At 36.6% G+C, this 69,030-nt stretch overlaps 1 protein-coding gene across 1 annotated transcript; it reads left to right on the top strand.

The window, feature by feature from the left end:
* Positions 1-11,620: 11,620 nt before the first annotated feature.
* Positions 11,621-63,309, top strand: JAK2 (Janus kinase 2). The gene is made up of 24 exons (XM_010292583.1): positions 11,621-11,693; positions 15,757-16,007; positions 25,372-25,495; positions 26,277-26,394; positions 26,825-26,970; positions 28,282-28,603; positions 30,938-31,057; positions 34,452-34,609; positions 36,081-36,192; positions 38,216-38,402; positions 39,864-39,991; positions 40,494-40,628; positions 42,249-42,336; positions 44,409-44,536; positions 45,349-45,487; positions 46,795-46,946; positions 48,015-48,165; positions 48,841-48,977; positions 50,162-50,351; positions 51,171-51,295; positions 57,306-57,478; positions 58,707-58,824; positions 60,636-60,749; positions 63,084-63,309. The coding sequence occupies exons 2-24, from the start codon at positions 15,788-15,790 to the stop codon at positions 63,189-63,191; spliced, it is 3,393 nt and encodes a 1,130-aa protein (XP_010290885.1). The 5' UTR covers positions 11,621-11,693; positions 15,757-15,787; the 3' UTR covers positions 63,192-63,309.
* Positions 63,310-69,030: the final 5,721 nt, after the last annotated feature.

The raw sequence follows: 69,030 nt of genomic DNA, 5'->3' as shown, positions 1-69,030 counted from the left end.
GGTTTGTTTTTTCTTACACATGCCCTTTGTATTGAACTCTGTGTGTTCAGGAGAATTTCTTTTTCTTTCCCCTGCCTGAGGTTCCCTCTATATACTAAAAGTGAAAAATGAAACTGAGACACTGTGTATGGGGAGAGTTGTGGTAAGGGTTGAATTTTAAAATGGATTTCCTTTGCAGTGTTTAAGCAGTTTGGAGATTTAAACAGCACTTCCTTTATGGTGTTACCTAGTTTTTCAACTATTTGCCTTCTTTGAAGGGAATTATGAGGTAGTTCTTTCTTTACAGTAAAATTTGTTCTATTAATTATTTTGTGAAACAAAGAATTGTGTTTCTATCTGATTTACCAGGGGCTCACAATGTGAACTTAGGCAAATAGTTTAGACCCTTGTACTTGTATTAATTCTGGAACATAAGAAAGGTGCCAACATTTTATGCAAAGCACCCTAGCACTGAAGTGCCATGCAAACTGAAAATATGAAGATTACTATGCATAGTTACAGAGTTGTACAAATAGGTAAAGATTGTCTAGAATAGCTGTAGTAATCTGATGGCGCTGAGGCTGAGTTCGTCACTGACAGAAGCATGCTTGGTCTTCTACAGCAAAGCTGCATTGTGGGGTTTTGTTTTTAAATAAATTTGATACCAAAGAATCCTATCAGTGATGTAAAAAATTACAGCCATGGTCTGGGTTCTCCTGTGATTTGGGTGGGGTTTTTTTACATTTTCTTTTTGTCTGAGTGCCAGACAGATGTAATTGCACTGTGACCTTATTTGCTTTAACAAAATGAAACTCAATTCAGTTATTTGATGAATTGGCAGACAAATATTGTGATGTTTAGTTTGGATCTACATGTGAGTGGACTGTTTCTTGCATGTACTAGCGGTCAAAGTCCTTACTATGTACCAATAATAAAAAAAAAAATCTATTTAAAATATTGTTTATTGGTAGGTGAGCAGATGTGGCAAATGCTTAAGAGCAGGAGGGGGGATATCCATTTATAGATAACTGGAATGCCTGATCAGAAGTGGTCATTTCAGACATTTTTAATTCCTGCTTAGGATTTTAAATTTGGTTTAGTTTTCTAATTGGAATATAAATTTAACAAATCCGACAACTCATAGTATTTATAGTAATTTGTAGTTTGTTAGGGTATATCTTCAGGAGCTCAAAGCATGCATAAAGAGAGGAGAGACCATGGGCAGTTTTAAAAGTCTCGTTGATTTCAATGGATCTTAGCAATTTGTCTTATACCTGCAAATGTATGCACAAAATTAGAGTGACTAGTTCAGCTGGAGACATGTCTGTCTTGGTGTAGTTCACAAGTTACAAAAAAACTTGGCTGTAATACACTGTAATAATCTGTGATTCTGTGATTCTGTATTTTACTTGTATTCTAAAGGTCCGTCTTACCTGATTAAAAGTAAGTGTATTCAATGAACTAGAAAGTGTCAAAGAATCTTTAACAGGCCTTTTTGTGGGGCTAGCTGGGTTTTTCATTGCTTCACAGTCATAGCTTGTTTTTGTCATCTCTTCATTAGCCACATGTGAAATAATGTGGAATACTTATTCTTTTTCTGTTTTGCTTTGGGCAGCAGTTCTTGAGGTCCGTGGAATTCTACTCCTTTGCAGCAGCTTGTTCCAAACCCTGGGAGAGAGATCTGAAATTCTTAATTTTGTCAGAGCTGAAGTAAAGCTGCAAATAAGTTTGTATAATATGCAGAAGAGTCCTGTAGAAAATGGAAGTGTTTTGTGAGTTTGAGATTGAGCTAGGAAAAAGCCCATCTTGTTCTGTTATTTACAGAATAGAGTAGCCTAAACTTTGAACAGATCACCTTAGGTAGAATTGAATTTTCCATCTGAAAGTGGGTGGGAAAATACTACCTTTAGGCACGACTGAAACAGTATGATTGTTGACTTGGAGTGGGGTCTAGCAGGAAGAGCTGATGTGCCTTGGTTCGCCTTACTGGGTGGGTACATCTGCAGAACTTCCTTTAGAGTAGTGGGAGCATATCCAAGATTGACATGCAGATGAAAGCCCTAGACTTAAGGGCTCAGAGGCAAAGCTTGTGTTGGAATTTGACTTGTGTACTGAGAGACTTGAGCATCTTAAGTTTTTTCTAGTTTTCTGTCATCAGACTTTTAAGAATAGTTGAATAATTGTTTTGTAGGGATTTTGTAATGTAACTTTTTTATAAACAACTTAGCAGTTTAAAAATACTGACATGCTATAAATGTTTCATCTTTGTTTTGTAATGCCTTCTCATAAAGGAACTGATAATAGCACAATCTCTAGTAGCACATTTTGAAATCCAGAAAAGAACACAGTATCTTTTTATCTGATCTTCTATATTTCATAGACCAGTTACATTTTGGCTTTCCTCCTCTTCCAAGTTCAGTAACATGGGTTTATCTAAAGCCTATTTTGCAACTGTGCATCTACTCTTGATGTTTTCAAATCAAGAAATACAGAATCTATTGCTTTCTTGACTGTTTGTTCCAGTTTGATATTCTTGGTTCTGAGAGAGAAAAAATGTTGTATTTCAAATAGGAATTTATTCTATAGCTGTTGTATCACCTATATAAATTGCTATTTGCTTTTCCATTATGTATTTTTCTTTGAATCCATGTCAGGTAGTCTGCTGCTGGAGCTTTTTGATCTATTGGGGCACAATTGTCACACTTCTGCTTTCTGCAGTTTCCTTGCACTTTTTCAGAATATAATATCAAGAATAACGAAAAAAACTTTGTGTCATTCTTTTTTTAGAACTTGGGGAAATATGCAGTGTGAACATGTAAGCTCTTTGTAAGTATATCTTAAGTGGGAATATTTTCTTTCTCTTCAAAACATACAATTGAATTGCATAATCATATTCAAAACAGAGTTCAGTAAGTACAGGATGCATATGATGATAATTTGACTCTCCTTCAGTGAGGGAAGCACCAGTCTTTTTTTAGTGTACAAGAGAACACAGAATATTTGAAATGTTACATTGTTAAGATATGGTTGTCTTAACTAAACTTTTTTCCTGTCACTTTCATTAGTTTTGCAGAATCTCTGTTAATGGTACATTTTATGATGAACCTTTGTTTACTTTCAGAGCCCTGGGGTTTTTGGCTTCCATTTCTTTCTGACAATCTGTGTTTATAGAGATAACGTGATCTTGGCAAAGCATGTAGTGCTGTATCTTTGCAAAAGCTGGCTGGTGTTTCAGATAGGGAGCAAGTGGAGAGCTTTCAAGCCATTGATGATTAAGGAAGCATTAAGTAAACTATCAAGCAAGTACATTTTCCTGAATTATAAAGATAAAATGTCAACATTGCTATCGTAAATTATTCAACAATATGAAATATTAAAATAGGGTTTTAAAAAAGTAACCCTTTTAAAAAAGTACCTCAACCCTTCTATCACAGAATAACAGAAACTGCAATATTTGTATACATGGTAATTTAACTCTAAATCATTATTTGGTAGGCTTGTGAATGCATTTATATAGTTTTGAGTTTTAGAGTATTAATATTTAATTAAACTTTCATTTACAGAAAGCACTTTATTTCAAATACTTCTGTGGCACTGCTTCACAAGATTGTTGCTTGGATGTCTCTGTTTTTTTTTTGCATTTTGTTGTATTGCATTATGTGACCAGGCTCTGATTCTGTAAGGATTTATAAATGTGATTTAGTTCTTTCACAATGCCTTGTTGAATCTGTATAGGATCTAAGTTGGGGGGCAAGGAGGGAGGTGGTGTCATTTTTGGTTTTGTTCTGTTTTTAAGGCAGGTTTTTTATTAGCTGGTTTAGAGCTTCAGGCTCTAATCTTGCCTAGGTTTTTAACTGCTCCAGCAATGAATAAAAAAAGCTTAAATAAAAATGCAAGGTATCTTACATAGATTGGATTGTATGGAATTACATTTTCTACGAAGGTCATTCAAAGTTAAGCACTTCTAAATAATACTAGTGTACCATGTTTCTGTAACTGATGTTTCATTGTAAACTTTTAAAGAAAGTACTTTTCCAGAGGTGTGTGGGGGAGAAACACCACCAAAATCCCCTAGAAGCCCCCACACCTCGAGGAGGGAATCAGTACATTAAATTTGCATCAGGTTTGGCCTGTTGATACACAATTACTAAACTGAAGCTGAAAAAGCAGGGGAGGCTGAAGATGAGAATCTTTCTGGAGAGCCCAAAGGAGACACTGGCATCTATTGCTCTTGGCTGTTTGCTAGAGATTGCTGATTCACTCTGACTTAAATGTTGCCCTGTTTACATGCTGACGGTTATTTCTGCAAAGGGCTAATTTGTTGTAGCACATGTATTCAGATTCTATCCTAGCTTTTACACTATCAGAAGAGAAGTAAGGGGAAAACATCATTCATCTAGATGTTTTCACATTTTTGATAACTGTCTCAGGTTTACTAGTCTTTACCTCACCAACATTTTTCACTGAAAAATGTTACAGGAAGCAAGGTCATGTATGTTTTATCATGTAGTATATTATGCAGTGTTTTTGTCCAAGACCACTTTGCTTTTGTCAGGTGGTGAAAACTGGGAGAAACCAAAGAACCCACAAAAGTAGGAGCAGCAGGGGGGCACATCTTACTTGTAATATTGGGAAGAATGTAGTAGATCTCTTGTTTTCTCTTTTTGTAGGCAGAAAAGGGGGCTGGGGTTGTGCTTATATTCTCCATGGTACTTTACCCCATATGGTAAAGTGTACTTTTAATCTCTAAAGGTAGAGATTTAGAAGTTTGACAGAGAAAAGTAGTCTGCTGTGATATTCTGGTTGTTGTAACTGGAGATGCCTTTTCATCTAGAACAATATAGCAAAGAGGCACAGTGATACTGTTCTGTGCAGTTATTTCTCACTAGATGTACGATGTCTGCAAATTTCCTCAATCTGCCTTTGAGGTCTGAGTAACAGTTTTTTCGTATATTGTTCTGGTACTTGGCCAGTAATCAGGATCTTTCTATACCTGATTCATTTTTTCCCCCCCATCTTTTTGATGCTACTAAATTCAAGCTGTGTTGGAAGAGAAGCCACAAAATGAGAGTAAGTGGCTTAACCCGTGGAGGGGAAAGACGGTTTTTAAATGTTGTTTTGACACTTTTTGTCTTTACTTTGGCTCTTCCTCCTGTGTACCTCCTGCTTGCCTTACAGGAGGCTAGCGGTCTCACTGCCCTCCCCCTCCCGCCCCATAATCTTTTGCTCCTGGTTCACAGGAAGAAAATTCTAGCTCTTCAGCCCTTGCGAGTTTCTGTGCACAGCGTAAACACATATGACAGTTACTGCAGAGGCAGTAGTTTTACTAACCTCTGAGGAGGGAAGTTGCCAGACTGGGGAAGTGAGATAAGAGGGCAAGAAAAGGGAGATGACAGAATTCAGAAGGAAAGTCCAAAAGGGTTTAACTTTTAAAAATCCAGGTCTTGGGAAAAGCTTCCTGAACAACCACAAGCTGGGCAATTTATCCTGATAGCCAATGGCAACTGGAAAGAGTTCTGACTGGTTTTCTTCACAGAAATGTTTTCTGTGAAGAAACCCTTTATCTTCTGTGAAGGAAAAGAACCTTGTATTTTCTACGAGGACGTAACACTGTTTGATTAAACTGTTGCATTGTTACTTGCCTAGAAGATACCTTTTTTAATAGACTTGGAGCTCCAGAGCACTCCTGTAGTTGGAGACGATAAAGAACTTTGTCGAAGGTCTGATGCCCTTCAGAAGTACCAAACTACGGCAAGTGGTGGGTCTTGGCTGTTCTTTCTTCCATAGTTAAGCTGTTGAGAGCAGTTTACCTGAGAAATCCCTGCCTGCCACAGGAAAAAGGACAGGTCTTTGGACGCTGAGAGAAGAGTAACAGTTTTAACCCTTTTCCATTGCGATATGGCCGTGCCGCTGGTTCAGCACTCTGACTGCAACATGAAATGTGCATGAGTTCTGATAGCTTAGTGTAGCCTGCTTCGTTCTTGACAGCATCTGCTAAACTGCCATCTGTTTTGTAACTGTCGATGCTATTCTTTGGCAATGTAGTACTGTAGCAAGAACTGTTGGTTTGTGTTTTGACAAATCCCTCTTCAATTATGACGCTAGGAATTGCATTTGGAAAAGGATAGCTTGCTTTCTTCAAAAGTGTCTTCTGGCATCACCTCTCCACTATCTCAGTCTTGAGTGTTTAAGAAAGCCAAGCAATTTGACAGACTACTTTGCTGTTGTACTTTTTGCTTTTGTTTGCACTTTCAATATTTATTTTAACCTGTGAGTGTAGCTATAACTGTCATATGTATTCTCTGGAGGTCATGGAAGGGTTTTTCTGCTAGACAGTGTTTTCAACAAAAATGCCTTTTTAATAAAAAAAATACTTTTTTCTGCTTCAGTGGTAAATAGGAATAGTTTTTTCCACTTTGAAATGTGATTTTTTTTTTAAGCTTTTTTAATTGTCTCCGACTTTCTTGGTAATTCACTGGTACTTGTTTTTACATAGAAGCCAGTGCTTTGGTTGTTCAATGTAGGACAGTGGTTCTCCATTCTTTGTAACCAGGAAATACCAGGCGGAATGAAACTAGTAGTGAGCAATCCTCAGAAACACTTTTTACTTTGAGTTAATTTGCTCTGTGCATGCAGGAACATTGGCAATTCCTTTTTAATATCTTCTTGAGAGAAATCGAAGAATCAATTAAGGATGACCTATGCTCTACTAATTAACCCTCATTTCATGGTCTAAGCTATTAAACAGAATTCAGTTTTCAGTACAGTTCGTTAAACAGTCTAGTATGATGTGACATACTTGTGAAAAGATCACTTAGTCCTAATTTTGCTGTTGTCATCTTCTGATGCATCACTTCAGAAGAATTTGAGATGTGTAAGGGAATCATGGGAAATTGGTGACATTTTTCACATACTTCAGGCAAAATGTCTTTCTGACCTATTGTTGTTACTTTTCCTGTGTCCTCTGTGCATAAAAAGCTGTGCAGATAATGGTGGCTCAGATGCCACTGTCTCAGGAGATAATCTTTGCCAAAACAATTGGGCAACCATTCGAATAGCTTGGAAATTTTCTGATGAAATAGTCTTTTGCTGAAATTTATCAGCATGGTGAAACTGAAATGTTCTACAGATACGGACCGACTTTTGCCAAAGTTCTGATGGAACCTAAGCAGAACTGTTGCTTGTGGGCAGGCCTTTGATTTGATTGCTTTCCTGGTAACTCACCTACTTGGCAGGTTACTGTGATGCTGAGGCTTCTAGGATGTATTATTAATTTTGCTTTTCCATGGCACCCCCAAGTAGCTCTGTTCCTGGGATAAGCTAGAGCAAGGGCTTCATTCTGTTGTGAAGAAATCTTTTTTTAAAATTTCTAATCAGAATGAAAAGATTAAAATCTTCATATTAGTAGCTTCAATCCACTTAGTCCCTGTGTGTCATGCAAGCGTATCAGGCCAGGATCATTACTCTTTCCTTGTGCAAAAGTTCATGGACTCTTGCTGAATTGCTGATACAGGCAGTGGTTTGCCAAGTGAAAACTGTAAACAAATGTTATCTTTGCTTCTCCACTTTTTTAACATATGTTTTGTCATCGATAGGTTAGTCTGTCATTTTCCTTCTGTATTTGCTTGCTACTGTGTGCATTCAAATTTTTATATATTAAGAATCCTTATATAATATTAATGTATAGCTGATAAAACAGGAAAATTCCTTTAGAGTCACTTAACTTTTTGTAGTTGTTTCTTGTATGAGCAGTTGCTTTCCTGTGTCAGCGGCTTTACCTTGCAGCAGGGCAACTTTTAGATCCCCCGATAGGCAGAGCATGTTAGAAAAACAGACGTGAAATCTGAAGACATACTCTTTCTCTATAAAACATCTTTAAATATGTTTTAAGACAATAGTTTATATTTTTGCGAAAGCCATTTTTAAATTCAGAACAGAATTGGGAAAAGACAACAGAATTTTCTTAATGGAGAAGATGATGCATTTAAAGCACAGATTAACTTTATGTGTAAACTGGGCATCTGTTGTCTGAGCAATGGAAAAAGTTTTCAGATTTTCCAGATTGCCTTGTGTTTTTAAAGGTATTATTGAGTACATTGATAAAGTTAGTCAGAAGAATGTTTTCTTGTGAATATGTGGTGGAAATATGTGAATCTGTTGCTGTGAATTTTGTGAAATACCAGCTGATGTAGTTTGTTATGATTGAACAAAGATGTCAGAATCTCTTGTTGGTCTATTAAGGAGCAGTGGCATTTCTGCATGTGCTGATGTTTTAAAAATACAATACATTTTGTATATTTATGTGTTTAAAAAAAAAACCCGACAAAACCACCAAAACAAACATGTATGCACAAAGCAAATCAGACCAGATATGCAAGGAATACTGCATATTGTATGTAGAATATGAATGCTATTCTTATCTTTATAAGATTTTAAGGTTTTCATAGGATAAAAGGCCATGCTGGGTACATGTTATGGGTAAATTTAATTGCGCACCATTTGTCTGTATATTCAAACTGAACTTTGAAGACTAAAATTAAATACTAAATATATGTATTATGTATAAACCAAACAAACTAACCAGAACAATTACAAGTGAGAAACTGACTGACTTTTCTTCTTATTAGAGGTAAAAAAATTTTGTTGATCTTGTAACAAGACACATAATACTTTTCAGAATTTATCGCTGTTCTCTGATTTGCTACTGACTAATGTTAAGACCTGTTAGTGTGTTTGTGAGACTTCTCTAGTCTCTTACCTACAGTCTTAAGCACCTATCTACCATTACTTGGGAAGGCTTTCATGATGTTTACAATGTTCATTCAAATTCCTTGAAAGAAGGGTGTGTGTATAAGCAAATGGAAAGCGTGCACATTTTTGTCATCTTCAGTTTACACAAGATGTCTTAATCTACTGGCAAAAAACATGTTGAGTTGATGGGAGACAGCCTATGTATTCAAGGCCTTACTTGGCGGTAGAAAATGCTGTTTTGATCTTTTTCCTCTCTTGCTTGTAAATTGAGTATTCAAGGTACTCAGTGACACAGGCACAATAAACACTAACTATGGGAGTTCTGAAGGCTTGCTGAGAAGTGAATGTTTCAGGTTGTTGAACCTCCTCTGCATAACAAATTCTGTATTGTGTTCTTTGCAGGTAATGGCAACTTGGAGATGATGGGCTAACTCATTTTGACTGAGTTTCATTAGACTCTAACCTCACTTTGGAACTGGGCTTTTAAATCTTTGCAGCTGCCAGAAATGTAAGCTTGTGTTAACTTGAACAAATCCAGTAACAAGTGTGAGGACAAGAGGAAATGGCATCAAGTTGTGCCTGGGGAGGTTTAGATTGGATGTTATGAAAATTGTCTTCACTGAAAGGGCTGTCAAGCACTGGAACAGGCTGCCCAGGGAAGGGTTGAGTCACTATCCCTGGACATATTTAAGAGATGTGTAGATGTGGTGCTTAGGGACATGATTTAGTGGTGGTCTTGGCAGGGCTAGGTTAGTGGTTGAACTTGATGATCTTAAAGGTCTTTTCCAACCTAAATGATGCTATGATTCTATAAATCAGAGGGAAGGAGGAAACAGGGGAGCTGGGTCTTTGTAAGATGGTGCACTGGTAGATTAGTACAGCCAGGAATGTAGGTAACATTCTTTGCAACTCTGCAGCTAAAAGAACAAGTTGTGTCCAGTGAGACTTACTCAGCCTGAAATTATGTGAACTGAATAGTTTTATAAGGTCTTGATGCAGATCCTATAAATAGGTATGTCTGTAAATGTGTGCAAAAGAAAAAATGATTGACTCTCCCTTCAAAAAAAAAAAAAAGAGAAATATATTACTATAAGCACCGTGACACTGTTCAGCTTGGTGTTTCTAATCTCCACATTTCCTTGCATTTTGTCCAGAGCTATGAGATTCTCTTTCATAAGCAAGCGATTGTTTTTCTGTTTGTCATGTGAAGAAGGATAGACTTGATATTAGGCTGATTTATTCAATTTTTGCACTTGAAATGCAAGCTGCAATGTCACTGAGCTTATTTAAAATGTTGCAACCCTTATTCCACTGGGCTTTGCAAAGCAGAGAGTAGAAGTGGCTTGTGTTCTTAGCTTAACCTGGTTTGTCCCATCAGTTCATCTGCAGCTGTCTCATATAGCTAATGATGTCAGGCAATTCATTTGGAGTTTATGGAAAAACTGCGTATTTAACTACAGTCAGGTAAATCTTCATGCAGTTTTGTTTAAAGTCAAGAGCCTGACTGGAAATGATAAATGCAAGGCAGTTCTGAGCAGGAAATAGTACTTTTCAAATAGAAAATAATTTAGAATACGCAGCAATGCCCCTGGATCTGAAACCTGCATGAGCAGGTGGTGGTTCTTTACTTCGTTTGAGAGCACCGGCTTCAGATCATTCAGTGTGCGGGGAATGTGTGCTCAGTAGGTTAGTGATAGCCTGCTCTGCTGCAAACAACCCCCTCTCTCCCCCTGTGGCACTTTAATACAGGTCTGGAAAAATTGCCTTGGCTGTACTGGACTTTGGATCAGATCTTAATTGGCTGGCTAGACAGCATTTGAAGGAGAATCCCTGGAGGTGCATACAAAATACACAGCTGTCCAAACAAGGCAAAACTGCTTATCTCTAAAGCCAGTATCGCAAGGAGAGAAATGCTAATCGTTGCCATAACAGTCTGACTTCTGCGGGAAGAGAAGCTGAGTTTACTGCTCATTGAGATGGGTTTCTCTTTCTTAGGGTATTGATGATAGACTCAGTAGTCACAGCGTATGATGCTGAGGAAATTGTGTTGATTCCCTTCTCTCCTGGCAGGGAGATTTCTGTCTGAAGAGTCATCAAATATAAGACTTGCAGAGTTCTCCCATTCTGAATTCTGCCCCCTTTTGAACTTCCATTGTATTCCCCCTGCTCTATTAATTTTTAAAATTCATATTTGGTTCTCTATCAGGCCCTTTCCTATGTTGGGAGGGTCACAACAGGGAATTTGTCATTTTTTCACTGCTGCAGGAAGTTGCTGTTGTGCTTAAGTGCTTTCATTGGTGTTTCTTGCAACCACAGAAATGTTGTGCAAAGAAAGCAGGAGTGGGTGTACCCTTGTCCTTCCTGCTACAAGACATTTGATGTTAACTTCCACATGTACTGAAATAGGTCGCTGTTGTCAGTGTTTAAATAGAATTAATTGTTCTGGCTAAAGAGTGTGTTACTACATGAGTAAACATACCATGTCTCTTTTTGTAATTACTTTTCCTTTTTCATTTTTCTTCATGTAATGCCGTCAACAGTTTTCTTAAACTGATGCTGTATTCACAGAAAAGAAAAACATGGTGAGTGCAAAAAAAAAATTGGTAATTATATTTCAAGTCAGATGTCTGTTTCAAATACCAATTTATTGCTAGAACTGAGGAGCAGTCTCAGTACCAAAAATGTGTTTTAAAAAAAAAAATATTTTCAAACTTCGTATTTAAAACCCCTTAATTTAAGAAGCTCTTGGCAAAGACAACAGGAATTTGGACAAATGGGATAGGAGTGGATCACTCAATCTGTACCTAAATACAGATCTGAATTCTTAAATAATGTTGCATTGTGTATTGTTCACAGACATTAATTTTTTTTTTATATTAACTGTGGTTTTATTGCAGATACATTATGTTCCACCACTGCTTTTGTGCCTGCTTTGTCTGACCTCCTGTGGATACCAGCAGCAAGTGGGTGACTTGTGATGTGCTTATTTAAAGGGCTTCATCACTCTCATGTTTCATACAGAGATTTCTCAAGTGATAAAAGGTAATTAACAGGCAGGGATTTATCTGTAGTGAGAGAATGTTCTGATATTTGAACCTGCAAAGTTGTATGTTTGAAGTGGTATGGCTTAAGATCCTAGCCCTGGAGGTTTCCATAGAAACCCACAACTCTCCCTCCCCCCCAAAAAACAAACAAACAAAACAAAAACAAAACCATGAACTGAAGGTGGGGGGAAGAAACTGGTAGAGCCCATAGCTCAAATTGTCTGTAAGAAGAAAAAAATGTTGTTCTGAATGGGGCTGTGAATGCTGCATATTGTCAAATCATGAGGATTTTGTGTATCCTCCACATTTTAATGATATTTCTTCTTAAGTGGTGGTTTTCAATCTCATTAATTAATTTCTTCCTGACTGACTTAAAAAGAACCATATGAATTGCAGTCCACTGTGGTTGGTAAAATTAATACTCGGGTGCATTGGAGGTACAGACAGCAACAGAGAATTGCATGTAAATATGTTGCATTGTAGAAGCTGGTGATTGTGGTTAGAGCAATATGGGGAATGATTAATCTCATCTTTTAGAAGCTCTGACTTCTAAATATTATCCAGATTAGGAACATTAAAATAATCCTTTTAGATCAAGTCTTCTGTTCATCAGTACCAGAATTGGATCTTTTGTAGTTACTAGCTTTGATCTCAAAATTAAGATGTTTATATTCGATCCAAATTTTGTTGCACATTCTTGTTCATGGATAAATGGACAGGCCATTTTTTCATTTTCACTGAGTCTTGATTATGTCAGACATCCACTTCCAGATGTATGTGGACTTGGTACATACCTCCTTTTTGGCAAACAAATACCTCTGTGGTACTTTGAGTAATTTATCTACAAAAGTCCCATTCTCGGTGTATTAAATCCTAGTATACAGCTATGGGAGTTCTTGAACATCTACATTCTTTACACAAACACAGAAATTCTCTTGAATTACAGTATGATGACAAATTTATTCTGTATACCCCAGAAAATGATACCCAAATATGTTCTGCAAACAGGTAATGTCTCCCAGTATATTTAGTCTCAAATTGCTCAACTTTTACAATGGTGAGAACAATAGGTCATATTTTAAATATTCTGGATGAATAGCAATTACAGGTTTTTTTGCCATGTTTAATATTTCTGTTGTGCTGATGCAGTGGTCTCTGGATGGAGCAAAGAAGGGAAAACTAAATGTGTCTAACTGGAGACTTATCTGCTAAAAAATACAGGTGAAAACGATTTTGTTAATGATGAGCTATTTCACACCACCGGTGAGTGGTGACCGCGTGTTTCAATTACTGCATGTGTGAAGCTCTGTCCGTGGAACTGGTTTACTTGGATGTATAGGACAAAGGCCAAGAAAATGTGCTTTATGCTTTTCAGTGAAGAAACTGGTTTTGGGATATTTCTTACTTTCACCTGTCTGTTTCATCAGCACTCCAACATAAGACAAAGTTAAAACTTGAAAATTATTTAAATTGAAGTGGTGACACAATTACACAAATAGTATCCTGGGAGATTTTTCACATTGTCTCATGGAACCTTTGAAATTAGTGCAACAAAAGGAGTGAAGTATTTACTTTGCCTTTTTTACTGCACTTTGTTGATATTTCACATTCTTAGGTATGATTAAGCAAGGTTCTCAGTTTATAGATTTTTTTTTTTTATATATAGAAACGAGGGAATGATGAGGTTTTTTGAAATGGCAAATGTGTTTGTACATACACAAACTCATGAAGGAGAGCTAGGCACAAGCATATCTGTCTAGCTCACTTTTGAAATTTGCCAGGTTTTTGGTTAGTTCTATAAAGAGTATTTCCATTCAGTGTTGGATAGAGATAATACCAAATGACCAGGAGGAAAGGATCTGTCAATTAAGGTGAAGATTTGTATTAAACAGTAATTTTTCTAAAATACTCTAATATTAACTATGGTAATTAAGGAAGGCTTCCTCTGGAGATTAAAGCTGTGAACATTTTGTATAAGCAACTGGTAGAGCACAAACATTATATCTTACATATTGTTGACAAAGGTAGTCATAAATCTTTCAAATATGATGTTTTTAGCGATGTGGTGCTTATTTTCTTCTAAGAAACGTGAATTACTTGATGGGTTAGGAGAAAGGCTTTTTTTTTTTCCCCTTAATTGGATGTTTACTTGTTACCTGTGTGTTGCCTTTGCAGCTGACAGCACAAATCGCATTTAAAGGTGTCTGGCTTCATGAATGAGGCATAGGGAATCCATATGCCCCTCTAGATCAGGGCCCAAGGAATGTAGGAGTGACACATGCGCCTAGAAACTCTGTATTTCTATGTAAAACTGTATTATTATTATGTCTGTATTACACTGGCTTTTCTTGTTGCTTAGTTTGGGAAATAAAATGATGCACTTTTCTCTTGGTGATGGTGCCTTTTTTTCTTTTTTTCTTTCCCCCAGAATTACCATCATGGTAGCATAGTTTTATGCACCTGTATGCATAATTGCATATTTTTGTCTATCACATAGCTCATGAAGTTAATGTTTTCCTCCTTTAAGGTGTTTAGCTTTTTTTTCTGCTGAAATAACTTTTGTGATCCATTTATGTAGCACACGTAGTCTTTAGCCCACATAAATGTATAGTCATACAGTCATGCCTTCCTCAGTAATTGTAGTTAGGAGCAGAAAATTTTAAAAAATCGTGTTCCAAACAGCTCTTTTATGATAAAGTAACTTGGTTCGATGTAAACAAAAGCTGTTGAAAATTACACTTTGGGAATGTAACATCTATCTGCCTATGCAAAACAATAGTCACATTTTTAAGTTAAACAGTAACATTTTAATGTTCAGTATCTTTATTAAACTGTTCAGTATCTTCGTCAATGACATACAGTGGGATTGAGTGCACCCTCAGCAAGTTTGGGGATGACACCAAGCTGAGTGGTGCAGCTGATGGGCTTGAGCAAAGGTATGCCACCCAGAGATGTCTTGAAAGGCTTGAGAAGTAGGCCCCTGTGAACCTCATGAAGTTCAACAAGGCCAAGTGCAGGGTCCTGGACCTGGGTTGGGGCAACCCCTAGTATCAATACAGGCTGGGGCATGAATAGACTTGTGTGTGTTGGTAGGTTAAAAATGAGACATGAGCTATCAATGTGCTCTTGCAGCCCAGAAAGCCAATTGTATTGTATAAAAAGAAGCATGGCCAGCAGGTCAAGGGATGTGATTCTCTTTCTCTGCTCGGCTCTTGTAAGACCCCACTCGGAGTACTGCGTTCAGCTCTGGGGTTCCCAGCACAAGAAAGACATGGACCAGTTAGAGCACATCCAGAGGAGGGCCACGAAAACAATCAAAGGGTTGGAACACCTCTCCTCTGCAGAAAGACTGAGAGAGTTGAGGTTTTTCAGCCTGGAGAAGAGAAGGCCCTGGGGAAACCTTATTGTGGCCCAAACCATTCTATGTTTCTAAAAAATCAAATTTTTCGAGCTTCCTTAGTCTCACATCAGCTAGCACTTGTTTTCTTTTAAGCATCCGCTTAAGACTAAGACTCAGCTGAAAGGTGCTATTCCTGCTCTTCTCTTCATCAGTGCCAGTTTGTGACCTAGCTAGTTGTTTTGTGTTTTAAGTTCTCAGTGCAATCTTTGCATTTAAAGTGGGAATTTCATGTGTTGCACAGATGTCATTAAGGGGATTATTTTGGCTTTCAGGTTTAACTAGCATATTTCAACTGGACAGGTGAGCACACATTGTCTAAAATCCAATGAGAGGTAATAAATCCTCTAGTTGGACTCTCAGTTGATATATTTGTTTTTCCTGTCATAGCGTCTGTTATTTTTCAGTCTACGGCTATGTAGTAAATCAAAGAGAAACTCAACTTTTAGTGAACCTTCTAAGCCATTCTGTTGTCCTCAATTGTTAATGTTTTTCCTGGATCAGAACGGTACTGTCATTAAATAGGAGTATTACAAGCAAAACCAAATACAGTTAATCACGAAGTACTCCTTGCATTTCTTTTAGGCAAATGCTCTGAACAGAACCAAAACAAACAATGGCCTGTCTTACAATGACAAATATGGAAGGTACAGCAACTTCTACTGTCCACCAGAATGGTGACATCCATGGGAATACCAGTGCACCCAAGCAGGCAGAACCATTGCTTCAAGTGTACCTTTATCATTCTCCTGGGAAGACAGGTGGAGATTACCTTCAATTTCCAGCTGGAGAATATGTTGCAGAAGAGATTTGTGCTGTTGCCTGTAAAGCCTGTGGTAAGTATATACATAACGGTTTTGATAATGAAGGAGTGAAATTCAACTTAATGCAAGAAAGTTTTTAATAATCCAGAGCTCGTCAAAATGGTGGCATTCTAACTGAAATGCTAATGTCTCTATTCTTTCAGAAGTAATTAGCACCAGGCTGCAAAACTGTTCTTGTTGGAATTGTGGTGAAATGCAGATTATAATTGGGTGACTGCCATCCTTTTTCGAAATAATTTGAGGGTATACTATCTTTTACCTGGAATTCTTCTTCCATTGAGCTGAGATATAGTTTGGATAGTTAAATCAGAGCAGGAGCTAGAAATAACTTGAATTACTTTCTGACACCACCCTGCAAAACAGACTGGTTCTGGAAGTTATGCGTATATTGTATATTGCACATGCTTAATCACTTTGCAGATGGAGACTGTTCTGTTAGATATAATGTGACTGCTTGTATGTGTGTGGTTAATGCTTTTTGTAATTGTTTAGGAAATAAAGTGAGGAAATTACAGGGTAGTATATTTGAAATAAATAAATAAAACATGTTTATATCGAAGAAAGCCTTTGAGTTGTTACATTTACCCAGAGTTTAATATGAACAGGTGCTGAGACCCACAGTAAAATAATTCAGGCATGCATTTTGTGCATTCTTTCTTTCATTGCGACAGTACATTGAATTTCTGAATTAAAAAAATTAATTCTAATAAACTTTGGGTATTAAAGTGACTGTCTTGTTCCTCATGCACATGTGCACACCCACATACATAGAGTCTCTCCCTATCTTCCTTTGGGCTGTCAGTGGTACAAGGCTGGGTTTGTCTTTTAGGTTTCCAACTGCCACATTCCAGGTGCAAATGAATTTAAAGGAAGGCTTGTAATTCCGAATCTTTCTTTTCCAATAGGTCACAAATGTGAAGCTGTTGGCTCTGACTGTACATTTTATTGTCTCCAAACATCTTACACTTTTGTGATTTTTGTCTTTTAATTGCTATTTAATTGCTATACTGTTTTTTAAATACAGTTTTAATGATTTTACTTTTGTGAGGGATCTGTTGCGTTTTTTCTGTGCTGTTGAATGTCTTGTTCTGACTCAGCTGCATGCTGTGAGTTGGCAATTTGCTTGTGTATGCTACTTTCATAAAGATTCTTCTGGGTTTAAGTCCTGTTGTTCCTTGGAGTTCTTTAGGCATGGCAGAGTCTGACTAAAGCCTGAGTTTGTAGAGTTGCTTTTCATATAACATGAGAGCTTTATGCAGATAAGCACATATAATGAGTTCAGCATAAGCACTGCCTGGGATTCATTCTGGGAGATCAAGAGGATGTAGTATGGTATTCAGAGGTTTGCAGAGTTTTATGTGTGTGAGATTCTGCTGCTTTAATGACCTTGTAGGTCTGAGTTTTGACAGGTGGACCTGGGAGTGTTCTCAAAGTTAAGGTACCTTCTTGATGGTGACTCAAATCAAGATCTTCCAGATGGCTTCCACTGTGTGGCTAAGGTTCTGTAGTATCTTTTCTCCAGTTGAATTAAAAAAAAAAAAAATTATCTCCCCACTTTAGAAAATATGCCTGTACTCATTTCTGTAATAAGGATGGATTTCTTAGCACTCATGCCGATGTCTTTTGGGCTTCTGTTTTGCCTCTGTTAGGTTTGTCAGCTTAGTTCAGACACTCAGGTACAGCATCTAAAGGTGTGTAAGGCTAGTCAGGGGGAGGGGAGAGGGAGGTTCTTCACTTTCTGAGTGTTAGTGGTATTGAATTTTTACATTAGGTGGTGGTTACTTTTTTTTAAATGGAAATAAAAATTGTTGTAGTCACTGAGGGTGTTGCTGAGGGAGTGAAATAAAGAACAATTTTACTAGATAGTGGTGGGCAGAATGCTTCTTTGTTTAACTTAGATATTCATGTACCAACTTGCCAGAATATTAAACTGATGAGCGCTTAGGTCCATCAAATTCAGTATGTTAAAAATAACAGGGTCTTTGAAAGAATATACTGCATCATCAACCATGATACCAGGTGCCTTGCTTCCTTTGCTTCCTATCTGACTAGGCTTTTTTTGTGATGGGGGAGTAAGAAGTCCTCTGAACACAAATTTTTCAGGTACTCTTCTAAAGAATCACTTAGTTAAAGCTTGTCTGTCAGAAAACCTCCCATCCTTGTTTGAATTCACTGGAATAGTAACTACCTTGGTAGTTTGATTAGGAGCTTCTACTGTTATTGCTGGTCTTTCCATTTTTTTCATCCGTTTTCTCTGGTTTGAATTTTCCTTGCTTCAGTTTTCAGATGTTTCTTGAAGTTATGTTTTTCTTCTCCTTTCCCCATGACCAACCCTAGAGAGATATTTATGTGCCATAGTAAAATTATCTTTAGGTCTTTTTGATAAAATTTGAATTGATTGACATTTTAGCTTGGATGTCATAACTGGTTTTTGTGCACTGTCTCCAGTTCCCCAGGAAAATGCACAGCCCAGGCCCTGTATGATATTCTTCTCACCCACATCACAAACATACAAAATCCAATTCCTGCTAATCCATAAATCCAATTTTTTTGGGATGTCACTTTCCCGTGACATCATCTGAAGACTTGGTATCCTATTGCTTGTTTTGTCAGACCTCACCAATACTTCTCAAGGCTTCTATTTTTCTGGGGTACTAGTTTCTGTTTTGCTGGCATGGCTAGTACCTAGCTCAAAGATATATCCTTTTATACTTGACCATCTTAAAAATAATTTTTTATGAATAGTACTCCTTATCAAGTTGTTTTTATATTTTGCTATGGTTTCAGCATTCTTCACCAGAGTTTCTAAAGTACATCAGTAGTGATTTATACTTACTTGTATAAATAAAATGTTTTATCATGTTGAGCCTTCATCCTTGTAGAGCTAAGGTAGACAAAGTCCTCTGAATAGTGGTTTCTGCCTGGCAGCTACTGTGGCAGTATTATACAGTCTTTTTCTCAAAGGAATTTGTAACTTCATTTCTTTCTAAATTGGTGGAAAAGAGTGAAATGGCTGTAGGTTTTTGTTCTCTTTCGTAAGTTATTAGTGCTTAAATCACGAGGTACCACTTATTATTTTCTGGTTTTTTTGTAGGAGGTTTTGTGGTTATATGGCAGAACATGTAGGTCTGCAAAGCCTATACAGTCACATAATGTTTATATTGGCAAGACTTTTCTTTTGGGAGTTAGCTATGAATCAGAATACTTCATGAACAAGAGAGTGGTTCAGGTAGTAAGCATGTCCGCAATGTAACAGACTTGGTGATTGTTAATGAACTTTCTCTGATGTGAGCAATTGTTAGATCCCTTGATAGCAGAGCTGGTTACATCAAAGTATGACTTTGTTATTGGTGGCAAGCAGGACTGGATCTAGGCAAACATCAGCAGTCACAGAGACATTCTTATTATGTACCTTTTACACAGTTCAAACAGTTGAAGGTTTTCCAGTCTGTGCTGACTTGACTTTAGATCTGTTGTATATGGCATGTATTGGCTATATAAACATTAGTCTGGCTATAAGTATTGTTCTGTAGTTGCATGCCAGTTTGAGCCTAAGCCTTTTCTTATTTTATTTTAAAACAGCTTTTTATTTTTTAAAAAATAACTATGAAACTTATGGTAGGTTTGTATTTTTATAGGGAAAACTGTCTAAACATGAAACAGAATATCACATTTTCTAACCAGAAATGCAAGAATAAATGAAGTATCGTGACATTAAGTTTAAATCGACTGGTCAGTAGTGTTATTCAGCTCTTTTCTGTTAACTAGTATGTTAATTGCCATGTAAAAAATTATAAATGTCACACCAAGAACAAGAGAAGTCTTTGCTCTTGTCCTAAGAGACAAAATGGTATTAGAGGAACTAACTGATGGTGGAAATGAAATATGATGGAGAAATTGTTCTAGAGGTTACAGAATCATTGTGTTAGATGTGTCTTCTGAATTCAGTATCAGAGACTTGTTTTCCCAAATCATGAGGTTAAACTCTTTCTCTGCTCTCTCAAATAATCTTAAATAGCATCTCTTAAGCTGTTTTTAATGTGTTTACAATCAGTTTATAAAACTATCAGTCAAGAGCATTTGAACACAAGTAGTAGTAATGGTTTGGGAAAGCCACCAGAGTTGATGCGAGAGTGTGATAATGCAAGATTGATATGATATTTTACAGAATATGTAAATGTGATTGTTTACAGAATAACAATTGAATAACTTGTTTAGAATTTTTGGTTTACTCAAAGTGTAAATTATGAAAAAATCTAGAAAACTGTTTTTAAAAATTAGCCAGTGTAACTGAAAATAACATGAACGGAATTTTGTTGTGATGTAGGTAAATCAGATACAGACTACTGGGAACATAGGAAGTCTTTGAATTTGAATCCTGGATATATTTATTTCTATACAGAAAGAAGGATATTTTGTGTAATATATAAATAAGCTATACCAATGATTTTGCAATAAGATACTGCCCAAGGTTTTTTTGAAGAGGTTTTATCATCAGATAAAGTAACTTAAAAAAACAAACAAAACCAAACAAAAAAATCCCAAACAACTATGGACTATACATTGTAACTTGCCAGAATAATACATTATATACAAGACCAATGTTAAATGGATAAATAATTTTATTTTGATTTTTAAACTAACAATTTGTTGATTTATTCCACTGGCTGAATAATATGCATATACATCATCTGTATTTGTAATCCAAATTGTTACTGAATTAAAGTTAACAAAGTGAAGAGATTTTTGTATTGCGCTAGGTAAATGAGTTTGTAAATCACAGTTAAAACAGTTATAAGCAAAGAATTGCTTTGATGGTAGCCAAATAAATTTGTTCCCTGTTCTTGAAAAGTGTAATAAATTAGTAGCAAAATATGCAGAGCTGTTGACTTTAAATGTAACTATAACATTTAAATAGCACACTGAAAAATTTTTGGCAAGTCAGCCAAGGACCATAGTTTTGTTTACCGTCTTGCATTTCTTCCATGGCTTGTCTCCCTGCTGCATATGAACCCTACGTTTCTGTAAGATACATCTGACTTCATCTACTTTCTGGCAGGCTTTTGTTCTAATTTTCCTCCTCCCCTTCTCTTAGGCTCATTAAACCCTGAAGTCTTAACTTTTTAATGGAACTAGAATCCCAAGAGGGAACCAGTTTGATAGTCCTGACTGGGTTGGTGAGTGACAGGCAGCCAGCAGTTAACAAAAGACTTTGAATTAGTTGGCTTCTATGTTTGGTTTTTTGTTTGGTCGTTTGTTTTGGGTTTTTTAATGTTGATTAAAAAACAACTGAAACTCCACCTAGGAACCTTTTAATTCTCACTCATCTGATTTGCAAATAGATTGGAAGTTTCATGGTATTCTCCTTGAAAACTGCTGGTGCCTCCTGGAAAGCTGTAAGATAGCAGAGAATATTTAATTAAACCAAAGTAAAAACACTGTTTCAAAACACTTAATGTGACCAAGCACTGACAGTGTCTGCACTCAATTAAACATTTTCAAGGGAGTGGCTGTGTTGTGTAATGTGATGACTGTGATTATCTGTAGTACCTCTTTGCCTGTACGGTTCAGAGGAGATTCACTCTTGGTAGCTAGAGATGTTTAAGCAGACTTATCCTTAATGTGCTGAATTTCCAGAATTCATATGGCTTAGCATTACCATTGAGTATAACTGCCCACTGGGGATTTGGGGTGAGTGGGTGTTGGTTTTTTTTCTAAGTTTCTTTTTTCTAAGCCTTCCCTGAAAATCTGCACACAACCGCCCTCCCCTCTCTTCCCTGAGGTGAGGAATGTATTAGTCAGAACTCTGGACAATTCTGTTTTGCTAAGAAAGGAAACATGTGCTTTGATTAACTATTCAGAAAACATCTTATTGACAGGATAGCGACATTGAATGTGGTGTCAGATTTCAGTAAGGCTCCAGTTTGTATGAAAGATGAGGGTAAGATTATTTTTATATATGAAAAGCCAAGAAAATAACCATCTGGTGTGTGCAAGGCTTTGTAGGTTTTGGATAGTTTACTTGACAGTTGTGTGTGAGAACTGACAAATGTTTGTGTTGTACTTTTTTATTGGAGATTTTTAAAATTGATTTTAATCATTAACTCCATGTAGCCATTTCATCTGTATATGTCTAGTGACTTATTTATATGCTTGAACTGACAATTTGAAGACACTATTGCTACTATAGACTACGTATGGCTTCCATGTTTCATAGTGGTATCATGGCTTTTTGCGATTTACAGTTTCTTGTTTCTGTTTTTTCTTTAGAGGGACATTACCAAATGAAAACATACTGTATGGGTGAAAGGGTACCCAATGCCAACAAAGGAGGAAATACAGAAAAGCTGTATTTCCTTAGCTGCTTCAGGGTAAATGAAGTGGTGTGACTTGTCTCAATGTGGAGCTCTAAAATCGTAACGAGGAAAGGAAGAAACTACTATGCAAAACATTTGGAGTTTGTTTTAGGCTTGAAGTAGAAGATTGAGGAATAAACTTTGGCTGTGTTACAGCCTTTCATGATATTACTTGACAGTCTATGTAGCATGATGAGGCTTCTATATTTAGCCTTACGTACTAAATAAAATACTTGCAAAGAGATAGTCATGTTTTTGTCTTTGCAATAGTCTAGAAAATGTATTTAATAGCTCTTGCTGGAGAAGCAAAGTGGGGAACAATTCTGCTTTATTATGTCTGAGTCACTGTCTCCTTTCCTAATTAATTACTGATTGATTTGATAGCATGGTTAGTGCAGTGCAGAAATCCAGGCAAACTTTTTTAGTACCTGCTGTGAACAGCTTTTCTGATTTTACTTGTGTTGAAAATATATTTCTCAGAAGTTTTACTGTTGTTAAAATGGCTTTATCAGAAGACTTTCATTTCCCACCCCCACACACCTCCACCCCACCTCCAGTCTTTTGATTTTCATTGTTTCTGGAGAAAACACTTAAATACTGCAGTTATCATTTGGCTGAAAAGTCCCTGCAATTAATAGTGCTGTTAAGAATTACATGAATTACATTTCTGGCCTCTCTGCTTCTGTCAGACGTTTGTGGACAATTTTAAAGACTCTAGTAAGGGGATGCTCTATTGGTATAAATCATTGAACTTTTTCAAGTGTAGCAATATTCTGGCACAATTGCATGATTCTTAATGGGGAGGAAAAAAAGGAAAAAGTGTAACTCCTTTTCTTGAAAAACACATATGATCCGTATGTCACTGAGCACTGGTAGTAGAAGTTACCATTTGGAATTGCTAAAGTATGCAAGATGGGTGAGTTCACAGTTTACTTTTCAAATATAGAAAGACAGCAAGGAGGATTTTTTAGTTTTTTGTTGTTGTTAATGTCAACATTTCTGATTTGTAGGGGGAATTCCAAAGTCATGTTCCTTGTTTAGCTAAAGTTTCACAATGGCAATGATATGATCTGGACTGAAATATGTGGGGTGCTTTTGAGAGGCGGGGTTGTCTCATGTATTTGGTGAAATACAGCAGCTTAACATTTCAATTTAAGAATATGACTTGGAAATTTTTTCTTGTTCAGTGTGCTTATGTGGGATTATTAATAGGTAGGGGAAATGTATTAATGAGACTAGGTAAATATTCAGCATTGCCTTGAATGGTGTTTAGCATCTGGCTAGAATCCAGGAATAGGCTGGTGATTCACATGTATTACACTGTAATTTATCTGAAATTATTTGGGATACAGACACCACACAGCCTTAAAACTGCTAAGTCAGTTGTTACTGCTTTGTAGACAACTGATCTGTAACATAATCTAGTTGATCCCACTTCACACATCAAATGAGAACGATACTTGGTTGCATGGGATAGATTTAAATGCCATAAAATGGAGTTAATTGGATATTTATCAAAACTCTGATGAATCGAATATGTCTTACTGCACCATAAATTTGCAACATCTAGATTTAGATGCCAGTCCTTCAGTTACTAATCCCTTCAGGGTTATTCCTTTGGGGGTTTTGTTCAGTTTTGGTTTCTCTTTACATAATGCTTTCCGTTTCTGTAGTTTCCTGTAAGTCTATGACTCCTTTTCATAGAAAATCATGTGTTAGGACCTGTAGTTCTGATACATTTTGGTAAGCTTTAGTTTAAACAAGTGTCAGATGATTAGCCTGTAGATTTCAGCAGTTTAATCTGACATTTGCACAATAGACTTCTTGCTCTTAGCCCTCTTACTGGCTCCCTACAGAGACAAACCCCATTATGTAGAATTTAAGCTAGTCGTTAGATTACTTTTTGCTCCACAAACTTAGCGGTTTTATATGTGGAGTTGATTGGGTTTTTTCTAACTGATTGTCTTACATGCACTTTAGATGTGATGAAAGAAATTTGGGTCTGCCCCCTTCAGTAGTTACCTAGATGTTGTTCAGAGCAGAAAGAAATGAATAAGGGAATTTTTTTTTTTCTCCTGGTTTCTTGTGTGAATTTCAATTATTTCATTCTGTGTCTTTGGGTAGGGTTGTGGATATTTTGCCTTTTTCCAGAAATCTTTTGTCTCTAAGTTACTTTTGTTGTCTTTTATCTGTTATTTTTAAAATATTTTTGCCTTCTTCCCCCAAAGTGTCTTGCTTTAATGTAAATACAGTTTTCCAAATCCTAGCGCTGGCATTGCATGGATGCGCAGCACTGCAAGCAGAGTGCGATACTTTGGTGTCTGTCTTATATTAGGCTGTACTTTCAGCTGGGAGCCCAAAAGCCAAAGTAGAATCCTGGTGCTGCTGAGGAGCTGATGCTAAACTGATTTCCATAGTTTGTGATTAAGTAGGATTGCTTGCGACTTCTCATTAAAGCAATCCTGAGTTGTTGAGGGGGAAAAAATATTTTCCAGTTTAGTTTAATTAACAATATGTGTTTGGTTTTGTTCTCAGCTGAGCTACTCAAGTGTAAATGACAGGTGGTTGTCCTAGTCATGATGACTTTCTTTGTATTGCTTTTACTTCTGATTTTTGTCAGTCTAAAATCTTAAAATCAATGCCTAGTTTTGTTTTTTGAAAAGGTAAGGAAAAAGGTAATGTACTGTTATTAGCTGTTACTAAAATCTAAATGGCTAAGAAACCATTGTATTAAATGCTATACAGAGAAAATCTTGTAATCTAACAGTGAAGTATAGGATAGCAGGTAAACACAGTCTGCAGTCAGAGAACATAAAAGAAGGATGAGAAAATAAACCAGCAAAAAAACAGCTATGGGGTCATGATTGCAATGTTGTTGACAGTGACAGAGCAGTGCAGTGAATATTTGGAGAACATGTGCCAATCTGCTACTTTTAACCCACAATACTTTATTTTTAATAAGGTTCATTCTTTGTGGAAACAATCTCCTATAAATGTTTCCTTCTCTGTTACTTGTTTAGGTATCATGCCAGTGTATCATAACATGTTTGCACTCATGAGTGAAACGGAGAGAATGTGGTATCCCCCAAATCACATATTCCATGTAGATGAAGCAACCAGACTCATCCTAATTTACCGGATAAGGTAATCTAAATCAAATGTTAGGTACTTTTCATGGTAAAACAATGTGAGAAAACACAAACAATGAGATACTTAGTTGAACGATAGTTTCTCTAAGAAGTTATGGACAGATTCTTAAGAGATAAGAGATAGATAAAAGAATCAAAATTATTGCAGTAGATTTGAATAATGTATTTTATCGATTGTCTCTATACCATATATTTGCATGTCAGATTGAAAAAACAAACAATAAAAAATATAGCAGAAGCAAAATAACATTTTTCTTAATAATGATACATCTCATCTCTTCTGTGCTTGCCTGTTTGAAATTAGTGGCAGTTCTGAAATGCGGAGTAATTATCGTGTGTAATCAGGCAGATGTCTGCAAATAGAACCATTTTCCTCTAACCTGATTTTTGAATGTGGACATCTAAAGCTACAGTCCGTTTTCTTTATGTAAAAGGTTTTGTTTCTTGACATTGTATAATGTGGCCTGAGTGTTTCTTTAGGAACTGTCTCAAAGGAAACCGAAAGACAGTGACACAAAATTCTCTATATTCTGATTAGTAAGGATAATTTTGCAGAGCCTCTTGTTCCTACGAGTACAGCTTATCGCCCTACTTAAATGTTGTAGTACTTTACGACACCAAGAACTGGATCCAAAACCTTGCATTCACTAGCTAGGTCTCCATATTGGTCCTCCAAACCAGCCAGCACTAATTACATGTCTGTGAAAGCGATAATGCCTGGTGTTGGTAAGCAAAAGTATCTGTTTATTGATGATTGCTTAAATATTTCCTAATAGGTTTTATTTTCCGCACTGGTATTGCAATGGCACCAACAGAGCATATCGATATGGCATTCTTCGAGGTGCAGAAAGCCCTGTTCTTGATGATGTTGTCATGTCTTACCTATTTGCACAGGTACGATTTGCTTGATTATTTTTTAAAGCAAATTGGTAAAGATGAAGCTCAAATGGCAGTTGTGGAGAGAGCAATGAGTGTGTAGCTTCGTTCTTGTGCCACTACCATGTGGAAGTCTTTCAGTGGTCGTTACTTTATTTTGGACTGACACAATGTAGAACAACATCCTCTCTATAGGATCTTTGAGATTTGAAACAAAAATATTTTGAAAACAGTGTTTCTAAGCATGATGGTAGCTAGTATCCATTATGAACATGTGCAGCTTTTTGTGGACAAAGGGTTTAATTCAAAAGAATGCAGTTTAAAAATAAAAAAACAGAAACAAAACAACAAAACAAACAAAAAACCCCAAGCCACACCCCAAAAAACTTTTCTTGATGAGCAGCAGTGCAACAGTTTTGATTTGCTTTCTTGCATTCTTCTTTCTCAGTGGCGAGATGATTTTTTGGATGGATGGATACAGATGCCTGTTACTCACGAAACACAAGAAGAATGCCTTGGAATGGCTGTTCTGGATATGATGAGAGTGGCCAAAGAAAAGGACCAAACTCCACTGGCTATTTACAATTCAGTCAGGTGACTCCATACTTAACCTATCTGATACCTAAAAATAATATTTTTGCATATTGGCATCTGGGAGATTTTCAGCTGTTGGCAAACGATTTATTCTAGCATAATGATTCCATAAACTTACCTATAGTGTAAACTAGAAATTAATAGAAAACTTGTGTCATGATAGCCATTCATGGTTTTGGGTACATGGATTTAATTCTCTTAGTGAGAGGTAAGGCAGCAGCTACTCATGTGGGAAAGGATGTAAGCAATAATTTGAGTTGGGAGAGACCCCTGAAAGTCACCAGATTCTCTCCCTAGCTCAGATCAGGGCCAACTTCAAAAGTTACATGAAGTTACTGAGGGCCTCATCCAGTCAAGTTTTGAAGATGTCCAGGATGGAGATCCACCATATTTCTGGGCAACTTTGTTCTGTGTATGATCACCCTCACTGAGGATGATTTTCTCCATATCTAATCAGTCTCCTCTGTGATACTGGTTACCCTTTGTTGTGTCTTTGTCCTTCCACTGTGCATGTCTGAGAAGAGTCTAATTCAGTCTTCTCCATAACCATCTATTAGTTGAAGACAATTAGTAGAACAGACTACTAGAGCCTTCATTTCTCCAGGCTGAACAAATCAAGCTCCTTCCTGCCTCTTCTGTGTCATGTCATATGCTCCAGACTTTTAACCGTCTTGCGCAGATCTCTACTGAATTTGCTTGCATTTATCAATGCACTTTGGTTTATCAACCTACTTAGTTTCCACTCCAGCTGAGTTAATTCTGTCTCTTGCTTAGTACTTAATGTCTGGTGTTTGTCTTTTAATGAAACCTAGCAGGAGGAGTGAAAAACAGAGTGAGACAACAAATTTGCCAGCTCATTGCAGGTGACAAACTACTCTTTTACCCCTTGATATAGAGTATGGACTGTGCTATAGGAACTTCAGTGAGAACCAAACACATTATTGTATTCTACCACTTCATGTTTTCCGCTAGGAAATCTGTCCTCTATCCGTATAATTGCCTCTATCTGTGCAGTATCCTCTTTCCAACTTCTACACCAAACAAAGCAACTGTGTAACTTCTGCTGCCTTACCTCCAAACTTCAGTAATGACTGGAACAGACATGTCTGGATTTACAGAAAATGCATTATGTAATATATGTTGAAACTGAGTGAGGGGGAAAATGGAAGGAGACAGGGCTGTATTTGAAATAGCATACTACATTTAGAGGAAAAGACATTTTCATGTTGACTTGTTTAGCACAGAACTAATTATCTTTGCTGGATTTAATGAATAAAATTAGTAGTATTTTTGCTGGTTATGTATTCACAGCTACAAGATGTTTTTGCCTAAATGTGTGCGAGCAAAAATCCAAGACTACCACATTTTGACGCGAAAAAGAATAAGGTACAGGTTCCGCAAATTTATACAACAGTTTGGCCAATGCAAAGCTACTGCCAGAAACTTGAAACTTAAGTATCTCATAAATCTGGAAACCCTTCAGTCTGCCTTCTATTCAGAGGTTTTTGAAGTAAAAGAACCTGGTGGAGATCCTTCTGGAGAGGAAAGTTTTGCAACCATTGTAATAACTGGAAATGGTGGAATTCAGTGCTCAAGAGGAAAACTTAAAGACTGTGAGACACTGGCAGAGCAGGTAATGTCTTTTATTATTTTAATAATTGTGCAGTTTATCATGTAACAGAGTGATTAGCTTGTATTAGAAGTTCTGATTTACCCCAGGTAAATTTGGTAGGTAAATTTTACTTCACAGCGATGATACAATTTCCGTGTGGCTGAGGCTCACAGAAATGAGTGCAGGATTAAAACTTAAGCAGTGCAGGATTGTAAAATCAGTTGTTTACTGAAGTATTAGCAGAAAGTCAATACTTGACCATATAATACTTCTGTGCTTGACAAATGAAAAATTGAGTGCTGGACCTTCATTACTGTGAAAAAAAAAACAATGTGGAAAAAGTAATGACCCTGCCCCCAGGTATAGATAAAATGCACAAATGCCATAAATTCTTTTTGAAAGCAGGGTTTTAAGGACTCCAAAAACCAGGTGGATTTCCCTATACCTCTTTCCTGCTCTAGCTAGACTCCTACCAGGGTCTGAGCTAGCAAATTTCAAGTGATGTTTCTGTGACTGTGGAGTCCATATATTCTTTGTTCAGGAATTAGATGCTAAAAGGTTCCAATAAGTGCTAGTAATCATGTGCTGTTGCATTTTCACTTATCAGTAGTATTTCTTCTGTGTGTGATTTCCCAGCATGACTATTCATTTTGTCAAATGTACCAGAATCTGATACAAACTCATAGCAGTGTACATTGAGATTGTGGGGAATTTTTGAAAAGTAAAATTAAAGGCAAAGTGGGTCACTTGTCAGTTTTCCAAAATAATTGCATTTGCTAGTTTTAGTTTTGATGCATAATATATAGCAGTTGAGACCAAACTACAAAAGGTTGTATTTTTACAGTGTGCTATAATAATTTGTAAAAATGCTATTTTTTGGTAATACTTAACCAAACAAAAAAAACCTGATTACATACCCAGATTTAAGTGTCGTGTTCTTACAATATTTGTAGATTGACATTAGATCCAGTTACCTCATTCATAGTTGTTATGTGTCAGCCCCCTGCCTTTCCTAAGTTGCCTGTAAGTGCCAGTTGCTCTGGCAGGAGCTAACATAAATGTCAGATTTTGCAATTTCTAGTTTTATGTGTACAAAACTTATGCATAGTATGCTGTTTGGGCCTGACAACCAAGCCTTTAGTAAGAGTAGTGTTTAAATAGATTGTATTTCCTATAGAGATTGCCAAATAATTTTTTCATAATTTTTCAACATTATGATCCCACTTGTTGACAGAGACACAATGTAGGCTGCATTTATTTTCACTAGTGCAGAAATTGTTTATAAAATTGGTTATGAAAACTTAGTAAATTAATAAGGCTGCTTGTAAATGTGATCATAACTCTTGTTTCAGCAAACTATACTGATGAATCTTTATTAAGATGCTGAATTGAAACAAAATTTTTAAATTTTCTGAAGGCAGGAATGACATATGTGGGGTAGATTGTGAATAAATTTATTTTGCCAGTTCACATTTCCAACAACCAGATGAAAACCAGAGCTTCAGGGATGTCAATGCATTTGAGCTGATTTATTCTAGCTGATAATCACTGAATGTTACAGCCTTGATTATTACAGCTGTCTATGTATTAGGATATGCTTGCAGCCATGTAAATGGGGTATTCTGACTTTAATAAAATCTATTTGCTTTGGAAGAATAATTTTAGATAGATAAATGTACCTTTATTTGAGGATGTTACTTAGCATCTGAAGTTCTGCTGAAAGTGAAACAAAGTATGATTTATCGCTTTGTAATTTGGCTTGTGAAAGACTGATGGAACTGGTAAAGAATTCCCAGTATCAAAAACTACCTGAACTTGCTATCAAAGGAAAATGTGTCTTGGATTTCCCATGTAATTAGGATTGTGCTTCAAGTTACCTAGTCAGTAATGACCATGACTGATGGTAGAACCTTCTCTTAGACCCTTTCTTGTTATAGACCCTTATCTACTATATCCACCTCTTTGGTATCAGATTTTGCAGCCTGTATCACTGTGAAGGAAGTGATGACATTTTGGGTTGTTAACAAGCTTTTTGAACATCTTTAATCGGGATGCTAATAATAAGTTCTCAAAAAAAAAAAAAAGCCACGCTTTGGGATTAAATAAAATACTCCATCGTTAATCCTCAAAAAATACTACAGAGCAAATAAATATCTACAATAAACAAAAACAACCACACATGGTCTTGTAAACACAAAACTCCTTTCTTTATTTGTAATGGCATATTTAAGCTTTTATGATCCTCTTTGTTGCTGGCTTACAAGGTCAGAATTGTAGGAATTCTAATGCTGCAAATGGGGTTTTTAGTTACTGTTTCTGTTATTACTGACATTATATAACCAATATTCATTGCAGGATTTACAAACATACTGTGATTTTCCTGATATCATTGATGTCAGCATTAAACAAGCAAGCCAGGAAGGCTCCAGTGAGAGAAGAATTGTCACCATTCACAAACAAGACAGCAAGAATCTGGTCTGTTTACTTTCCTTTGCTGTTTTCTCAAATAGATGTTGCTTTGAGCAGACCATGTGATTGCTGTGGTATTTATAGTATTGCACATCCAATAACCATGTTAATTAACCATGAGGTCAAGCTAAATGCATTTCAGCAGTATAAGCAGTGTTTCACCAAAGATATTTTGCATTCAAAGTTCATGGACTGAAATAGAAATAGACTTTTATAGCTTAGGGTAATTTCTGATACACAGATTTATTCTGTTCTTTATTGGAGCCTCAAACCTGAGTCTGTGGTTTTAGCTATCAAGCATACTGTTTCCATGCTGTCATGGTAAGCTGTCTGCCAGTGACCAACACATCGAAAAAGGCTTCAAAATGCTCTGAAAGAATGATGATGCACAGAAAATTAGTATTGGGACAAACTTAATGTCACTGCTTTTACTGTTTAAAATTCTTTAAAGAAGATCTTAAAGTATTTTACACGTGAATGAAAAAAGTTGTTTCAGTTTGAGCTCCAGCATTGCACTTGAGTCAGGCTTTCCAGCAGGTATACAACTCTCACACAGTTGTGAAGTGGGTTAACCCTGGCTCGATGCCAGGTGCCCACCAAGCTGCCCTATCAACCCCCTCCTCAACTCGACATGGTGAAAAAAATATGACAAAGGGCTCATAGGTCGAGGTAAGGACAGGGAGAGATCATTCACCAATTACTGTCACAGATTCGACTCAGGGAAATTAATTTAACTTATTGCCATTCAAATCAGACTAGAGTAATGAGAATTAAACCCAAATCTTTAAAACACCTTCCTCCCACCCCCTCCTTCTTCCCAGGCTCAACTTCACTCCTAATTTCTCTTACCTTCTCCCCCACAGCAGCACAGGGGGACGGGGATTGTGGTCAGTTCATCACATGTTGTTTCTGCTGCTCCTTCCTCCTCAAACTCTTCCCCTGCTCCAGCATGGTGTCCTTCCCACAGGCTGCAGTTCTTCACAAACTGCTCCAGCATGGGTCCTTTCCACGGGCTGCTGTCCTTCAGGAACAGACTGTTCTAGTGGGTCCCCCATGGGGTTACAGGTCCTGCCAGCAAACCTGCTCCAGTGTGGGCTCTCCACAGGGTCACAGCCTACTTTGGGTACCTCCACCTGCTCTGGCGTGGGGTCCTCCCCGGGCTGCAGGTGGAGATCTGCTCCAGGGTGGAGCTCCATGGGCTGCAGGGAGGGACAGCTTGCCTCACCATGGTCTTCACCATGGGCTGCAGGGGAATCTCTGCTCTGGTGCCTGGAGCACCTCCTCGTCCTTCTGCACTGACCTGAGTGTCTGGCAGAGTTGATGCTCTCACGCATTCTCACTCCTGTCTTCCGGCTGCTGTTGTGCAGCAGTTTTTTTTTCCCCTTCTTAAATTTGTTGTCCCAGAGGCACTACCGCTGTCCCTGATGGGCTCAGCCTTGGCCAGCAGCGAGTCCATCTTGGAGCTGGCTGGCACTGGCAGTGTTGGACACGGGGGAAGCTTCTAGCAGCTTCTCACCGAAGCCACCCATGCAGCCAGCCCGCTGCCAAAACCTTGCCATGCAAACCCAGCACAAGTTGTTTCTTCCTTTATTTGTGATTGATCTGTGGGCCTTCAGGTCTACCCATCTCAGGAGTTTGTGAGCTGAGACCTCCTTTCTGTGTGTGTGTGTGTGCGTGTGTAAAAAGCCTGTGTACAGCTTATGTACTTCTTTTCTATAATAATTTTTAAAATTTCAAAAAATATTTCAATAAGCATTAACTAATTTTATTGTCTCTCTAATGATATATTTTTAAAAAAAGATGTGGTTTACTTTCATTTATAGTAGAATTATGATTCACATTAATTTCCTGCATTAATGGCACAGAATTAATGACCTGTTAAGAATTTGAAATTTTTTCAAGGCTTTTTATTGAAATATAAGAGTAGCTGGAGTGTCTGTGGTGTGCATCTATGATGCTGGGAGTATAATACTATTTCAGATTGGTGGAGGAAGCGTCCTTAATCTTAAGCCATTAAAATTCTCTTAAAAACTCTCAACAGCAGTAGTTAGGTACTTGACTGCATATGCTTCTGAGGGTAAAAGTGACTTTCTAAGAGCTTGTCTAAAAAAGCTATGAAAAAGCAAGGTAGAGCAGGAAAAGGTGCAGTAGCTGCTGTTTTGCTTATAATTTGTGTCTGGACACCTTACACACCAGAATTAGCTGATGTGTAAATTAGAATTTGTGATTTAGTTTAACCTGTTACACAGCTAGTAGAATTCATCATAGAAATGTACTTAAAGTTTTAGGATGCATGGATTGATTAAAATAGCTGGATTTTTAGGTCTGTTATCTGTGTGGGTTTTCTGATCATGTTGAAACAACTAGGGAGTTGTTCGCAGGTCCTCTTTTTAATACGAGGTTTGAAGACTCCAAACAAATTTTTGGCACCCAGTCAAAAGCACCAGCTTTTTTTATTGCTGTCCAGCAAAGAACTTGCCAAAAGATTGTGTTCAGCCACTAAGTTTGTCCCCCATGTCATTGGCAAACTTGTGCAGCACGTACTAAAGCCTGTTCTGTTTGGCTGTGCTATTGAGTGAAATCTAGTGTGACTCTGTAGATGGTAGAGTAACACTTCTCTGTTGAAGTAAAGAAGCCTTTAATGCTCTGATGCAACTGTCAAAATATTAAGAAAATAGAGTGTATTTTTATGCAATTATCTATATTTTCCTTTACTAGCAGTAATAAATATGTTGTTACAGATGGATTTAATTTTGCCCTGCTCTTACCTGTTCAATGTATTCTGCATAGATCTTTTCCACACCCCGGTTTCCTTTGACCACATTATTCTTCTTCCCACTTCCATCCATTGCTCCTATCTTTATAGCAGTTAGAAGTCAGCTTCTATCTATGATTGAGCTCAGGACACCACTTTTTGCTGACTACTAGCTAAATTTTTGGGCAGACACTTCCCTAGAGATTTTTCTTTGCTACTTGAAGGCAGCCCCGTAAATCTCTGATAAGCGAAGGCTTTCCTTTAGGAAAAAAATAGCACCGTGTTGCCAGGACAGTAGGTGTCTGCCACGATGAGTTGTATCTGCTCAGTTTTTCCCTTTCAAATGTTCCCTCTTGTCAGCATTCCTCTGCTGTTTTGTATATCTAGAGGAAGGGGTTTTTTTAGGGCAGATTTGTTTGATTTGGGTTTAATTTTGAACTTTGAAGATTGCTAACAAGTTTTGGGTAGCACCAAACAGTAGTTAAAAACAGTTGGGATATCTTAAATGTATGCATATATTTATATTTTTTTATACCACCACCATATCTAGAAATTTTGTGTTGCGTATTAAAAATTGCATTTCTCTCTCTCTCCTCTGCCTGCACCCTCTCCTCTCCCCTCCACTTTCCCCTGGCAATTTAACAGGAGGCTGAATTTCAATCATTAAGAGAAGCCCTCTCCTTTGTATCATTAATTGATGGATATTACAGATTAACTGCGGATGCCCACCATTATCTTTGTAAAGAAGTAGCACCACCATCGGTCCTTGAAAATATCCAAAGCAACTGCCACGGACCAATTTTGTAAGCAATTTTTTAGAACTGTATCAAGATGATACTATTTTTGAAAGATAAACATTAGTTGACTGTGAGCCCTGATGGACATCTTGAAATGTGTATTTATTACATTCACGTAACATAAAATGCTTTACACTTTTCCTCTTATTCTTCACTTTGCAAAATACGATGCCTTCTTGACATATTATAAAAAACAAACTGAAAGATACTGGTTTTAATTTTCTTCTCTTAGAATTCTGTTTTTCTTTAAGTGAGACAGGCAGCAAAGTCATGATGCTTATTTTACAGAATTATAGTTACTACCATGGCAGCAATATGCAGTGTCATAGACAGAGGATCTCATGTTTTCACTGCAGCCTCTAGCAGTTATCTGAGATGCCAAGAGGAAAAAGGAAAATTCAGCTAACACACTCTTCAGCATTTGAGCAAGGATTGCAGTAAACTGCCAGCCATATAAATTGGAGGTTTTGTTTGTTTTTAAGGAATGTTGTCTCCTTGTTTCCTTTTTGTGGGTTTTTTTAAGAGGAATAATTTTGTACCTTCATTAAAATTTTTTAAACTTCATGGAACTTTTAAAATAATTCATATAGTTTTGTTTATTGTTTGCAAAAGTACACATGGGAGCTTTAGAAATGTTTTGTTAGGCAGAATAAAATGGGTATTTGCTTTAGCTACAGAAAGCTTGAAAGCTGATATATGCAAGATATGTTGCATGAAACTAGCACTGTCTACTCAGCTAATACAGAATAGTTCTGTAAATTTCCCAGTGACAAATAGGGTAGGTGCTATAATCTTCAGGAGAGATGGAGGAGGAGGAGAGGGATGGAGGCCTATACAGTTCTAATCACATTTCATGCACTAGTGCATGCACTAATTCATGCACTATAATGCTGTCTATTGACCTTTATTTAGGGCTGTTTAAAAGGATATGCAATGAGTCTAGACCTTTCCAAGCCCTTCTATTCCTCATTCCCTGAGATGGAGACAGTCAGTTAGCAAGGCTGGTTTAAGAGGAAACTGGTTCTTGTAGTAACAGGTTATGTTTTATTTCAACTTCTCTTTCTTGTTAGCCCTTTCCCAAGGCAAACCCACCCTTTTCACCCACACAAATATTTTGCTAATTTTAGCTTATGAGGCAGTTTTATTACAGCTGCTTCCATAATTGATGTTGAAAGTCATATCAGATAGTCCTAAAACTTAGGAGAATATAATGTTTTAGGCTGTAAGATTTCTCATCAAATAAATAATTGTTGTGTTTTCAGTATGAAGAATTTTTAATACACTGCGCTCTACATAAGCAGCCACCCTGAATATTGGAAAATAAAGGGACAAAAAGATTGAGTTAAACGAAGCTGTAAAAATCTGAGAGTTTGGGTTGCAGTTGTATTCCATATCTGATAATAGTGCTCATAGGCCAATCTCTGATGTTCCTGGATTTTGAAAGTATGCCATATTAAACATTTTCTTTTTACTATAGCATGGACTTTGCTATCAGTAAACTGAAGAAAGCGGGTAATCAGACTGGTTTCTACGTTCTTCGTTGCAGTCCTAAAGATTTTAAAAAATACTTCCTCACCTTTGCTATAGAGGTTTGTATTGTACCTGTATAATTTTTACTGCGTTATAATAAGCCTGGCATGTTCAGTAAATGATTCTGAATTTTCTCTTCAGAATGTTTGTCTGATATGTGTATTCTATGGCTACTTCTGTCAGACTGACCAGCTTTCAGGTCATTCAAAATACTTGTATGGTAAAGAACCTCTAACGACACATACCATATGCCTAGGAGAACAAGACAGGTGGAGGGAAGAGAGCTTGAGAGTTTGAGGGATAGTGACATGATTCTTGAGACTTCAGTAAATGTTTGGGTGGAACAGCCATTTGGTTTTGGTTTTGTTTTTTTTAAGGTTTGGGGTTTTTTAGTTGCTTTTTTTCCTTGGATTTCTGCCTACTCCCTTTCTTCCCCCTCCTGAATAGGGCGTAGTTAGACTGAGTATACAGCCCTTTGTGAACTGAGAGTCTCTCCACAGGTGGTTCTGGGTTTGGGTCCTGTTCCCATGCCCAGTGTTGGGCCAGCCAGGTTGTTTGGCAGCTGTTACGTCAATACAGATCTCCTGCTGGGTATCTGGTGTTAGGTAGAGTGGGAGCCACCCTTGAAATGCCTGCAATTCTCATGCAGCTAAAGGACCAGATGACCTCTCTTCTGTGAGATTGCAGTTAGTGATAATACAGTACTTTTAATATTGCTATTATATAATTTTATGATCTGGTTCCAGGGATAAGCTTCTCTCAAATTAACAGAGCTACCTTTGGGCTTTTAACTAGGGAAGGTCATACATGGATTTTGCTGCTGGTTTGAAGCAAGCTAGCAATTTTGCTAAATCCTGTACATCTCTGACAATGACAAAATAAGGTTGATGTGTGGATCGAGAAGTAAACAGCCATTTTAAGATAAGTTTCACAAAAATTTTATGTCCAGTCAGTGAAGTGTGTTTGATAGGGAATTTTTTGACGAAGAGATCAGTCCCTGAGCAAGCTTAGAAAGTCAAAGTCTGAGAGTCAAGCTTGTGAGTTAAGCCTGCCATTAAGTGACCTAGCCATATTGTTGGTTTTGGTTTTGGTTTTTTGCTTGTTCTGAGTCTTTCTGGGCAAGCTGTCAGAAGGCTTTTGAGATTCAGAATTTCATAGAATCATAGAATAGTTTGGGTTGGAAGGGACCTTTAAAGGTCATCTTAGTCCAACCCCTCTGCAAATGAGCAGGGACATCTTCAGCTAGAGCAGGTTACTCAGAGCCCCATCCAACCTGACCTTGAATGTTTCCAGGGATGAGGCATCTATCTCTCTGGGCAACCTGTGCCACTGTTTCTCCACCCTCATTGTGAAAAATTTCTTCCTTCTACCTAGTCTGAACCTGCCCTCTTCCAGTTTAAAACCATTAACCCTCATCCTGTTGCTACAGGCCCTGCTAAAAAATCTGTCCCCATCTTTCTTATAAGCCCAACTGAAAGGCTGCCACAATGTTGATGTGAAGGACCATGAAAGCACTATTAAGAGCTCCTCTTAGTTAAAAATCTTTAATGTGATCTTTTCAAGACTCATTGTATAATTAATTCAGTGCATATTGAAAATCTGTGCTAAGAACTAATTGCTTAGAACTGTGCTGCAGATGACAGAAAAGTAGAAATGCAGCTGAGATCTCCAAATGCTGTCCAAAATAACATGGAACATGAGCATTTGGGCTATTGCTTCCAACAAAATTTTGTTTCGATATTACCTCATGTGCAAGGGGTAGTATCCCCAAGGGTGAAGAATCTTTCATTACTAGCTCTGAAAGATTTTTTTTTTTTTTTCCCCTAGGATCCATTATCTCTTTTCTCAGCTCCATCTTTGCAGATATTGTAACATTTGTTTTTCTCATCATCAACATGCTAATTCCGTAATGGGAACAGAATGTTTTCTCAGAATCAGTATTACATAATGAGAACAAAATAAAAGTTTACTGTAATATTTTGAAGCATTCTTTCTTTAGTTATTAGGGTGCTATACATTTAAACAAACTTTCAAATACCAAATATTGATCAATTTTATTTTTAATGGAAAAAATCTCTGCAGCGTGAGAATACCACTGATTATAAGCACTGCTTAATTACGAAGAATGAGAACGGAGAATATAATCTTAGTGGAACCAAGAGAAGTTTTGGTAATCTTAAGGATCTGTTGACCTGTTACCAGACAGAAACTGTCCGTTCAGACAGCATAATTTTCCAGTTCATCAAATGCTGTCCTCCAAAACCAAAAGGTAAGAGAAAGATTATTTCTAAGCAGAAGGGTTTCCAATTTCTGATTAAAGATTTAAAAATAAGTTAACATTAAATGACTCTCAGGTAGGTAGATATATGTTTGTGAGGTTTTTTTTAAATTTCACTGACTGACTTGTTCATCTTCTTAGTCAACAGTTTTCAGTCCTAGCATCTGCCAAATACTACTTCGTTATAAGATGGTCTTCCAGAAAGAATCATGGTAGCCAGTTTCATGATAAGAAGCAAAACTGGTTTCTTACTTGTAGTGGTTGTATGCAGCAGCATTTCTTCTTCAATCAAGTGTTTTCATGTCTTTGGAAGGAAAGAACTACTGAATGTGTCATTCCTCACTAAGGATAACTCCATAAGCAATGGAATCAATAACGCCAATGAATTTCTTTCATTGTTTGTTGATATCTTAGCTGAACTATGCCAAGGCTGCAGTGTGATTTCAACTTCTTTTTAACACTGAAAGATGCACATAGAATAGAGCTACTGTCTGAGGAGTGGGTTTTTCTTGAATTTACATTAAAGGTTTTTGCCTGTCTTTGATATTCGTAATATCTTTCTCCATTATGAATTTTATAACATCTGCCCTTTTTGCCTGTTATAAGTAGTACTACTTACAGTTAATCTTAGTTAGTCTTTGTCTCTATCCAAGTCCCTTATTAAATGACAACTTGAGAGAACACACTATTTGATGTCACTTTTACTTCTCTCCAATTTGATTGAAATTAGCCCATGGATTCAAAAGCTAGAAAAGATTTGAAAAGTAAATGCTTATGCACACTACAGAGAATAATTTTATTCTTATTTCCATCAAACAAAACCTTATTTCCATCAAAACAAAAAATGTGTATGCATCAGAATTATAAATTATTGAATAAATATAATTGCGCATGCATGCATACACCCTCAAATACAACCTATCAGCTTTAATTTTAGTAACACACCTGTTGTACTTCGTGGAGAGCCTTTTTTCAAAATCACTCAATGAATAGTTATTCTGGTAAACATAAGGCAAAGAGGATCACTAAAGTGCTGCCAGGGCAAAAATACTTAAAACCTTTATACAGGTATCAGAATGACTTTGTAATATAAAAGAAGAAGGTGACTTATATCCCCATTTTGCATTCCTGTTTGTTGCTACAAATACAGCAGAAGTTAAAATGTGAAAGGAGGCAGGAATATTTTCAGAATGTTTGTCAAAAGTAAGAGTACTTAAGAAACTTAAAACAGCTAATTGAACTTAAATGTTTTTGCTGATTAGAAAAAAATCAGACTTTGAATTTGTTTAATGAAATACTGTGGCTTTTTTAATAGACTGATTGCAAAGTGGTATCGGCTTTTTGTTGGTTTAACAGCTTCTCATTAGTAATCTTTCTGAAATACACTGTTTTAGTTTTATATTTTACAAATTTAATTTGTTTTTCTTTTCCCCACCCTCTTTCTTCTCCCAGATAAATCAAATCTCCTAGTCTTCAGAAGCAATAGTGTTTCTGATGTACCTTCATCACCTACGCTACAGAGACACAATAATGTCAACCAGATGGTCTTTCACAAAATCCGGAATGAGGACTTGATATTTGTAAGTTGCTTCTTCCTCTGCAGATCGTTCGTTTAACACACACTAAGTTTTAAAAAACTCCATATATATTTAAAAGAGCCTTACCTGAACTGGGGGATTTTGCTGTAATCTTTCCTTAGAGCTGTGAGAGAAAAGAACTTTATAAAATTTTCCATTAATACAAATAATTGGGGTTTTCTTAAATATGTTGTTTTGACTGCAATACCAGTTATTTTCTTTACTTCTAGGGATGTCTAAATACATCTTAGTAACAGCAATTCCTTCCTCTGTGTTGCAGCAGGTTATTTTCTGAGATCCTTGAGGAGTCGACAAAAAATAAGCAAAGATTTAAGCTGTTTCTGATATAGTTGCTTCCTTGTCCCCTCAATCTGACTCCAGAGGTGTGCTAGCTGTAATGATTTGCATATGCATTACTTAGGATTGTTGTTCAAGAGACCTTTTGCAAAACAGGCAGAGTTTTTGGAATTTTTTTTTCCTAATCTGCATCCCTCCTGTCTTTTAGGAGGAGAGTCTCGGACAGGGTACGTTTACTAAGATTTTCAAAGGTGTAAGGAAAGAAGTGGGAGACTATGGCCAGCTCCATCAAACTGAAGTTCTTTTAAAGGTGCTGGATAAAGTGCACAGAAACTACTCTGAGGTTGGTGTGATTGTTGACTGCTATATAATGTTTGTCCATGCGATGTTGAGCATTACTTTTCTTACAATAAACAAGTATTTGCTGTATGGTAGAGGGTTGTGCATTGAACCAAGCTCATTCCTGGACTTGTGACTCTGGGAGGGTGGATTTAAGACTGGCTTTGGGAAGTACACCTTATGTATCTTATTTCCCCTCTCCCACCACCCATCAGAGAATTCAGAGCTACCCACTGAGAGCCAGAGAGCGGTTTCTTTTGATTGATACAAGTAGCACAGGAGACGTCGTGTTGCCACAGAATTGTCTTTACCAGTAAATTCATGACATATAGATGAGCAACCAACATTTATTGAAAATTACTTTCTTTTGGTAGACTGTCTCCAATATTCTGGAGTCATACTGACCCACCAGTAAAATGAACATTAGACATTAAGTCATAAAAAAACAGAAGTGTTTATGTATGATAAACACTTGTCATTTATAGGATCATCTGTACTTTTCACTGAGTGAAGCTGTGAGCAAACTTGAAATGCTTTTGTGCAAAAACTAATACACTGGTGATGTGATTGAGCCCAGGACTGTGTCTGTGAGAATTTAATTTTAAAGATTTTAACAAGATGTAGTAGCGTTTAATAAATGTAACTTTATATGGCTGTGTATTGTTTATTTTGATTATATGATTGTATCAAATTCCTAATTAATCTAGCTGTATTTACAGCAAGCCAAGAGAAGCAGTCCATTGTTTACTGAACTTTTCAATTACTTAAGACGAATCTATATGAAAATGTAATCAGAAAAGAAAAGGACATTTTGGATAGCTAATATTCATAAGCAATGTAGGCATACACTTTGTGCAATTGAAAACAATAAAGAAACTATAACCCATGTTTTAATTTTAATAAGTTGGGTAATGTATTTACATTCTAAAGGTAAGTGAAAATCAGTTGTTAAAAGGATTAAGAGTACAGAAATACAAATGCAGTCACCAGGAGGAAAATGTGCTAATTTTGACCTTGTTTTGTTGTGTGAATAGTCAGTACACAAGCAAATGTAGTTGGAGTTGCCACTGGCTAAAGAAATAAAAGCAACTGAAACCTTCCTGACAAGGTTAGGTAAGGTCTTGGAGTAGCAGATTAGTAATATAATACTTGTTGTCTTTTAACTTAATAATGTGCTATGAAGAAATAAATTGGAAACCAAGTAGTGCATTATGAAAGAATAAATTGGAAACTGAATAGTGCGTCATGAATTTCTCTGTGTTTTACTTTACTTAGTTAACTGACATGGAAGCAAAGATTCTTTTAAAAATGTGGAGATACACCTGCCTGCAGAAAGAGATTGCTAACCTCTCTGGAATGTGGATTATCAGTTATTTTAAAAAAAACAAAACAAAAACTAAACCAACCACAAAAATATAAGATATGTTAGGGTCTTTGCAAGGAGATGGAAGTTGAAATGTTTTTAAAAATGCACATGCTTTCAATAAATTTATTAGAAATCATGTAATGTTTGAGGGGTTTGTTTTCACTAACATCTATTGTATCTCTCAGTCTCTCTCTAACGTTTGGGGGGTTGTTTTCACTGACACTTATTCTCTCTCAATCTCTCTCTCTTTCCTCAAAGTCCTTCTTTGAGGCAGCAAGTATGATGAGCCAGCTTTCTTACAAACATTTGGTGTTAAATTATGGAGTCTGCGTATGTGGAGAGGAGAGTAAGTAGAAATTAATTATCTTTTTGTACTAATTTTATACAGCTGTCATTAGAGTTTGCCATTGGTTCTGGATAAAAGCAGGGGAAAAAAAACCCCAAAACAAAACAACCTGTCACACCACCTGGACACCCAATACATTTTCATATTGCAGTAGTATTAGTCTTGGTGTCTGAGAAACAGTTAATATGCTCATAACAAAGAAAATGGAAAAATTGTGTAAATACAGTCAGTGTGAATAGTAACCTCTGTAAATAACTCAGTCATGTCTGTTCTATCTGAAAATCTCACTTTTGCAAATTTTTGCTGAACTTATGAAACGAGCTTTTGAAATGCCAGAAAAATTGCACCCCTACATTGTATCCATTGTGGTTAGCTAGAAAGGAAAGTGCTTGGCTACCTCAGAAAATCTTCATTTACTGTGATCAGAAACACAGAAACTGCCACCCTTTCCCACACATGTGCTGACTTTGGAACACAAATATAGCTTTGGGAAGTTTGCTTTAGAGATCCCATCTGAAAACATGAGGTCCCAGTATTTCAACAAAAACACCACAAAATGTTAAAGGTAAAATCTTTGCGTTGTCAACTGCATTGTGACTATATGTTAATAGGGGTTTTTTTAAGAACATCTGAAATACATTTATAACATTTTGTGATGAAATCTTAATTTTGGATGGTTGTCATATACCTATGTTTGCTATCTTCGAATATGCACTATTGGGTCTCACTTTGCCAGTTTTTCCTCTTCATTCAGTTTTTGGGCAGAAATGTTAGTTTGCCCTAAAACCATTTTTTTAATGTGATTAGACATTTGTAACAAAAGGAAGCATTTTATAATAACTGTATAAGCATATTATGTAGATGCTTGCCTGCACTGAGAGAAGGAATTTGTGAAAGGGAGTGTGGATTCTGTATCAGGAGCTGCTTTTCTTAGGAGGCTAGAAAAGGGACGGCACCATGTTTGGCCAAGAAGTTGTTACACAATTTTCTTCACAAAAATGCCCAAGAGTGTTTTTTCTAGTTTATTCACTATATCATGCATGGGGAGTATATATAAAATTTCAGATAGACCATATGTATAATTAAAAAAAAAATTATCTCAAGATGTATATGGTTACTTATTTCTCCTTTATATCACAGTTGCCCTCTCTAGACAGTTCTATTTCTGAAGGCAAGAGACTTATTACAGTCTAGTAAGAGGCAGTTACTAAGAAACAGGAAGAGGTACTCTTATTTTTTCTGTGAGTTACATACTTGGTGTACAGATTTGGTGAAAATTGGTTCACATAATAGTAAAAAAAAAGTTTGCTGACTACAAAATGAATTTATTATAAAAATCACTTTATTTGTTATAACTAAATACAATACCAGTACTTTCTAGTGTCTTTAGCGTCTAAATGAGAAGCATGGGAATGTGAGCATCTTGCAGCTGAAGGCAAGAGTTCAGTCATGCAGTTTGAAATTGTTGTATTGAAACTGATGAAATCTGTGCAGTATTATGAAATAGATCGTGTTTCTTCGGTTATTTGCTGGATGCTTGAAGGCATATGTCATATATATTGTCATATATATACACCAATTTTTTTTAGTGCAAATATTAGTTGGTTTTCAAAAAGACTGTCTTTTGTCAGGAAAGCATCATATTTTTCACTAAGAATATAGGCTGTAAACAACTATGAAATTAATGATTTGAATATTGTTTGACTCAATTGATATTGCTGTATACTATTTTGCTTTATGAGAAGTCATGTTATTTATTGTGCCTTTCAACTGAGGGTGGAAGGATGCTCACTGGATTTGTTAAGGTGGGAACCTATTCTGTAAATATGATTAAATGTAGTAATTTTGCATTTGAGAAGAAATTAGGCTAACTGCCACACCCTGAAGAAATATAAAGAACATAGAATATTTGTGGCAATACTCAGATGTCATATAGCTTCAAATTTATAGTTAGTTCACCAGCAAGGTATCAAAGAAATAGATGGGTAGTACTAGAGTAATGAATCTGTCCTGAAATTCCATTATTTCATGTTGGTTTTAATTGTTACTTTTTTTAAACCGTTTTAAATCAGACATCCTTGTACAAGAGTATGTAAAATTTGGATCCTTGGACACATATTTGAAAAAGAACAAAAATGTTATCAATATCTTGTGGAAGCTGGAAGTAGCCAAACAGTTGGCATTAGCCATGCATTTTCTGGTAAGTAGTTTATTCTTCAGTTTTGTTAATCGCTGAATTCAAGTGTTTCAGGCTAATACATGTAGAACAGCTGAGCTATTACCCTACTAGAAACTCTAGAGGGTATTTGAAAATAGGCTGGCCATATACCAGATAGTGGATAGCCAAGAACAGATATTTCTGTCTTGCACAAAATGTAACTGAAGTGTAATTGAATTTCCCATTCTTTTTTTAATACTTTATGTTTTGGTGTGAAATAAAACCACATTTCCAGTAATTATTTGTTTTCCCCCTTACCCCAGAACCAGTCCTTCCCAGTTTTCCCACCTCAGCTCATGATCACCTCAGCTGAACTTAAAGTATTTCCTGGTAGTGTTAGTAGTTAACTACTGGGAGGGGAAAACATTGTACTGTTCAAACTGCTAGTACATTCTTTTTGTGCATTAGGTCCCAACATTACATTCTGTGTAATTTAACATAAAGAGCATTATTCGAGACACAATATGGTATTAGATTAATCTTCCCTTTTAACAGTTTAAATGTTCTTATATTTGTTTTAAATGAATCATACTGATGCATCAGCATTCTTCTGAGTTAAAGTACATCAAATAGTTTTAAACTTGAAACTTTAGGTAGATAATTAAAATGAAAATTGGCTAGAAACTGTAACTTTGAGAGGAACTCATGAAATGTCTGAGATTTGATCAACTTAATCTACAATCAGTATTTTCTCTGATGATGTTTTCCTCATGCTGTAAAGTGTTTGTTTTTAAATACCTTTTCAACCGTAGGAATTTTTTGTCAGTATGTGAAAGATGCATTTCTGTTCATAGGAGGATAAAGGCCTTGTTCATGGGAATGTCTGTGCAAAAAACATCTTACTTATCAGAGAGGAAGACAGGAAGTCTGGAAACCTTCCGTTTATAAAACTAAGTGATCCTGGCATTAGTATTACAGTTTTGCCAAGAGATAGTAAGTCTTTGTGTAAGCTTTCTTGTTTAATGCTTCTGACTTGAAAAATAAGTTTGGGTTGTTTTTTCTTCTGACGACCATCTAAGGTGTTTCTATTGTAGTAAGTTCCTTCATCCATCTGTCACTTTAAAGTAATTTCTGCAGTCCTAGTCAACAGTTTTGAGTGTATCTTCTTTATCACCAAATAGCTACAGGAAATAAAGCCACAACTCTACATTGTGGGAGGTTTTTTTTCCTGCTGTTCTCATTTTCACCTTTTTTTTTCCACTGGTAGTACTGTTAGTATGCTATAATGTACTATGAGTAAGTCTGTTGCATCTGCAGGTAGCTGCTGGACTTAGTCTCCTATTATTGATCAAGATTAAATTGTATTTTATAGCTTGGAAAAACTTTCAGAGTTGAAAGTAAATGCACTTTTGACAGTGCTGCCTGGCTGCTGAAAATCATTTTCAGTGCATTTCTTGGTGAATACCTGAAGCCACTTGATGATGCTAAAGATACTGGATTATCATTTGCCTTTTGAGGCTGTTCTAATGCTTTATAAACAGCAAAATGAAGGAAATGAAAAGTGTGTGCAAGATTGTTATGCTAATGAAACTGAATTAAACATACTAATCTTTATCTAGTCTTTTAAATCATTTTGGAAAAATGAACACACTTTATACTTGATGATTTTATACATGTCAAAAGAAATAATGCATCTAAGAGACTATAAGCAATGCAGTGTCATTATTTTCTAATGAACTATTTAAACTCTCCCTTTTTAAATGAGAAGCCTACATTAATCTTACAAGATCTCATTTTAAGGAGCTCTAAATCTACATCAGTACAGTACCATCTTTTAACTTGTTACTACAATCAGTATCAAAAGTTTAAAAATCAAATAGTGTGAAATTCCTGCGGTGTCTCTTGCTATGCCATAATTTGCCAACCACTAGCAAAGTACTCTTTGCTCTTTCCCATCTAGTTCCTTTGTGGTAGCTACTAAATCTTGGAAACATTGGGGGAAATAACAAGTCGGAGCAAAAATATAATGTGGAAATGATGTTAAGGCAGTTTTATAGCATTAGACTCACTTTACAATAAAACTAATGGTCCTCCATTCTGATTCATAAATATTCTTTTTGTATGTATTCTGTAGCTTATTTTTTCAGGGAGTTATAAAAACTTGGAAAGGTATTATAAGCACATTACAGAATGAAATACCTATGTATACTAAAGTCAGTTTTATGAAATCAAGTATGTTATAGACTTTTATGGTTTTATTATCCACCTTAACATGTTGCTTCCTTTGTGTGATTGCACAGTTCTTCTTGAGAGAATACCATGGGTTCCACCTGAATGTATTGAGAATCCCAAACAATTAAGCCTGGCCACAGACAAATGGAGTTTTGGTACTACTTTGTGGGAAATCTGCAGTGGAGGAGACAAACCTCTGAGTGCACTGGATTGTTCAAGAGTAAGTATTACTGGGTCCGCAGTCACAACAGTTCTTGGGACACTTCTAATTTAAAACATTTGCTGTTGTAACTATATCAGTATGTAAGGTGGTGTGACCCATGACTGCTGTAGGAAAAGGACACTTTTACTGGTAGGTAATGATCAAAAGTGATGATTTGAGGCTTGATTTTGTGTTGTTTTTTATTTTTATGGGGACAAAATACAGCATTGGCAGTATTGTCTTGTTCATGTTTCTGTTGCTTTGTTGCTTTATTGCTTCTGTTGCACTTTAAACAAAAAGTGTTCCTGACAATGTACATGGATTTTAATTTGCATTATTCTAGTAATTGAACATCTTAAATACTGTAAGATTTGCGTGTTGCAGACAATTTTAGCTACATCAGAAATGCTAACTTTGTCTCAACTGGGGCCAGGGGTGGGATGGGGTGGGAGGAACACATCCCAGAAAAATATTAATTGTTTATTTGCTTCCTTAATTGGAAGCAAAACCATTATTTCCTTTACTATGCTACAAAAAGATTTGTAGTATTATTTTTATAAATGGACTGTTGCCTTTTCACAAAGTCTGATCTGATTTCTCAGGTGTTGTAATTAGCTCTTACCATAAACTCAAAGGTCTACCCAGACCTAGCTTATAGACATCTGGGTAGTTCAGAAGTTACCTTCTCTGTTGTACTAATCCACATTCTTTCATAATACTCATGAAGCTTTTTACAACTGGAGGAGCTCAGCCAGATCAGGTGGATAGAATTTTCTGCTGGACCCATCCAGTGAGGTTTTATGAAATTACCAACAAAGGAGACACAATCTTTACATTTATCTTTCTCTGTTTTCTTATCTTCCACCAGTGACTGACTGGGAATTTCTGAACTGATTACTCTAAATTATGTCAGTCTTGCTACATTGTCAGCCTTGGCTTTTGACATAAATTGGCCAGATGTATGACCAGTCATATAACAAGTCTAGGTTGAGAGCTGTATTTTTTGGCTGCCCTGGTGAGAGTGTTAAGGCTTCTGCAACTCTTCACGGTTGTATATTAAAATTATTTTTATCTATTTAATTATAGAAACTACAGTTTTATGAAGATAGGCACCAGCTTCCTGCTCCCAACTGGACAGAACTAGCAAACCTTATAAACAACTGTATGGATTATGAGCCAGATTTCAGGCCTTCATTTAGAGCAATTATTCGTGACTTGAATAGTTTGTTCACTCCAGGTGAGTCTGTGGTACAACAACACACTAGACAAAAAGAACCTTAATTACTATTCGTTCATTTTCATATGGTGCCTTACTCTTTGGTATGTTGATTCACAATCACTCTCCAAAGCAGCCCCAATAAACTAAGTTTATACGTTACTGCTTTTTAGTTTGTTCTAAAAGAGAGCACATTCAAAGTTAGCATTATCATTCAAAGCAGTTTTCTAGTTTGTCTATCCCGAACATTCTAGTCTCTTATCCAAGTATGTTATGTTTGTGATGGTCTTTTTTCTCTTGATGCTGTAAATAGGTATCTTGCTTTTTTCCAAGTGGAAGATGCATGTTATCACAAGCCCTTAAAAAGTTTACGTTTCCTCCCTGTGCAGTAGTGGAGATGTTGCACAATAGTTGCTAAATTTTAAGTACAATAGACCTGCAAAAAGGAAAAATTGGGAAATTAAAGCAAGACTTGCTACAGGTCAAGACAAGTGATTTGGCTTTTTTGTAATACACCTCTGTCTTTGACTGCAAATTACTATATAGAAATTAAGGTGGTTGTTAATACTCTGAGCTTGGGGTATGCCAAGCAAAGGTGGAACATGCTGTGTTTGTAATAAGTTTCTTTAGTCTCCTATTTGCTTCTCTGTGCCTCCTGTTCCCTTTCTGTCTTCCCTTTTTCCTCCTGGACCTCAGATTATGAGCTATTGACAGAAAGTGATATGTTGCCAAATATGAGAATTGGAGCACTTGGATTTTCTGGTGCTTTTGAAGATCGGGACCCAACACAATTTGAAGAAAGACATCTTAAGTTTTTACAGCAACTTGGCAAGGTAAGATATTTTGAAATTCTTGAACTGCCTAGGAAAGAAGTATCTTTTTCAGTTATCTTCCAATGACCCCATATACATTATTTACATTGAAGCTTCTGTTACAGAAATTAATAATTTCAGTCATATCTGACCACAACATGTGGTTCCTTTTAGATCTTTTTCCGGTTTCACAATATCATTAGAAGAAAGGTAGTTGATCTGTACAATGAATCCAGTCACACCAATAGGGTAATATCTTTTTCAGTAATGCAGAGCTACCTCTGACATAATCTTTTTTTTGTGTTTCTTTTTCTTTTTATACTTGATATTCAATTTAAAAAGCTCCAGAGCAATCTTGCTTAGAACTAGTAGGGTTGGGGTTTTTTGTGCATGCACAGTCTGAGAAGTCTGAATTCCCTAAACTCAGTAAAGTTTTTGAGATATATGTAGGTCTTGAACTACTTAAGCTTTATAAATCAGCATTTGATTACTAGTTTTGCAAGTCCTTGCAGTCTGGCTGTGTTGAAAGCATGCCTAGACAGATGACCAAGTCTATTTTTCCAGAATGGTTCCCTGCTGGTTTATGTTTTTTATTGGCATGATAGCTATATATTCCTTTGACTTCAAGTATTAGTGAAAGCAAGCCTGAAAGCAAAGTAGCAGAACTACTTCTATTTGGAGATGGTTCATTGTTGACTATGAACAATGGTAGCATAGCGAGAGGAACAGTGGTAGGTGATGGCTGCGTAAAGGAAGATAAAGAAAATACAAACAGAGAAAGGGAAGAAGGTAGAACATTGAAACAAATGGGGGAGGAACCACCAAGAAACAGAGGAACATTAAGAGCCAGGAGGAACGTAAATGTAGGGGGTTCTGCAAGTGCTGGAAAAGGAGTATCCCAACTAACAGTTTGGAAGTGAAAGTGGAAATATGTGAAGAAAGGGGAGAAAATGAATGGACATCACCCCCTCTCCTTGTCCTTCTTTACTCCTGCGCTGTTTGTTTCCATATTACAGAACTGTTACCTGTGATCCTGCACTCCTTTTTTTTTCTCTCAGGGAGGTTTTGTGGCATTTCACTTAAATAATTAATTGTGGTCACCTTAATGCTACTACAGCGAGCACTGAAGCAGCATGAACAAGCACTAAGAAAGAGACAATGATGTGGACTTGTTTTTAATTCTAGTATTTCTGTTTGTGATCCAGGGAAATTTTGGCAGTGTTGAGATGTGCCGGTATGACCCCCTGCAGGATAATACTGGGGAGGTGGTGGCGGTGAAAAAGCTGCAACATAGCACAGAAGAGCACCTTAGGGACTTTGAAAGAGAAATTGAAATACTTAAATCTCTGCAGCATGATAACATTGTTAAATACAAAGGAGTATGCTACAGTGCAGGTATGTGCTATATTGAATTCAGGTGTACATCTAAGTATGCATACTGAGAAATTCAGAGAGGTAAGTGTTTATGAAAGTCACTGACTTGTCCTAACTTTACCAGAACTTAGAGACTACAAACCAAAGGAAGTAGTGTCTTGTCACATACTACTTCTCGGTACAAGGTGGACATTTTATTCAGTTAACTCATTGCATAATTTGATTGATTTAGAGAAAGTACTATTTTGACTGGCTACTCAGTTTCTTTATCTTAAAGCATAAAAGTCTTCCTAGAAAAGAATTTAGGGTTAAGTAGGAAAATGCAACCATTTTGCAACTGTTGGTTTTTGCTCAATGTAAAGTCCTAGAGTGGATATTACCAGTTCTTGTACACCCTATACAGTAAAAGACTAGGCAGGAAAAAGTTTCAGAAATGGATGTGTTTGAGTGAATTGTTCATGCTGTTAAAGTCGATGAATGAAAGCATGGCTTCTGCCCAGGATCTTGCTGTAAAAAGAAGAATGTTGCATAAACGCAAATATACACATGTGGCACTTTTGCTTTGCTTTAGCAATAGTAGCTAAAGTATAATTTTGATTAGTGATGCTCTGTATAACAAACGTATCCACATTATTGTTTCGTTTAAATAAATGGTGTTTAGTGAACACATGCAATTAACAAATATATGAAGAATTGCATAGTGATGTACATAAATTAGTTTTTTGGTATTAAGATTATTTTCTATTACTTCTGTTCATAGGTATTTGTAAATATATTTCAAAACTTGTCATTGGAAGATTACTGAAAATCAAATCTATTTTGTTGTTGTTGTTGTGAAAGGTCGTAGGAATCTAAGATTAATTATGGAATACTTACCATACGGAAGTTTACGAGATTATCTGCAGAAACACAAGGAGAGGCTGGACCACAAGAAGCTTTTGCTGTATGCATCTCAGATATGCAAGGTAAGAAATTTCATATAATTGATATTTTTCAACAATTTTTTGTCCCTTTGGTCTCATCGGTTGCAAAACAACCATCATTGGTTGTTGTTGTGTATCTTTTTTATAATTTTTCATAATACTGTCGGGCTGCTAGCACCACATAACCGTAAAAAAAGTTGCAATATATATTCATGTACTCAAGAACTGGACAGACCCCTGAGTATCTTAACACAGGGTGCTGAGACTGGCCAGTCTGCTGACTGAGGCAGAATATATTCCATTTACTTTTCGTGTGTTTTATAGTTTGCTTAGCTTATATTTTGTTCAAAAGAATTAAAACCTTATTTCTCCCTAATAAGAACTGAAGTAAAATATACTCATCCAAGCAAACTGTTCATGACATACTGTAACTGATTTTTCAGAACTTGGACATTCTTCTACAAAACCACCATAACAGCATGTGTATTTTTAAGAAATTTACTTTAAAAATGTAAATAATATTAGCTTATTTAGCAGGAAGACCAAAGATATCTCATTTCTGCATGAGGAACTAGAGGCCATAGAAGTGCCCAAAGCTGTAATAAATTACTTGCTAGTCTCAATGGTTGGTACTGAACATCCTTCATAAAATTCTGAAAAGAGGGGCAAACATATACTTTTTGTGGTATCTCATTTCCTCAGAGGGCTTATGACTATCCTAGTTTTATTTTGTTATTGTGCTTTAGATACAAGAAACTACAGGCTCTTTAGATTTCATTGCATTTTCAGTAGTTTGGGGAAAGAAAAAAAAATGGCGTGGGGGGAGAAGAGAAAAAAACCCCACACTTCCCCCTACACCCTGAAGGTGTGTAACAGAAATATTTTTGAGTTGCTTTCCCCAATATCCACATCAAAGGCATGGAAACAGTAGGTTACTTAAAGTCAATGAGTATTTTTCAGGGTTTGTAGCCCACACATACTATGTCTGGTAATTGTGCCTTGCCACATTCAGAGCAGAAAACTTTCCTTCTGCAATATCTGCAGAAAAGCCCTGACAAGAATCAGGCAAGAGAGCCTCTGCAAGAGCTGAGATCTTCTCCAGGCATTCAAACTTTCACCTGGTGAACAGAGTTTGATAGTTCCATTTGAAACTGGACTGACTAAGCAAACCTTTTAGCTACTGAACCTGAGTCATGTACGGAAGGATGCTGCATGCAGCTTTAGCAGCTGATCTCACCTATTCATGTGCTTCACTGAAGAAAGGCTATGTGAGTAGTCTCCAGCGAAACCTCCTGAATGGGCAAGCTATGTGCAATGAGGCTGGAAAACAGAAAACATTCACAAGTCTATGGCAAGTGTCAGTCTCTTCATGGAATCATAGAATAGTTTTGGTTGGAAGGGACCTTTATAAAGGTCATCTAGTCCAACCCCCCTGCAACGAGCAGGGACATCTTCAGCTAGATCGGGTTGTTCAGAGCCCCGTCCAACCTGACCTTGAATGTTTCCAGAGATGGGGCATCTACCACTTTTTTGGGCAACTTGTGCCAGTGTTTCACCACCCTCACTGTGATAAATTTCTTCTCTTCGCCTGCCCCATATCCCTCAGGATTGTGAACTCCACCAGTGCATGATCACTGCAGCCCAAGCTGCACCTAATCCTGACGTCACCAATTAGCTCACTTGTGTTGGTGACTGTGAGGTCCAGTATCTCATCCCGTCTGGTAGGGCTGTCTATTACCTGGCTTAAGATGTTATCCTTGGTGCACTCCAGTAGTCTTCTGATTGCCTACAGCTTGCCATGCTACTTTTCCAGTAGGTGCTGGGTTGGTTGAAGTCTCCCAGCAGGACAACAGCCTTCTAGCACAAATGTCTCTATAGCTGGAGTAAGAAGGCTTCATCAATAGACTCCCCTTGATTGGGAAGCCTGTAATAGACACCAACCACAAGGTTTTCTTTGTTGCTGCAGTCTCTTGATTCTAACCCATAAGCTTTCAAGCTGCTTGTGGCTATACTTCAGAGACAGCTCTTCATAATCTGTCCATTTCTTGACACAGAAGACAGCGCCTCTGACCTTCCTTCGTCCTCCATCCCTTCTGAACAGCCTGTAGCTGCATGCCAGTCATGGGATTTGTCCCACCAAGTTTCAGTAATGGCAGCCAGGTCATAGCTCTCTAGCAGCATGGTGGCTTCCAACTCCTGTTTGTTGCCTGTGCTGTGTGCATTGGTGTAGAGGCACTTCAGCTGGGCTGTCAGCCATGTCACCCTCTTAGAAAAACACCCCTTAATTCCTTTGAGATCTTTCACAGGTGTTTTCCTGTTGGCTTCTATTACCTCAGGAGCCCCTGGCTCATTTCCATAAGACTTCAAGTGTGCTACAGTGTAGCCAGCACGTCTCAGAGAAGCAAGCTCAGGGCCCTTGCTGCTTCCTGCCCCTTCTAACCTTGGCGTGTTATCCCTTGTCACAGGCAAGCCTAATACTATCTCCCTTCCCCTTTCAAGTCTAGTTTAAAGCCCTGTCAATAAGACCACCTAGTTTGTAAGCGAAGACCCTCTTCCCCCTTTTGAGAAAGGTGGATCCCATCTGATGACAGCAAGCCAGGTGCCATGTAGGCCATCCCATTATCAAAAAACTCAAAATTATGGCAGTGACACCAGTCACAGAGCAGAGCCATGTATTAAGAGACTGGGCCTGTCTGTTTCTTCTAATGTTGCTGCCCACAACTGGAAGGAGAGATGAAAAAAAAACCTGTGCTCCAGATTCCCTTACCAACCATCCCAAGTCACTGAAGTGTCTTTTGATCACCCTTGGACTATGCATTGCAGCTTCATCACCATCCACATGGAAAAGCAGTAATGGGTAATAGTTCGAGGGCCCGCACCAGGCTAGGAAGCATCCTAGTGATGTCCTTAACCCAGGCCCCAGGGAGGCAAAGGAAGGATTGAACATGGGACCAGCCACTCAAAGAGGGTTAAAAAGCCCTCTGATCTGTGTCTACAAAACAAGAAGTCATTCTCTAGTAATTGGGCATAAGAAGTTCTCTCAATGTTATTTCTGCAACAAAATGACTGTTGTTATCAGTGCTGGTAAGTCACTGAAAGCAATCTTCCTTCAAGCAAAGAGCTGGAAGAGCCTAACACTCATCACCATCTAGGAGGATGGTCACAGTGAATATTTCATAGAGTAAAAATGCAACAGGGGTGTTTGAACACACAAAGACTGCAGCCACTTACATGTTTTATTCTGTGGCCATCTCAGCCTGCTACCTGAAGGGTCGTAAGGTGCCTACCCTGTTCACTCTCATAAGAAGCTGTGAAGCTTGCATATGTAAGTCTTCAGGCCTCATCCAAAGCTTTATCCAGTGCCTGAAGGAACAGTGGTGGCAATATATCTCAGGACCCTGGTCTGAGACAGAGCTATCTGGTAGGAGGACTGGAAGGTGGATTTTGGCCTTTGCAGTCAGTGCAAATATGGCAGAAAACTTTGGGAAAGGAATTAGATTCAGAAGGTACAAAGGAAGAGGTTCTTAGAGAGTGTATATAATGTACATACACATATATATATATAAAGAAGCATTGAAATACTACAGGTCTTCAGGATGGTGATGAAAAATCAAAATAGAAGATGAAATGACTGCTGCTTAAGTACCAAGCACCAAACAAGAGGAAGGGAGCTAGGATATGCCTTCTGCAAATACTTAAGTGGGAAAACATCCTGCTTTCATGTGACATGGGTACCCACAGTATCAGAATGTGGGAAGACCACATGTAGGACTTGCTCTTAAAGAAGTATTTTCTCACTTCTAAGGGAAGCGAAGTCTAAGAATTACAGCGTATGTGTCTCGCTTTGCACTGTTGCTGCTGTGCAACCTACAAAGCAGAGGCTATATTGATCACTTTAAGATTTCACTCTAATCTGCAACATCATTTCAAAACAACTTAATTTAAAACATGGTGAGTACCTAATATTATGAAAATGGAATCTGAATGCTTTTCCTTCTTCTTTTACCTGATCACATTTCCCCCTTTCCTGTAGTTGTTTTTGCTTCTCTTGCAATGTTTGCTCTTTCAGCATCTCAGATGTCTCTGCTGTGCATTTCTGTTACTCTGTTATTTTGGGGTTTTTAACCAAAATCTTTCTCCCTCTGCCTTGCTGCTCTTCTTTGAAATGTGTAAGAGAGAAGTAAAGGCATGCCCATAACTGAGGGTTAAGATAAGTGTGTTTGCTTGATTGCCGTCTTTTTACTATACTGGGAAAGGGTTCGTGACTTAAAACATGTTTTTTATGCATATCTCATACTGTGAAAAGCAGCATTTTCAGAGGTGACATTTGCTGGTGATCATGTTTCTGTAGATGCAAATTAATGCAGCTATCAGCTGGTGCAGCTTGTGCCATTAGCACAGCTTGTCTGGTGGCAAGCAATAGAACTCTATATTGAACTTTAAAGAATCCTCACAATAGAATGGCAAATAAAGAAGTTAACTTCTCCATCCATCTGATTTTTGGGATGTCCTTTTTTGCTCTTTTGGCCCTGCATTTTGTTAATGCTGCCTGATAGCAGAAGAGGCTAAGAATAAATTTATTTTTCCATCTCTTAATGCTTAAAGTACTTCAGGTGTCCTTGCTGGAAAGCCCAACTTTAATGATAGAAACTTTGCAATCACATAATTAAACTCAATTCCATTGTTAGCGTAGTGCCAGAGGATTATGATTTCCACTTGGAATTTTCATGATTTCAATTAAGTATCTCTCTTAGCTTGGAAAATAGCTGCTGTAACAGGAAAGATTACTACCATCAGAGAAACTTTAGGACTGCTTTCAGTACAGTATGTAGTAGAAATAAAAAGTTATAGTATTTACATAGACTGGTTTTATCAGAAACCTGGAAGTCTCACTTTGAAAAAGCTAAGTTTGGTATTTTTCAGGATAGCAGTGGATGAGCGGGTGATGAAGAATAGGGCATTTTTGAATGCCATTGGAATGGGATGTGAGTAAACAGCGATGCCACCCAGTGGTACTAGGAGGTAACGAGTCCGAGGGGAAGGTTAGACGTTGGAGTCAAACTATTGCTGAGGTTTCTCACTTAAAAGTAAAAAAGAGAGTAAGAAGTCTTCTGGCATTAATAGTGTAATGTTGATGTTCAAAACTTGAGTTCAACGATGTTTTAGTATAGGACATCTTAGGCTTAGTAAGATAGTACTCTTGATATAACTTACTGCTTTTCAGTTGTGTTGAAGAAGTGAGAAGCTTTCTTACAACACTCTGAAACTGACAGCTTGCTTTGCGTTTCCTTTCATGTATCACCGGGGTATCTCTTGACACTGTGCAGTGCCAACTTCTGTCCACCATTTATTGCTAAGTAAGACCTCTTTTTTTGGTAATGCCACTACACACACTGGCTCCTTCCACATTTCATTGTTAGCAAAAAGAATTACGTGCATTGGTAAGAGGGGATCAGCAGCAGCAAAAGACAACATGGCTTTGAACCAACATTTTGTTACAGCAACCCATGGAAATATGACAGTAAGCAGAACTGTGGTGAATAATGGTTCATACAGAAGAGAAACAGAGACACAGGTGGGAATACAGTCAGAGAATAGTTATCAAATTCATAGAATCATAATATAAAGTTTCATAAAGCAGTCAGGAAAGCAGATATACAAAGTGAAGAAAAAAAGATTAAATTAAATGGGTAAACAGGACAGTCTTGTCATCTGCCCTGGATTGTGTAGCTTAGCCCAAATTTTGTTTTCCTTCTGTCTGTCACTGGCAAGCAGCATTTGGCTACAGAAAGGAGCTGTAACAGCTATCCAGTTATGTAATCAAAAAACACTGGGCTCTCAGAGGTGCTCAGTCTATCTCCCTTCAGTTAAGGGAAGTCTCTGCACTTGGAAATAAACTCTTCAGAAAAGACAGATGTTCAAGCACACAGATTTTGGTAACAATCTGTGTTTGGTTTTAAATTTGAGATTAATTCATCCCTTTAGGGAAAGTGCAGCTACTTAATGATAAAAGTAACTCTTTTCCTACTGTGTTTGTCAACTTTTCACCTAGGGCATGGAGTATCTGGGTACAAAAAGATATGTTCACCGGGATTTAGCAACCAGAAATATCTTAGTGGAGAATGAGAACAGAGTTAAAATTGGAGATTTTGGATTGACAAAAGTCTTGCCACAAGACAAGGAGTACTACAAAGTAAAAGAACCTGGTGAAAGCCCTATATTTTGGTAAGTCATTTTTTAGTATATGAAATCATGGCATGTTTTAAGTTTTTTCTGTTTCAGCCAATTCTTATACATATTGTGGAATTTTTAAGTGCAAAATCCAAGTCAGTTGCCAGCACTGTGAGTGTCATATGCGTGATGTTTGACTTTACAAAACAGCATTTAACTGTAGGATTTTTAAAGCTATTTAAAAAACAAAACAAAACACAAACAAATGTTTAAAAGAAATTGAATGCAACAGGAGAGATATTCAAAGATAAAACAAATCCAGAAAGGCCCATTCCTCATGATGCTTACAATGTTTTAGGCTTTGCAGTTCCCTAAACACTAGTTGTTCATATCCTCTAGCTGAGATCTGTTGGATAGACCCTCTGACCAAGTGGAGTTAAGTCCCACAGACTGTAATTAGCAAGGATAAAGTGCTGGGTTGAATAATCAGGTAGATGTCTGTATTTGGGCATTGAGCTTTCAGAGTAGGTCTAAGGCACTCCAAAATACAGTAATGCTCCAATGAGCTGCACTTAGCTTGGAAAGGAAAACCATGTAGCCTGTGGGAGACTGAAGGATTATGAAATGGAAATTGGTAGACTGTATTCAGAATACAAAATACATACTTCAGTTCTGTTCTATAAAGTTGTAGAAATACTATAGAAAATACACTGGTGGATAACTGTGATAAAAAGCATTTTATGTCCTGATAGGAAAAGAAATGCCATTCCGTACATGTGATTTTAGTCTATATTTTAGTCTGCCTTAGGGACTGCTAAAATGTCTTATTTAAAGGATAAATTATACAAAAATAATTTTAATAGATGCTATTGGGAGCTGCAAAATTTAAATCCAGACATATCTGGAACACGGTTCAAGACTTACTGAAAATGATGGAAGGATGCTTGCTGGCTATAGTAGTCTTTTCTTTCCAGGCCTTATCACATCGAAGTCTTTTTACTTGCACTATAGATAAGAAAAATATCTACAGCTTTGTTGGAGAAAAAACAAACTTGGATATAGTTATCACTAACTGTGTTTGTTTAAAGTGGTTAGTGTTTTCAATGCCAATTAACTATTATTAAAAGAATAGTTACTAGTGAAGGTAGTGGAAGGAACTGAGAATGTGCTAATGCCTATGAACAAAGAACACTTACGAATGAAAAAAAAATCAGTCTTATTAAAAAGTATCTTCAAAACTAAAAAGACACACAACAATATTCCTTTTACCATTGTGTTGCAGGTATGCTCCAGAATCTCTGACAGAAAGCAAATTTTCTGTGGCCTCAGATGTGTGGAGTTTCGGTGTGGTCTTGTATGAACTCTTCACATATATTGACAAGAGCAAAAGCCCACCAGCTGTAAGTACATAGTTAACAGTTCTCAGAGGCTTTTTGTTTGTTTATTTAAATTTTCAAAAATATATAGATTGTTCCTCTGTGTAAATAGGCTGATATTTACATACATGATAGATTCATTTACTGATCCTTTTCTGGAGATACGTTAGTGTTTATGAGACAGCATCCAATTAGAAGAAGAAACATGCTAAAAAGTCTTAGTATCAAGCCATAAGAAGGGAGATCTGAAAATTACCTGATAGTCTGTGCAAATCTTACCCATCCTGTAACTCCTAACTGTTTGAAAAAGATCTAGAATTCTCTCATTGTAGATTGTTATTTCTCGTCCTTTGTGGAGAGTAATCCCAGATACAGCTGTTTCGTTGCAACATGACATGTATTTTTAATGCCATTCTGAACTAAGGCTGAGCCAAACAAATACATTAACATTAAGTTGATTAAGGTAACTTAAAGTTATTTTGTTATGTTACCAGAACCCAAGTTAATAACTTACTGAGTTCAAGAAAGAAAGGGAGTGGCTTTTTGCAGACTGTTGATGGACACCTTTAAAGACAAACGTACAGTGGGTGGAGTAAAATACTACTTGTACACTGAGTAACAGTTCTTCAGTTGGAAATGTGATTCACAATCTTGCTTACACCTAGTTGTCCTCTGGAGGCCCACAGAGGAGAGTTGAGCCTTATATATTTACTGGACCTGTCCTCACCCTTGGCCAGTGTCTCAGTCCTGGCAAATACAGTTTTGAGAGCTCAACAATGATGACAGGCAAAAATGCACTTGGAAGGTCTCTGCATTGACCTCAGTGGACCTCTTAGTAATCCAATACAATGGACTAAGCTATCAAAGAACTCTCAAGGCAGGGGAAGCTCTTCCTGCCTAATAACATAAACATTGCAGACACCTGGAGTTCTTCAGAAGGATTATGAAATGGAATGTGGGTAGAGTAAGTCATGGGTTCAGGTGGAATACACTTTGAATAAATTGACTCTACATGTGCATTTACTACTTCATCAGGTTGATTACCCTATTGGTGTGCATCAAGAAAAATTAATTTTACCAGTTAGCCAAAGTGGTCTGTTTAACTGTCATAGTCTTTTTAATTATACATTGTTTTCCCAACTTTGGCCATTTGCACGTTCAACCAACAGTTCTTTCACATTCTCATGTCATGGATCATTAAAGAAACGATATATCATTGGAGGAAAATACTTTTATGTTGTGCTTAGAAATTATGTTCAGTTAATAGTAATTCCTTAAGTACTTTTCATCTCTGGCAATTTGAGTGAGATTTTAATTTACTTTTTGGGTCATGTTTTTTGCATAGCAAGATTTATCTAAGCCATTTTTGTTGGCTTTAATTGGACTACTGTTTCTAGCCTGTAGTTACTGATTAATCCTGTTAATCTTTTTTTTTTTAATACATCAGTATGATATCTGTTTTCTCTTTGGCTGGGATTTTTCAAAACATCAAGATCTTGTTTTTATGTTTCAGGGAGCTCTTTAGAATTAGCTGTGAGGTTTATCCTTTTAAAGCTAGTTAATCATCAGATGATCACCAACATTTCTAATAAGATTTTTCATTTATTGCTTTAAGTTTAGTATATAACATCCTATTTTTATCCACAGACAAAAAAATACGTAATTATTGATGTATTCTATAGACTCATAATTTATAATTTTATCATTGTTATATACTATTCTATTTATTCTTAGTATTATTTATTCTTCTTATAAAGAATTTTCCGTTGGTAAGGAGATTGCAGTATTTTTTTTTCCTTTAAAAATTATTTATGACAGTCAACCTTCTGTTTCAGGAATTCATGCGCATGATTGGCAATGACAAACAAGGGCAGATGATTGTATTTCATTTGATAGAGCTTTTGAAGAATAATGGACGACTACCGAGACCAGATGGATGCCCTGATGAGGTGAAGTATTGTATTAATATGTTAGTATAGTCTGAAAGGTGATCAGTCAGGGTGAGTACCTGGTAAATGCAAACCTTGTGTTTCCTTCTGCATGGATTGCTAAACTATCTCAGGGTCGTGGGTTCGAGCCCCATTATTTGGCGCCCAACGTGGGGCTCGAACCCCATGGTTCAAATACATATTCATGGTTCGAACATACATGGTTCATATACAAATGGAATGGCTGTGCTGTTATTTTATGAGGTGCATGATGAGTATAATCACATTTCTGATTCTTTACATTGCATTCTCTCAGGAGCCTAGAACGTAGTCTGTATAAATATATGAAGTAGGACTATTATGACCGACTGTTGTACTCAGGCACTCAGACTTCTATTTCAAAAATATTAATTTATTAGGGCAGTGAGATTAGTATATAGAACTCGTTCTATGGAACTCCTATACAGAGATTCTTGGTCAAGGCTGTGAGCTCTGGGTTCTTTTGAAGGCTGTAACATTTAGCAGAAATATCTTAATATCTACATAAGGTTTTTCACATTTAATTCCAAGATGTAAAGAATCCCTTATCTTGATTATTTTCCTTCTCTTGCTCTTCCCTCCTCAAGCATGGGAATACCTATGTTTATCATGTGTATTATTCACTGTCAAGCATTCTCAGCTGAGCACTACCTGCAGACTGTAGACACAGTTAAGTATATGAATCAGATTGTGTATGTTCAGGGCCCTCAGATTTCTATTCATGTTCTTCGTAGATACTGAAGTGTGTATGCATGTGAAGCCATCCCCACTGCACACAAATTAATTCGGTGTTCTTTTTGTTAATACTCCAGATGTTTTAAAAAATATTTTCATACTACTTCTAATTCTTGTAGTTCTGTGTTTTTCAGAGCAGAGTGCACTTTGTCTTGAGTCAAACTGGTAGGGTTAGGTAGGTGAATCGGTAGGGAAAGAATGTAAGGAAAATAGTTATGTTTTTTAACACTTATAACTTCCAGCTCAGATCAGTTGCTGCACCCCTTTAAAATCAAGTACACTTGGCAATAGTTCAAGAAATAATCCATTCAAAACTGGAGACAGAGGAGAGATCAGAGTCAAGTAGTCTAGCAGAGAAGAGAAAGAATGGTACAGGTGGAGCAGGGAAGCCATGAGGGAAAAAATAGTCTGTAGAGAATTAAAAGAGAAGTCTCTCAAGTAACCTTTCTTGCATTATATGTGTGAGTACAACAATTGTTTAATTGCAAAGGTCTGGCTTTTTGGAGATAACCTGAATGTTGTATGTGTAAGATAATACATAATCTGTTTTACTGCAACTGTATCCAAACTAATGCAAAGGTTTCACTGTCTGACATTTCTTCAGCTATCAAAGCCAGATAGAAATGTCTCTCTCTTGTCAGAAACTGTGCTCTTCCTGTTTTGATCCTGAAAGGCCAGTCATCACAGATATTGTATCTTCCAGATGTCTTAGTTTACAAGGTGCTTGAGACTCATGTCTAAAGCAGCTTGGTCAGTGCAGGCGTTTCAGATTTGCTGAAATAAAGAACTGATGCTACTTTTTCCCTGGGTTTTAAGGGTTTTTTTAAAATTTTTTAAGATTGTTCTTAAGCAACGTGTAAAAAAATGTTCAAAGTATGAGAAGTTGGTAACGATGTGGATTAAATTAGTGAGATGAGTACACGTGAGGATCTTGGCAAGTTGTTTTGTGATCAGGTATCAAGTACATGTTTGGGAAAAGAGAAGACTGTTGCCAAATGTCTATTGTAATGGAAATCTCTTCCAAAAATCATTTAAATCTACTTCTACAAGAAGTGGGTTCAGTTTGCACAGTAACTTTTCTAGCTTATTTCTCATTATATACGAAGAATAACTAAGAATTTAGTATATGAATGTGGAGAAGTGTGTGTTAGTATTGCAGGGAAGCTTAATTTAGAATTGCTGCCTTTGTAAATCTGATTTTTGATCAGACTTGTAAAGTGTTTGTCATCTTAAATATTTTTGAGCTTTCCAAAAAATAAAAGCAAGCAAGAAGCTAAAAACTTAGCAAAATAACATAAGTCTCCTGAAGTTTCAAAAACTACCTGAGTGAATTTCCATACTAACTTCAAAAAACCTCTTCTTTTATAATAGCTTTGCAAAGCTAGCTATTCTCACTTTTTGCTGTCATTGGGATCAAGCAGATAAACTGAGTGGTATAGCAAGACTTCAGGCACAGTCTTGTGCTACTGTTGCTTGGAAGAATAAAGTTAAGTTAGATGTTCTTTGGACTTGTTCAAAGTAACTATTAACTATTTGTAACATCTATTTATCTAATACAAATTTTCTTTGTTTCTTTTCCAGATTTATGCTATCATGAAAGAATGCTGGAACAATAATGTTACCCAGCGTCCCACCTTTAGGGATCTTGCTCAGCGAGTGGATCATATAAGGGACAACATGGGTGGATGAGAAGACTATCCCTCTTTCAAAGGATGTGTTGGAATGCAGAACAAAATGTACTTGGTCTGCTGTGTGTAATTGACATATGTACGTACACATGTGCATCTTACCTTTGCTGGAAGTAAAATCTGTGTGGCAAATATCCTATCTCAATCTGCATACTGAGGAATCCTGCTGGTTTTCTTTATCAGGATATATTTGTTACTATGAGAACATGTTGAAATTTTGAATAGGGAGAGAAACTATTTTTTTAAATAAAATCTAATATATGGTCAGTCTACAACACCATTCTTTGCCTTATTTGGCAATGCAAAAAAGTGACTTAAAATGTGGTGAGATTAAGCGATGAAAAGACAGTGTATTTCCTTGTTGAAATGGAGATGCACAGAAAAGACTTCTAGTCTTTTCACACTGAGTATTATAGTGACTTAGCACCCTGTTTTGTGTGTTGCACAAGGGCTTGTGTTTGGTAATACCGTTCTATAATTTTTTCATTGTTGATGCAGAAATAGCTTCTCTCTATAACAACATAGGAGTGGTTATGTAACCCAGAAACTTTTAATGTGCCTGTCTAAATCAGTTGTCAGCCAGCAATATATGCAAAGAGCTGTAATAGGCTGTGATGTGTTGTAAGTATTTTGAGGGAAAGGGAGCAAATTGTTCTTAATTTGGAGAACCAGAAAACCTACTCATCCATGTGAAAATTTTCATTTAAAATGAGAAAGCAAACGTATTATCCAGTTTTTCTTACTCTTCTTTTTCTCTGTTGAGTAAGCATTAGATTCCCTTCATATAATTGAAGATAGAGTGGTAACAGGTAGAAATTAAACCATCTTATACAAAGCAGTGTCTTCAGTCTGTTTCTGAATATGAAAAAGTTAAACATACTGCTTTTAAATGCTGCTCTTTTATTCTTTCCATCTGTGTAATTTTCATGCAGTCATAAGTGTATCTATAAATTGGAAACTTTTTAAAGTAGAATTAAAAATCTAGAAAATGCCCTCCATTTCACAATTCCTCACTTTGCTGTTAAGATGATCACCTTATACCTTCCTTCCAGTACACAAAAAAGAATGCCTATGGCTCAGTATCTGATACGGCCTGTCAAAACCACATCAAGTCTATTTTGTAATGAAGTGGCCCAAGTTACCTCCTATTTCTTTCTGTGGTAATACCCAACATAAGACTATTTGGAAGGAGGAATTACAAGTGCAATTGCTCCACACTCAGCAAGGGGTGAGGACATGATTCCAGTTACTGAGAACTGGAAGGAGATCAGAGCTACCTAATTTAATCTGTTCTAATCAGAACAGAGTACTTATGCTGTATAATTCAGCTCTTGAAATAAGTCTAACAAAAATTTACAGACAAGACAACTCTTCGGTTTTGCCTCCAGGCATAAAACTTGGGGATAATCTCATATCTCAAAGCAGTAAAGTTGCAGGTTTTGTTTATTTTTAGTTCAAATCATGTTTTTTGTTGTTTTTACTTATTCTTTAGCATTATTGTTTGCAAAGTACAATGCTTGTTGTTCTTGGACTTTTGCTGAGAGAAGTTCAATTAAGGGGATATACAACTTGCAAACTGACCTGAAATCCAGATCTGTATTTAAAATTAAGTGTTCTTTTTTTAAAGTTTGTGGCAGTGAGTTAGTGAAACAGAGTAGTGACTTTCACTGTGAGGCCTCCTTAAGATTTGTGGTCAACTATATCCATCTTATCAGAAGTTTAAGTACCTCAACTTTAAAAAGTTAAAAAACAAAAACAAAAAAACCTTAGTTAGTGTAACACAGTGCCAGTATAGCAACGTTTTGTACCACTATGATGTTTCTCTCCCACAATCACTCATAGAAAATAACAATTTTTATAATACAGGAGATTGCTAAGTAGGGGGGGCAGCATCAGCCCTCTTTCTGCCCATTGCATTTAATAATATTTCTGTTGGTGTTCTTACCACCAAGCACTTGCATAGATGATTTTTAAAACTAGTTTCACAATCAGTTTTTAGACTGCAAAGAACCTTAACGTGCTTTGTTCAAGTTAACATCTGTTTTCTCCGTTTCTATACATTGCTTTGAAGATTTAAAATTGTGTGCAAAAGATGTCTTTGCGTTTGTAGTTGTGTGTATGTATTTTTTGTAACAAAAGAAGATAAAGCTTTAAAGCATTGAAACAGCATTTTAGCTGGGATAGCATATGCAGGAATTATTTAAAATTTGCAGTGTATGACACTCAGTAGCTAACTGGTTTCTAATATACAGTAGACTAAGCATAATTTATGTAAAAATCTCAGGGAAGTTTGTGTAATGCAATGAAGAGATCTTCCAGTCTGCTATTTTTTCAAGTGAATAAAAAGTCTTTTTCTTGTTCTACTACAGTATGACTGATTACATAGTCTATTTGATTGCATAAATAGTGTTGAACTCAAGGATAATTTTTAAGTGTCTTGTGGAAATTTTTTTTACTGTAATACTTTATAGTTTTTAGAGGAAGCCATATCTTTACACTGCAGTATAATTTTGTGCTGTTGGTGAATGTAGTCTTTTGTAACAAGGCTGTCTCTGCAAAGGGCTTGATGATTTGGGATGAGTATTCTTAGCTGGGTGAATAGGACCAAGTAGTGTTATGACTCTCAGGGGATGTGAGATCATCTGCAGTGTCAATGTTTAGGCCCTGGAGCAGACAGAATGGTTTTCTCAAAAAGCTGTTGAGGATGTAAATGCAGTGATTTTGCTGAATTTGCTACTGCCAGTTGTAGTAACCCTTTTGAAAAAACACTGCATTTCAAAAGCTTTCAGATCTACAGTAGCATTGTATAATGCCATATTTTTATATAGCCTATGTATTAACAGCCTCAGTTCTTTGTTTTAGAAACTTTCTTCAGTTGGCATTGCATTTGTCATAGTTCAGTGTAATCGCTATGCTACCCAAAATGCTATGATTATTTTCTTTTTTTAGAAAAAGTGCTGTTTTATGCATACATGACTGCTGCTACAATGTAGAATTAAAACATTACTTACTGCTTTGCACATACATTTGAAGTGAAAGAATTTTTCTCTTAAGTGCACAATATATCTTATAGAATCTCTGCAAACAAGTATTGTCTAGTATAATATTGGTTCTTGTTTATCGGTATAAATGTGTTAAGTTTCAAAATTAGTTTTTAAAATATATTCCACAACCTTGCAAAAGTCATGTAATAAGCCAGAGGAAGAATGAATTTTCAGGGAAAGAAACTCATATTCTTGTCAAGTCCTAGTATTGATTAAAAGCTTCCATAGTTGAGATAATTATTACTAAACATACAAATTAATATAACTGTAAAAACATAGATAAAAATATTTTTTTCCATAAATTAAGTTTGTAATTGTTGCGTTTAGTTGAGATGTTGACCAGATGCCTTGAAATGTATGGGGAAAGATGTTACTGTATGAGGTATGAGGAAATGTAACTCGTGTGTAAAGAAAGCAAGCTTTGCAGGTGTCTTATGCTCGCAAGCACCTGGAGGATAGAGTTCTGAGAGCAAAAGTAGAAGTGTAGAAGAACAAACAAGACTGATGGAAAAAGTCTGATGTTCAACACTGAAGAATGTTTCTGAAATGTGAAATGCACAATGATTTATGAAAAACTGATGTCTACTGAAAATGCCATATGATGACAAATATGTGCTAATGTATTTCTAAACTGTGTATTGTCTGCCTTAAATCTAAAATACTCAAGAGACCTAACCTGAATGAAAAATACAAGGAAAAAAAAAAAAAAACTGCTTAAGGTTGTGCCATGCCAGGCAGCAATTTTGAAAAGATGTTCGGCTAAGAAGCTGTTTTCTGAATTTTACTTTTTGGATAAGAGGTTTACAATACTTCGATATAAAGAAGAAAAAGTCCCTTTAGGGAGGGGAGGGGAGGAGAAAAAAAACAAACCTGCTACTTATGGTTGGACTGCAAACATTTGAACACATGGTTTACTGAAGGGTACATGAAAGGGATATTTTGCAGAAAACTCTGTATTGATACCTGAAACTTAACTGTGCATTTCTTTTGAGTTTGGATAGTGAAAATAAAGTAACTAAATACAATCAATGGCACATGCCTGCCAAGATTTTCTTTTACATAATACCTAAAATTAGTTACTGGTGTTAAATAGCTACTGAGGAGAGCTGGTCTGTTTAAAGGGGTAGAATACTGCACTACCTTTGTGACCTTTCCAGAATAGTCCTATGTAGCATTTATGTTTTGGAAGGAATTTACATGTGCCAAAGTTAGGGTGGTGTTGGTGTTAGGGTGCTCCCTAACGATAAGACTGGTGGGTGTTTAAATTTTTGGGTTTTTTTTTTTATTAAGCTAATTACTTTGGGATGGAGAAGCACTTCCCTTTGCTTCTCTCTAAATACTGAGAGTAAATCTGTAAGACAGGGACCACTAGCAGATTGCCTGTTATCAGACTACAGTTTGTTAGAATATCTAACACAAACTGTTACGAAACTACTTCTTGATTTGTATTACTATGTTGTCTTTTCATATGACTTTCCTGTAACTTTACATGAAAATTACCACCACTTACCTGGAATAGAGTTGAATGCTGCTGTTGAAAATTTTGGGAAGTACAATGGCAAAATGAAAAATATGCATATAAATTAAGCATGCAAATATATACTTAAGCTACTCTACTGTGGTGGAAGTAAAAATTAAGCTAGGTCAGTTACCCCTTCCCACAAGTAAAAGACATTTTATTCCCAGAGAAGATTTTTATTTTCTTTTGCATGACAAAATACCATCCTAATGAAGTTTAAAGTTTATTATAGGTAGTGTCCCTGCTGCTCCTCCCAGCACCCACTGACATAATTGGGGATCTTTAGTTGTTCTAGAGAACAAATTTCTGGAAAAATGAAAAAGTTTGAAGAAGAAAATACCGTAGGAGATGTAATAATGTCATGAAACATGTTGTCCCTATGTCATAAAGTATGGGACAATATATAGCTTTCAATTTGTTTTCATGTTGTGCAATAGTGTGATGTTCTGCTTGTCCTACATGATAAATATTCATAGTGATTTTAATGAATTCTGAAGTAGGTTTAGAAATATGTCAAACTGCAGTCAAAGTGAAACGTTCATTGTGGATAGTAATAAGGAAAGAAATAATGTCCAGTATTTGCAAAGATTACCCTAAAATATCATGTCTTAATTTCAGGAAGGATTAGAAGGATAGAAGATAGAAGGGTCAGAAAAGAAAAAACAAATTGAAAGTATGTTAATTGTATAAAGCAACCCAGGCGGCAGATACTAGTTCAGATATTTGTCTGTTATAGAGTCCTGACACAGTTGAGTCTGCCCTGGAAATGCAGACAAACAAATACCAATCACTAAAAGCAAGTGCAGAAACATTAAATATTAAGATTATAACTAAAGTTATACGAATAAAAGCAGAAGAACAAGGTAAAGCTTAAAATGCTTCAAGTTCTATGTGACTAATTATTTTGAGCAATGCAGAAATATCCAGGAATGGAAAGGATTTAAGAACTCTTAGTTAAATTAATACTGCAGCAGAGCAAGTATTGAATTCTGACAAACTGCATTGTGTTGGTTTTGGGGTTTTTTTCCAGAGAATGAGAAAGACTGAAAAACATACTAAACTGAGTTGTTACGTTAAACTTCTGCAAGACTACAATAGTTAATTTGTTGTGTATCTCTCTGTGTATTCAGTTGCATTTTCCGTATGGAGCTGTGCCATAAAACTTCAGCTCATTGAAGATACCAGTCAAAAAGCCAAAGCAACTCATGTATATAAACAACTTAGTTTCCCCTAAGTATTTTTCCCTTTTGTGTTAGAAAGATGTGAACCATCTAGTG

The sequence above is a fragment of the Phaethon lepturus genome, unplaced genomic scaffold, assembly GCF_000687285.1.
Source record: "Phaethon lepturus isolate BGI_N335 unplaced genomic scaffold, ASM68728v1 scaffold9108, whole genome shotgun sequence".
Lineage (NCBI taxonomy): Eukaryota > Metazoa > Chordata > Aves > Phaethontiformes > Phaethontidae > Phaethon > Phaethon lepturus.
Note: the sequence above shows the minus strand (reverse complement) of the source record. Positions and strands in the feature narration are given on the sequence as shown.

Coding starts and splice junctions, on each gene's coding strand:
- JAK2 (XM_010292583.1), top strand. CDS start 15,788: ATGGCCTGTCTTACAATGACAAATATGGAAGGTACAGCAACTTCTACT. Junction 40,629..42,248: donor TGCACAGAAACTACTCTGAG/GTTGGTGTGATT, acceptor CTTTCCTCAAAG/TCCTTCTTTGAGGCAGCAAG. Junction 51,296..57,305: donor ATGCATCTCAGATATGCAAG/GTAAGAAATTTC, acceptor CTTTTCACCTAG/GGCATGGAGTATCTGGGTAC.